The sequence below is a fragment of the Sesamum indicum genome, linkage group LG3 (assembly GCF_000512975.1).
Source record: "Sesamum indicum cultivar Zhongzhi No. 13 linkage group LG3, S_indicum_v1.0, whole genome shotgun sequence".
Taxonomy (NCBI): Eukaryota; Viridiplantae; Streptophyta; class Magnoliopsida; order Lamiales; family Pedaliaceae; genus Sesamum; species Sesamum indicum.
The window spans coordinates 10,558,652-10,617,882 of NC_026147.1; the positions used below are offsets into that span (position 1 = coordinate 10,558,652).

At 33.1% G+C, this 59,231-nt stretch overlaps 4 protein-coding genes across 7 annotated transcripts; all 4 read left to right on the forward strand.

Annotated features, from left to right (window-relative positions):
- LOC105157981 (protein LEO1 homolog) lies at positions 4,579–23,707 on the forward strand. 4 transcript variants are annotated; one of them, XM_020692294.1, is made up of 10 exons: positions 4,579–4,783; positions 8,788–8,906; positions 10,062–10,191; positions 10,289–10,471; positions 11,465–11,638; positions 12,908–13,039; positions 13,235–13,401; positions 13,709–13,851; positions 17,138–17,295; positions 22,824–23,707. In XM_020692294.1, the coding sequence occupies exons 1-7, from the start codon at positions 4,697–4,699 to the stop codon at positions 13,337–13,339; spliced, it is 930 nt and encodes a 309-aa protein (XP_020547953.1). In that variant the 5' UTR covers positions 4,579–4,696; the 3' UTR covers positions 13,340–13,401; positions 13,709–13,851; positions 17,138–17,295; positions 22,824–23,707. The 4 variants fall into 4 exon arrangements, with proteins under 4 accessions (XP_020547953.1, XP_011072863.1, XP_011072864.1 ...); XM_011074561.2 differs by lacking the exon at positions 22,824–23,707 and having other exon boundaries at positions 17,138–21,762; XM_011074562.2 differs by lacking the exon at positions 22,824–23,707 and having other exon boundaries at positions 8,800–8,906; positions 17,138–21,762.
- Positions 25,145–29,617, forward strand: LOC105157983 (chaperone protein ClpB1). Its single transcript, XM_011074563.2, has 7 exons — positions 25,145–25,353; positions 26,168–27,333; positions 27,508–27,689; positions 27,788–28,410; positions 28,499–28,778; positions 28,863–29,060; positions 29,154–29,617. Exons 2-7 carry the CDS (start codon positions 26,181–26,183, stop codon positions 29,448–29,450), a joined length of 2,733 nt encoding a protein of 910 aa, XP_011072865.1. The 5' UTR covers positions 25,145–25,353; positions 26,168–26,180; the 3' UTR covers positions 29,451–29,617.
- Positions 42,314–47,752, forward strand: LOC105157984 (flavonoid 3'-monooxygenase). The gene is made up of 3 exons (XM_011074564.2): positions 42,314–42,811; positions 43,999–44,451; positions 46,960–47,752. The coding sequence occupies exons 1-3, from the start codon at positions 42,371–42,373 to the stop codon at positions 47,599–47,601; spliced, it is 1,536 nt and encodes a 511-aa protein (XP_011072866.1). The 5' UTR covers positions 42,314–42,370; the 3' UTR covers positions 47,602–47,752.
- On the forward strand, positions 50,865–54,450 carry LOC105157985 (transmembrane protein adipocyte-associated 1 homolog). The gene is made up of 6 exons (XM_011074565.2): positions 50,865–51,324; positions 51,766–51,957; positions 53,530–53,689; positions 53,794–53,896; positions 53,997–54,078; positions 54,158–54,450. Exons 1-6 carry the CDS (start codon positions 51,031–51,033, stop codon positions 54,233–54,235), a joined length of 909 nt encoding a protein of 302 aa, XP_011072867.1. The 5' UTR covers positions 50,865–51,030; the 3' UTR covers positions 54,236–54,450.

A 59,231-nucleotide genomic window follows, 5' to 3' on the forward strand; every position in this document is an offset into this window, starting at 1 on the left:
CAGACAAAAGTAATAAGCGCACAACGCAGAACAACACTAAGTAGTTTATTTTTTTTCGTTAGCATCTCTAAATTTTAATTTTTGTCCAAATTTAGAGAATGATATACAAAAACTCCCAAAAGCACATACATATATAAATATATGAAGATAATTTTTTTGTCTTGGTTTGTGTAGTAATATTTGTGTCGTACTATAATGATAGGGCTACAAATACAAATGGAAAACTAGTTGTTGCATGCGAACTAACTGTTGAAGCAAATAATGTATGGTGGTGTAATAAAATGAACCGTTTCAACTAAATTATTTTTTTCCCCTTGGAAATGTCTGAATTCATCCTTTAACAAGTTGAATAGTTTGTAAAGTCATGATTGGAGAGAATTTCGATAACAATATGATTTTAGGACGAAATATTACTTTATAGGTGAAACACACTTTAAGTGTGTTTTGGTCTATTCATGCGTTAAAATTCTATTAGACATGGTGATTAGAAAGTCAATTGGATCGTCATTTTTGGGAACAATTTAGAAGTCTTTTATGAATGTGATATTATCTTAATAAATGTAGTAAGCATTCATCTGTGGCACCATATGTTTGTTGTGCTTACTATTTATGTTGAATGGTGTTTTAACGTCACAATAAATGCCCACAGATCAATTGAAAAACCCATGTAGTTGGGTTGGCTATTGGATAACAGCTATGAAACCAACTTAGGAGGGTTGGTCTGAAACGTTCCAAGTCGAGGATCTCGAGACTAGGCATCGAGAGTCCTATAGAGACTTGCATTAAGTATTGCATTCATTGGATGAGTGCCGCGTTTCATCAGCGACAGACATGAAATGTCAATGCAATTTTAGTGGATTAGTTAATAAGATTGTTAATTGATTGAACTGACTCGTGAAAATCGTCAAATGAAAACCTTGGAGGGTTGGTCAGTACGACTTGAATTCCTGGCTCTGATAGTACAAGATTAGTCCTTGGACTTGAGGAATTATGGCAGTCGCATGCATATGATGGTTATATCTTGGATTTGGCGAGAGATGACTATGTCTTCGATGTGGTCAGTATAAGCTTTATCCAATGTAGTCAGATTATGTATTGAGGACGGTGGATTTCAAGACAGAATCTATCCCTATCAGTATATGATGGATATATCTCATATGCGCTCTAAGATGGTTTAGACTCTCTAAGTCTATGACCATATTGATTGATCGAATAGGAAATGGTTTCCTTTGTTGATCAATAGAGTAAATACATCTCAAGTATTCAGTATAGTTATCTGGTACAGGATGGGAATCGCCGTCCAATTCCATGCCCTAGACTAAGGCCGGAAGATTGTCGACGGAAGGACCATACCTGTATGGAACTCGAGAGCCTAAACGTTTTGCCAATATTTATCTAGTATCTAGTGCCATGGACCGTTGCTAGACGGCCACCCATGGTAACGGGCGTTTTCGATTAATGGTTAATTGAAAATAATTAATTAAATTTGATTTAATGAATTATTTGTGTTGGACACAATGCCTAAATCTAGCAGAGGGTGAATCTAAATAGTCACACACAAATCACTATGGAATTGGTAAAATTAATTCGAGAAGAAACGAATTAATTTAATTGAATTAAATTAATTCAAGGAGAATATATAAATGATTGAATCATTTATTTAATAATCCATTTGATGGATGACTCAAGAATTAATTAATTGGACTAATTAATTTTTTGGGCTTAACACCTTTAAATTAATTGGATTAATTTTTTAGGTTTGACTTAATTAATTGATTGGATTAATCAATTAGAGTTGCGCTTAGATTTATTTAATTAGATTAAATAATCTTTGGAGTTAGTTGGGCTAAAATTAAGTTAATTAATTATTATCCAATAGACTTTGGTTGGGCTTAATTTAATTTGATTAAATCATGTCCGGTCTATACTTGAAGTCCAAGCCCATTTAAGAGAGACTGGAGCAAGTTAAGAAGGAGTTGAAACTCCTCACCATGATGAAGATAATGGGGTGGTTATTTCATTATGGTTGAAGGTTATATGCATGTGTGTATAGATTGCTTTGGAGGAAAACTTGGTAGTTATTGAACTTTAAATTCAATTGTATGTAATATACAAAATTACACACATATCCAACATAACCAACACACATGAGCCATGAAATTTTGTTGAATTTCTCTCTCAAAATATTCTCCTTTTTGTTCTATATTGAATTAGATTCAAGTTAGAACATAAACAATCTAAAAGCACTAAACGATAGTGTTAATTTGAAGTTGTTTTTCTTTTTGTTCTTTGTTCTATCTAGCAATAGAAAAAGAACTATATCTATTCCTTAATGTGGGTGCGGACAAATTAGAGGGTTCTAATTTGGATCGTAAAGTAAACAGAAGAGGAACGAAAATGAAAATAAATGCACGTTGTTGCTCATCTATAGAAACAAAAGGTAAAGTTACATGTTTTGTTTCATCATCTAGCCATTTGTCTAGCATGTTTATATGTTTATTATTATGCTTTAACAAATATGGAATACTGGAAAATTTCAAAGAGAAGACTCCTTTGAACCATTATAATTAATTTTTTTATTTCACGCTTACGCCGCATTCCCGAGCCATACCGATTTTTTCAAATTCTTCATTAAAGAACACAACCATGTTACATAAAACAGTCTTAGCATTTAGTTTTGGTTTGAATACGTAATGTGATTGTTTGGATAACACACCCATATCACTTAGCAAAGCTAAACCATGTCCAATTCATCTATTTTTTTAAAAAAAATAGATATACAATGACCAAAACAGCTAAGCCATGTGCTGGGCAAATGAATATTTTCGGCTTGGTCAGATGAACAATTTAAAACAAAACTAAAGTTTAGAGATGGTTGAATGCTCATGTTAAGAAATGAACTTTAGGGACTAAAACGACTTTAATCACAAATTTAAGGGACCAATTATAATATTTACCTTACTTCTATTAATTTTTCTAACACGCCTCTAATTAACAATAGATTCATAACTTTTGCTTAAAATTTCATAACATTTATTTTTTAATTTATTTTTGTTTTAATTTTTTAAAGTTTAGATTAGTATTTTATAGATTAGTTTAAATTTTACCGTGCCCTAATAAATCATTTTTTTCTTGAAGTATTTAAAGATCTCTTCTAACAAATAATCATGTAGAAATATTATTTTTGTATTTATTTTTTATTATGTATATATTTATCACTGTCTAAGTAGTTTAGAGGTATTAGGACTATTAAAGAATTTTTTTTTATTGAATTTTATTCTTCTATAACTAATTCTTATTTATGATTAAAAAAATATTACTTAAATTAGAATACGAGTGTCTTTTCATAATGGGGAACAAACACTTAAATTCATACTTTTATAATAGTATAGATATAGATATGTACTATAAATTATATATTTATACTAAACAATATGTTTATCTATATTCTATATATTAATATTTAATATATTTATATATACTAAACAATAAAATACTATGAAGTTATGTGTATTTATGGGCATTTCGTGGTCCTAATTTCGGGTTATCCTATTACTCATTTATCACATGCAATAAAGTAAACGAGGTCTTATAGGATTGTTTGTCCCTTTAGAGTAAATCGAATATTTTTGAAACAAACATGATAAGAGTAAAATTTTTACCTCAAAATTGCGATCTAGGATGGTTAGTTCCATAGTTGGTTCTAGCAATTTTTATACTTAAAGAAGTTATAACTAGCCGCTCTAACCAATTGAACTACAATCCCAGGGCAATAAGGGATCTAGCAGAAAATTTGGTTCATTTTTATGTTCGTATTGGATATTTCTGAATGATTTTGGGGAGTTATACCATCTCATGGTAGATTAACGAATGATTGTGCCGAGATGGATTTGAATTAGCATGGACATATTGCCATTGAATTGACGACAGTCCAACCCCATTAAATATTTTGAATTTGTTATTATATATTATATATTTTAAATATAAAATAATATTTTATTCTTAAAAATTAATCAAAATCGTACCTAAGACACGTGTAGTACACCACCAGAGTTAAGGGACAAATTGCTTCATTTGTAAAAAGATATTAAGGTAATTTGCTATTTTTAGTATTTTACATATTTCCTTCATCACATGAGAGTTGCATGTATTTTTTTCCTTAATTTATATATAATATATATATTATATAAATCATTGTTTTTAGAATAAGAATTATATGTCAAATTGTTATCAATAATTATAAAATAAAATGGTAAGAAAAAAAATAGAGAATTGAAATGGTTTAGAATCATTAGCCAAATAATAAATTTAAAATCCATGTATCTGAAATCCTTGTGTGGATTTTAAGTTCATTTGACTAATTAATAATTCTAAATATGGATGACTTTTAAATTTTTTTCGAATGCAATCATTTGAAATCCGTTCTTCAAATTTTTTTTCAAATTTAAATCCATCAATTCAAATAAACCGCAAAGGAATCAATGTAATCTCCATTCATTTATTACCTCTGACCAATATTCTCTTTTTCCCACCTGTTTTATTTTATGAGCACAGCACAGCTCACAAAAGACCTACCAATTTATATTCACAGTTACAGATTTTGTGTTAAAAATCCCTGAAATACAGTATAAGAGAGAGAGAGAGAGAGAGAGAGAGAATTCCTTTGGCAAAAGAATCACAAAGACAGAGACTGACAATGAGGAAGCATCAGACAATGCAGAACCCCTCTGGCTACAAATCAGAAGAGGAGGACCCAAACTCCAATCAGGATAACGCTCTCTCTGTATGACTCTGATTTTTTAGTTTTTTAATACTTTCCTTCTTTGCCGTTGGATCTTTTATAATTATCCATGAAACTACTTCGGAAATGTCTAATTCTTGTAGTCACATCCGACATGTGATATGAAAATGAGCAAAAAAATAATTATTTGAAAAAAAACATAGCAAATTACCCTTTATGTTAGAAATAAAATAAAAAAGCCCCTTGTTGCCTTTGGTGTGGTACGCGCATGATTTTTCCTTTTTTTTATTTTAAATTAAAAATAACATTTATGTCGTATTTAATTGCTGTTGGATCTTGATTTCAGTCTAAGATACAAATTTAACTAATAGATCAACAGTGTAAATTTTATTTAATTCGAATTCAACGGTTTAGATTCAATAAATATATAATTAACTTTAAATATATTTATATATATATATAGAGAGAGAGAGAGAGAGTCGACAGGGACAAGGCTAGACAAGTGACTGGAAGGGTGCGGATGTCGGGAGGGGGAGGGGGTGGAGGAGGTGGAGGGCACAATGGCGCTAAAGGGAATGAGGGCGAGGTGGCAAAGGTGGGGAGGAGGAGGAAGGGAAAGCGGGCGAGGGGGGCGGAGGTGGTAGCCCGACAAAGGGAGGAAGACGCCGAACAAAGAAAAAAAAAACTATTATAAATAATATATTTATATATATAAATATATAAAAAATAATATTTATTATTTAAAAAAAATATGCACAGATACAATGGAGAGTGTGTATTACACTGTTGGCCATATGGGATAATTTGTTTTATTTCTAAAAACACAAAAAAATAATTTGCTTATTTTTCTACAGGGTACTTTGCACGTTTTCTATATCACAGAGAATAAATTACATTTATTCCTCCCAATTTTGTATCTTCTCTCTCTCTCTCTCTTTCTGATTTTGATTTTTTTGATTTTTCTAACTATGTTATATTGAATATCAGTGCCTCGAACTAGTCTGTTTGATGTTGCCCCTCATATTTAGGGAATCAAAAACATACATTCCGGCTTGCACGGATGCATATTCACCTTCCTGCGTATAAAACATATAACATAAATTTCTGTTTGTTTGTGTTTTCATTTTCAACTTTCAAATAGTAATGAAAGAGAAATTTATTATGCTAATTCATGACTTAAATTTCAATATTTTATTACTTTTACTTTTTTTACAGAAAAAAGTCAAAGTCAAACTATTTTAATTAATATTTTTCCTTTTTAGTTTCTTTTGTTGAATTATGTTAGCTAAAAGACAAATCTAAATCACATAATTGGTTACTGGTGGGCAGTGCTCTGGCGACTCTGGATGGCAGTGGCACTCTAGATTTTACTAAGTCACACATTATTATTTGGGATAATTACGCTCTTCTTCTATAAGGTTTAGTGTAATTACACATAAACTTTAATGTTTTGAAAAATTAAATCTAGCACTCATGATATTTGTTTTCATCTACAAATGAGTTCTTTCGTCAGTCAAAATTCACAGAATTTACTGATATTAATAGAAAAATCTAGAGAATTTACCGAATTTGAGTTCCTCATGAGGTTAATATATATTTTTTTAAAATAACTGAATTTTGACTAATTGATGGACTTGTTTGTCAAATAGAATCAAACCTCATGAGTGTTAGATGTAATGTTCCAAACTATAAAGAGTGTACGTATAATTATACTACTAAATTTCAAGAAAGGGGAGTGTAATTACACTAGATTTACCCTCTCCATATTCTACCATGGAGTTTACAAAATAATTTACCACTTTTCATGTAAAATTCACATTGTTCTTGGATTACTCTATGACGTATATTTTTTTAACTACAAATCTACTTATATATTAATAAATATTTTAAATCTTTCAAAAAGTATTAGTAAATATAATATATGTTTAAACTTTAAAGGATAATTACACTCTGTTTTCTTAAATTTTGATATAATTATATGTGACCTTTTGCAATTTGAAAAATTAAACCTAACACTCTTGATGTTTGCTTTTATCTAATAAATAAGTCCTTCAATTAGTTAAAATTCATCTGAAGTTGTTAATATTAACAAAAAAACTAAAGACGTATTAAATTATCCTTATAACGGTGAAAGTATACCTCATCACATGCATTAAAGCATGAAAACGTATGAGGATAATTTAATCATAAATAAATTTATTTAACCTGTAATAAATTAATAATACGTCAATATTGAGTAAATATGGATTTTTTTTTCTAATTTTTTTTGTTAATATAAAAAAAATCGATGAGTTTTGACTAATAGAAGAGCTTATTTATTAGACAAACAAACTTCAAAAATACTAAATATAATTTTTTAAATAAAAAAAATTACATTTAATAATACCAAATGTACCAAATGTCGTAGAAGGATTGTGTAATTATCCCTACACTTCAAGCCACTAGGCGTTTGTAAAATTTGATAATTGCAGCTCTTTCTCTCCCGCGCCAGGCCTGTTATCCGTCTTATGTAACTTAAAGATAGACATGTGGTATAGTCTTTCAATGATTTCTGATTCTCCCGCATTTCTTCCATAGTCTAACTTGCAAGCTCTTGGATTCCGTTGCTAAGATTGATGTATTTGGGTAAGAGTAGTGGAGAAGCTTTACTTTGGTGGGTCTTCGATTGGAATGGATTGTTCTTCGTGATTGATGAAAGGGAAGCGCGCCCGTTTTCATACTTCCGGGCAGCGAATGCAGGCGGACTGGGGGAAATTCTTAAAGGGGAATCTACAGTCTTGTCTTTGATTCATTTTTTTCTGGAACTTAAGACTCCTGAAAATCACCCCTGCGAGTTCTTAGTTCTATCTCGAACTCCATAGTTCGCTTGTTTGGTAGTCGGAATATGGTCCGCGTAGGACTACTATTGATTCAAGTATACAAAAACCGGGGAAGAACCCCAACTATTGGGAAAAATCCTACACCTAACCCTGCCTTGGGAGAAAATGAAAATGCTAGCATCAATGGCTACGACTTGAAGGGAGGAGGACGTCCTTTTTTTTTAGTAGCTACAAGCTCGAATTGATGTTATCAGCTATGGTCTCCTTTTCAGTTAGGGGTATTCATTCAGTACAATCGAACTGAACCAACTAGAAATATCGGTAAATTGAGCATCCGGAATGCTCAAAATATCAGCACCAGTCTTCTGTTATTTGTTCATCTTTTCTGGTAGGCTTTACTGCGGAATCACAGTGGATTTTTGTTCTTTCTAGTCTGTTATGGGGCCAGTAATAGATTGGCTTGCCAGTTTACTAGTTTGAACTCACTTTTTTGGATCTAGTCATGAGCTGCTTGATTTATTTACTGCTAATAAAGTTGCTATGAATTGAGTTGTACCTAGAGAGCACCTTTCAGAGTAATGATTGAATTATGCTAAGGTACATGTGGGAGAAAGCTTAGAGGAGCCAGCAAGCCATTGGTGCTAGTTAGTGGAGAACATTATGTGTTGATGAGAACATCAACAGATGGAGTGAAGGAGATGTCATTGGCCGCATCTTTGGTAAGAGTAGGGAGTAGGGACAGGGACTCAGGAAGGATATGCGGGGGAGAAGGGATTGCCAGTACACATGAATGTGAGAACACAAATAGTTAATTGGTTAAGAAATAGTGAATTAGATTATTCATCTGCACATGTGATCAGTTATCATGTATTTTAGGAGTGTATGGCATTAGGTATGTTCCTGGGCGAGGAACCAGATTTTATGCATTATTGATGCCACCTTGTCTATTGAACCCCTTGTTACTGTGAAAAGGTACTATAAGTAGTATTTGAGCAGGAATAAGAAAACTCCAGCAAAGATGGATTGCCTCCACTCTTTTTTATCATAGTTGCTGTCCTTGGTTGAATTTTGTTTTGCTGATTGAACCATGTTCAACTGTAATGGTTTTTTCTTTCTCTTGTTTTAAATTTCTCTCAGAAGTCATACTTTTCCCCCTTGGTTTTTCATTGCATTTGCTGGTTTTGACTTCATTTTGAAATTGGTTAACTTACGGCTGACGATGAGAAGGATGAGGAGCAGGAGCAGGAGCATGAGAATGAAGGCAAAGCCAACAGGGAAGGAGGAGCAGAAGTCAACAGAAGAGGCAAGCTTGAGGGTGCTCATTATGATAATCTTGGAAGCTCAAGGTCTTGTGCTGAGTCCCTCCTTTCTTGCCGTCAACTTCTTAACTTTTTTCTACATTTAGTTTTTTGTGTGTCTTGTTTGATTATTTTTCTCTATCACTTGGCCTGTCTATATGGTAGTAAGATATGGATAACTTGTCTCTTTCCTGTTGTGAATACTTATTTGGAGGTTGTCACCGTGTTTTGTCTACTGCAAATTATATCCTTTTTTATTCTAATGCTTATGGTTTAGCATAAGAACCTGTAGCTTGTTATATGATACACTGATGTCCAATCTTTATCAAAGTAAGGATGACTTTTATGCACTGTTTTCTTATGGGCTCATCAGGGCCTTGGGCCATTTATGTGCTGTTTATTTCACATGTTTCTGTTGTAACAATCCATTTATGCATGATACGTCGGGGATTATTTTGCATATTGACAAAGAGGGGAGATGTCTGCATAACGATTATGTGTATTTCTTAAGATCATGCTCAAGAAAGGTAATGATGGTACAAAGAAATTAGGGGATTGGCAAACTAGACTTGCACATCTACTGCTTCCCCAGTCATAATATCCTGAACTTCTGGTTTCCATTCCCTGATTTAGCGTTTGAGACTTATCAGGTTTTTCAGCTTTCCTTCGCTCAAAAACGCACCTTGATTTTTGCCACAATGTAAAGCTTCTGGAGTTTTCTTTTGGTCCTCAAACTGATCTCATCCATCGTGATTGCTGAAGGCATATACTTTTAAACTGATGCATTAGGTACCTTTTCATCAGAAAAGCTGATGTGATGGTGAGATCACATAACCCTGTATCTTGTAGAAATTATAGGCCGCTTGAACTCTTTGTGGTTCTTAAAGTGATGCTTATGGTATATTTTCAATGGTTTGAACAGTTCTGATTAGTTGATAGAGATACTTTCTGTGTATGTGGATGGTTAAGGCAGCGGAAATGGTGAGGGAAGGTGCTTATGGGGAAGCAAAAGTTTTATCATATTTTTCTTGTAAAAAATGTCTTCGCTCCTACAGTCATTTTGACTACCTTATTCCTTGTTTTTTGGGTAAACCTGATGCTGTGATTCAAACAGGAGTTTTGATGTTGTCCTTCTAAACCTTTCATCCCTGTGATTACTCATTTGATGTGCTTATGGTCTGCATGTTTTGGCTGTCATTATAGATCACTGGGAAATGAGAAAGGCAAGAATCCAGCTCTATCTTCAGCTGAAGTAATCCATGAGGTTTTTGGGGACTCTGGTGATGATGAACCAGAAGAATATGCAGTTCATGATTGCATTAATGAGAAACATGTTAGTATAAGATATTAATCATTAATATTTCTTTGTGGTCCTATTAGCACATTTAGTTTATGATACTAATTATGTTAACCTTGTCACTCTAATATAGAGATCTCCAAAGTACAAAAAGAATTATGCTGATGAATCCCCAGTGGAGAATATTATACCTGATGAAGATGCACTGCGTGTGAGTGAAGAAGAAGGCACGAAGACCAAACTAAAGGGAAAGGCAGTTGTGCCTCCTGTGGCGTCTGAAATTCCTTTGCTCTTTCCATCACCATGCCCGGATCAGGTCAATCTGATTTCTTTTTCTCATTGAGGTTTATGACTTTTAGGTCTGCTAAAATCTTTATGTAGTTTATAGTCTAATAACCAAGGAATTTATAGCATTTTTGTATCATGACCTGGCATCTACTTTTGAACTTAAAAGTTCAAACATCACATTTAAACAATTAGAGAATAGTTTCATGTAACAAGGAAACAAACTTCTACATGTACGCAATTACGTCTAGTCCTTTTAAGCATTTCTTTGTATAGCTTGAATGGCTTGGTTCGGTATTTGAAGAAAACCAGCAAATATCATTTAATGGTTTTCATGTGTTCAGTATTTTTGTTTCCTGGAGTTGCTTATGGAAGGAGGAGTGTTTTCACTAACTTAATATTACTTTTGAAGCCTTCTCCTCTGAAATAAGAATTTATTTGTTTTATTCCATTACTAATGTAATATTTATGAAGTAAATAGAAAAAATATCCAAAATTCTTCTCGTCCAGTGAGGAAATTATTCACTGTCTTTATTCTAGTTATTCTCATGTCATACAATTGTACTCATTACTTGGTCTAAAATCTATCGTTAGGTTGTATCTGGATTTACGAACTTGAATTGGGGGTGGATATTTATCTTAGATCTCAAATAACTAAAATATTCGGAGGAGTTGATACCCATAATTCCAAATCAGTGAATAACGCTGTATTGGAAATTCAAAATCCTTATCTCCTAATCCTCTTACTTTTCTTTCAGCTTATTCCTCAAGTTGATGTGATTAGGCAAATTTGATGTTAAGAGCCACTCTTTAATTCCTTACCATCCTATTCTCTTTTATCTTATTGTGATTAGAGCCAATATGATAAATGAAGGTATTCTTATGGCCCTTCAAATTCGGTTGTAATGAGAACATCAGGAAAAAATCTTCCAATGCTTTGTCTATTTTAATATTACTTCTTGTTTCCTGTAGTGATTGAAATTACAAGACTCCCTATCTCATGCAATATATTAATCTTTTGCAGATGGCAACTATCAATCTCTCCTGCATAATTGGAATTGACCCCAAGCAATTTGATCCTGCTACGTATGTGGAAGAGGACTTTTATGTCACTGATGCATCTGGAGTTAGCAGGCTTATTCCTCCTACCAACATCATTCGCTGGAGGGAAGTCAGGAATCCTGATGGCACAACTTCAGTAAGTCATTACATGGAACAACTACTAACAGATTAAACACAGGCGCATACACTATCACAAAACTAGAAATACTTTGCATGTTCATGGTGGTTGAGTTGCATCATGCTGGCATGAAGTGATAGGATCAACTATTTGATAAATGTGGATGTTTCCCATCAAGAAATGTGCATATACCCATTTATGCATACTAGTAAAATGTACACGCGTAGCATGTATTGCAAATGTTTTTTAAATAGTAAGTTCGTGAAAAATAGTATTAAACTTAATTCAATAAATCAAGTAATGTTTAAGTAATTGTGACCGAGAATAATAATAATAAAGTTTTATTTTGCTACTACTTTTAGTTATTTAGATTAATATATTTTTCATAGACATTTTGTAGGAATATTTTCATTTTTATGATACATAATAGATTATACAACTTTTAAAAAAATATAATTATTATTCAAAAAATTTTATGCTAAAAATTATTTATATTTATTTTAACTTTTCATATTAAAGGTTTTACCATCGTTGGTCGGTATCTTTTTGCACACAATTGTATACACAAAAATGTACTATATATAAAAGTTTGTCGGTTTAACATCTATATAGGTTTAATGAACTCACAAAATCTTGTCGCAAATCAAAGTTTCCATTCAATATTTAAAACTAACTGACATTATTAACTTAAAATTTTGTCTAAGAGAATAATGTTAATTTACATAGATATCGCTGCGAATAATATTTTAAGACATTTTAGTCTCATTAGATACTTAAAAAAACCTTATGCTTTTCAAATAATAAAGATAGAGATAGAGATAAAAGAGCATGCCCTCCCAACTTCCCTCATTCCTTTACTCATTCCACTATATTACATTATGGATATAATGTCCAAACTATTAATAGGGATTATTAAATATAAAAATAATTAATAGGAATCATATAAATATATTATTTTATGTTTTCTCCCGTAGTATAATAATATTGTAAGGTTGATTTAGGGCCCATAAAAAGGACAGAAACTTTTACGAGCATTCATACTTCTACATATAGTATAGATAGACTATAAATATGTTTTGATTAGAAGTCCGACATGAAGTCACGATTCACAAAATTAGTAGATCAAATTTTAGATAAAGTGTTCAAGAAGTTTGAAGTTGTGTAATGAATTAGAGAGCTTCTGATGTGGTAGAGCTAATTTTCTTTATAAGTTGGAGGAACATATGACTTTTTTTTTTGGATTAGACATGCATATCTAATGATCTCAAAACAAATGTGCATGTGCAGGTTGAAAGCAACGCACGCTTTGTGACTTGGTCAGATGGGAGTTTGCAATTGCTAATCGGCAATGAAGCTTTTGGTATATGTAATCAAGACGCACATGACATTAAGTCATATCTTTTCCTTAGACATGAAAAGGTGCTTCTCAATTGCTATTGCCCAATTGATGTGTTTTGACTTAAAAGAATGGCCTCTCTATAATTTCAACTTTGACTCTTTGTGCCTTATTTAAATGTCTCTTGTGATGCTTTGTTTCCAAATTGGCATCCATAAAAATCATCTCAGTTAGCTTGTAAGTTAACTTCTCATATCTTGCGTCACTTTCCTGTGTAGGAGAGCTATCAATCTCAGGGAAAAATCTCAAGAAAGATGATAGTTATGCCTTCTTCCGTATCTTCAAATTCCAATTTTGATTGGTTTTGTCGATTCAATGCATAAAAGGGTCCCTGGAGTACGTCACTGATGTGGACCCTCGGAGGATGAGGGAGCAAAAGGAAAAGGTAATGACAACCATTAATATTACTGTTTATTTAATAGGCAGTCTCCACTTGTTGGACCTTTAACTTAGTTTTTCGAATGGCTTTGTAGGAAGAAATGCTAACAACCAAAGCTAATAAACATCTTTATGAGAAGTCAACAACAAATATAGAGTGTTATGCTAAAAGTATTGTGTCATTACAATTATGGAGAGTGTTATGCTAAAATTATTAAAGTATGCTATCTATAGTAAAATAACCCCTATCCTTATGCGATTAGGCTAAAATTATGCTTTTTCTTCTAAAATGATTTAACATTCATGGTTTTCAGGGACCAAAAAATATTGAGAATTCAGCATCATCTGCTCATTACACCTCCTTGAAGATGAGAATGTTGAGGGTTCCGCAGCACATAGGAAAGTAGAGGAAATGTTATAAAAAGAACCTTATGAGGATTCAGAAGTTGAAGCTGAGGTTAGTGACAACTTTTTAATATAATTAAAGGGAAAAGTGCAAATACCCCCTTGTGATATTGAAAATGAGCAAATTACCCCCCTATAAAAAAATAAATAGCAATAAATTACTTTATTTTAAAAAGTATAAGGAGTTAAATTGCTATTTTTTTTTCATAAGAGGGTAATTTGTCCATTTTTAATATCACAGGAGGGTAAATTGCTATTCACCCTATAATTAAATGTTCCAGAAAGTTCTCCTTCATGGTCAGAAGTAAAATATTGAGCTTTTATCGTCTTAGCTTTTCTCTGGTATCACATTGTGTTGCATGATGTTAAAATCCTTGGATGTGGAGAGATTCCAACTTCTATTTGCTGTGTTTGAATTGATGAGTTTTGAAGGTAGGGATTTCCGATCTCTAATAACAAATCATTTTAATTTGTTTAAATAATTCCATATTAGAAAGTTATAAATCCTTCAAGTCTTGTTTTGAACTATGGTGCTTTATGGATTCATTTGAAATATTTTCTCTAAATTATTCCATCCAACCTTTAAGTATTCTGTAATAAAGTAGACAACTATTGTCATTTTCTCTGTTTGTAATCATTGGTCGGCAAGCATCGTAATCATTTAGTCCCTTTAAACTGAAATGTTCATCATTAGTAAGTACGAAATAGATCAAGGACTTCTTTCTAAGGAGGTATAAATTGGAATTTAGTTGATTAAAAGGTCATAAAGCTACATATTAACAATACAAAGATGCCATATCTTTGTAATTGCATGCCACTGAGGCGTCACTTGTTTGATTATGGAAACATTGAAACATGTAATACTGTGACTAAACAGTCTTAAAAGTGCACGGTGCGAATGTCCCCTGGATCCATATAGCACGACACACCTTTTAAAGCACGACACATATATTTATAGAAATAAATTATGTATTTATGCAATAATATCTTTTAAAATCAATAATGCCCAAACAATTAAATATTGTTAGAAGATTAATTCAGAGATTTGTAGTTGATCTTTTTGGTTGAAAGTTCAATCACACCATACCATGGTTGTAATTTTACTTTAGTCTCAACACTGTATATATATTTATTCATTAAAAACTAGGGGCTGAGAAACCCTCAATCACACCCGCTGCCTTACCCACCTAATCCTAACCTGCGCGGCCGTCTCCGCTACGCCACTGCTAAAGGCAGGCTCATGTGCACCGAAGTTTTGCTGTTGCACCTCCATGCACCGCCTTTGTGCGGATCACCTGGCACCACCCAAAAGTTTTTCTTTCAGCCTAATCCCTGAGAAACACTAGGCTTGCAAAAGGCATGTCTCTGCGCAACACAATAAGGTGTGCCTTCCTTGCGGCTTTTGCAAGCCCAACTCCGATTTGCACCATGGTGCGCGCTAAACAACTATGATCTTTTCATCAATCTCCAGGAGCATTATTAAGCTAGTTAAATCTCATAATTGATTTCAACGTAATAGCAAGCTATTTTACCAACTAATCAACTCAAATAGCTATAGCAATGTGGGCGCTTACCACGCTGTGCGCCCTGACTTGGAACAAAATGAGAATCTTCAAGAAAATTCCTTTTGACGATCGTACTACTCCATAATGTAGGACATAATCATTGGCTTTCAATGTGGAAAAATAAAGAAACATAGATGGATTAATGCATGCATGTTGAGACACAATAGGAAATACTAGTCTAGAATTGGCTTTCAATATGAAAAAATAAGGAAAAATAGAGAGATTAATGCAAAATAGTTAAGAGAAGCTCAATAGGAAATATTAGTCTATAATTCATTTTGGAAGATGGCAAAATTTGCACGGTCGAACATTGTGCAAGTAGAAAAAGGCAAAAGCAAAAGTAGTGCATGTCAAATAAACTTGCTCTTCTACCATATTAAATTTAGAGATATCGAGAAAGTTGAAGAGAGAATAAAAACAAAGGAAACTGTAGTTTCGCTATACATTCATAAATGACCAAAGGGTTTTAATATGTACATTCTCTCTTACGCATGATTCTATTGGTAAAGTTTTCTATGTATAGGTGAAATAATTATGACAAAAATTGTAATGATTGAGTAAATTGCTCATATCAATAGATGACCTAATCAAGAGATTCCAAAAATGCGGGCAACGCATTTAAAGAGTTGAGTGAATTTTCCGCAATCTCCTAACACCATCGCTCCTTGATGGGCCCATGCAGGTTATCGATAACCATCTCTACTACATAATTTTTTTATATGTTTCATTTTGCTTTAGCTCGTAAATTCCAACCATCTCTATTGCATCTTTCTCTGATGCGCTTTATTTCGCTTTAGCTGCTAGATTCCTCCATTGGTTAATAAAGGTAATGACTTCAAAATCGGGCAGAATTTTTTCATTCACCAAATCACATAGACTATGGTATGTTCCACCTGGTGGAAGTACTGGCTAGTGAATCTATCAATCGCATTGTCAAAAACTACGTAAGAGCATCAATTGGAAAAATGGGTTCTACTTCACTGCATCCCGTGTACAAAGTTCAAACTTTAACCATAGAAAGACAGTTTTCGGTATATTGATAAGGTTTATTATAATTTGTTATTTGATTTTTAACTTCTAGCCTTTAGAATTTGAATGTTGTGACTTATTATTATTTTATTATAACTAAGATATATTTTTTCTAATTTAGAAGAATTTGAATTTTTGTTCTCTTTTGCTTATGTTGTGAATGTTTATTCTCATTTGTTGATTAGCATATATACCCTTGTAAATTCACTTTTAAAATACAAGATAATTACACTCCCCTCCCCTAAGGATTGGTGTAATTATACGTACACCTCCTGTGGTTTGAAAAATTATACCGAACGTCCCTGAAGTTTGCTTCCATCTAATAAATAAGTTCATCCGCTAGTTAAAATACACTAGATTTGCTGATATTAACAAAAAAATTGAATGAAAATTAATATTTACTATTGATTATTTATTACTGACTTGTTGCAGGTCAAACCAGTTAATTGGGGGTAAATATAGATTTTTTATGTTTTTTTGGTTAGTTTAAGCAAATTTGGTGAATTTTGACTAATAAAAGAGTTTATTTGTTAGACAAAAGCATGTCTCAGGGGTGCTAGTTGTAATTTTTCAAACCACAAGGGATCTATGTGTAATGACCTCTATAGTTTCCCCTTTGTCTTGTTGTGCTTAATTTACATGTCTCGTTGTAACGCTTCTGATCCAAATTTGTATCTACCATAAAAGTCATCCCTCTTAGCTTGTAAATTAACTTCTCATATCTTGCACCACTTTCACATGCAGGGGAGCTACCAATCTTGGGGAATAAGCTCAAGAAAGATGATATTTGTTCCTTCATTATTATCTTCAAATTCCCATCGTTAAAGGCATAAAAGCTCAATAAAGTTTGGGAGTACGTCATTGATGTGGACCGTGAGAGAATGATGGAGCAAAAGAAAAAGGTAATGACAACTAATTAATATTATTGTTTATTTAATAGGCAGTCTCCATTTGTTGGACTTTTAACTTAGTTGTTCCAAAGGCCTTGTAGGATGAAACGCCAACAACCATAGTGAACAACATATGGAGAGTGTTATAGTAAAATAACCCCCATTCCTTAGTTGATTCGATTCACATGATTGGTAATTAAAAAGAATTTTTATTAACAGAATGGTAGCGTGATGCATCTCTCAACTAGTGCATGCATTACGTTGTAAATGGTTAACGCAAGCATTTCTACATTTAGGCGAACCAAAAGAGGGAAGAAAGTTTTATGAATTTTCATACTTTTAAATATAGTACAGATAGATTAGAGAAATGATTTGGTTAAAAAGTCCCATATGAAATCACAATTCACAAAATCTGTAGATTGCCAAATGTTTAGTTAAAGTGTTCAAGAAACTTGAATTTGTGTAATGAATATAGAGAGCTTCTAATGTGGTAGAACTAATTTTCTTTGTAAGGCAACGGAGGAACATATGATTTTCTTTTTTTTTTTTTGGATTAGACTTTATTGCCAGATTTATTCGAAGCACGCATATCTAATGATCTCAAAACAAATATGCATGTAAAGGTAGAAAGCAATGTGCGCTTTCTGACTTGGTCGGATAGGAGTTTGCAGTTGCTAATCGAAAATGAAGCTTTTGATATATCTGAGCAAGACGCACATGACATTCAATCACAGCTTTTCCGTAGGTATGAAAAGGTGCTTCGTGACTACTATTGCTCAGTTAATGTGTTTGGCTTAAAATAATGACCTCTTTATAGTTTTGCTCTATCTTTGTATTTTATTTTCATGTCTCATTGTAATGCCTCTATTTCCAAATATACATCCACCATAAATCATCTCTCGTATTGGTAAGTTAATTTATCATATCTTATGTCGTTTTCCCATGTAGGGAAGCTACCAATCTCAGGGAATAATCTCAAGAAAGATGATATTTATGCGTGCATTCTTATCTTCGAATTCCCATCGTTGCTTGACTGGTTTGTCAAATGCAGGTATAAAATGTCAACAAAGTCAGGGAGTACGTCACTGATATGGACCGTGAGAGGATGATGGAGCAAAAGGAAAAGGTGATGACAACCAATTAATATTATTGTTTATTTAATAGGCAGTCTCCACTTGTTGGACCTTTAACTTAGTTGTTCCGATGGCCTTGTAGGAAGAAATGCTAACAACTAAACGAATAACTTCTTTATGAGAAGCTAGCAACAAATATGGAGAGTGTTATGCTAACATTAATGTCTCATTACATTTATGGAGTGTTATGCTAAAATTATAAAAGTATGCGATCTATAGTAAAATAACCCCTATCCTTGTGCGTTTATTATGCTAATATTATCATTTTCTTCTAAAATGATCTTAACATTCATGGTTTTCAAAGACCATAAGATCTTCAGGAGTTAGCATCATCCAGTGTTAAAGTTACGCACGCCCCATTATGCCTCCCTAAAGATGGGAGTGTTGAGGGTTCCGCAGCAGATAGGAAAATAGAGGAACTACTACAAGAAGAAGAACAATCTTATATGAGGATTCAGAAATTGAAGTTGAGGTTAGTGATAACTTCTGTATATAATTAAATGTTTCAGAAAGTTCTCCTTCTTAGTTAGAAGTTAAAACAATTGAGCATTTATAACATTGTGTTGCATGATGCTAAAATTCTTGGATATGTAGTGCTTTCAACTTTTATTTATTGTGTTTGACTTGATAAATTTTGAAGGTAGGGATTTGAGATCTCTAATAACAACTCATTTGAATCTTTCTGAATAATTTCATATACTTAAAGGTTAGATTTGGATGGAATAATTTAGAGAAAATATTTAAGATGACTCCATATCAAAAGCACCATAGTTCAAAACAAGAGTTGAAGGATTTTGAATCCTTTCTAATATGGAATTATTCCAAAAATTTCAAATAATTTGCTATTAGTGATCTGAAATCCCTACCTTCAAAATTCATAAATTCAAACATAATAAATAGAAGTTGAAAGCTCTCCATATCCAAGGATTTTAGCATCATGTAACACAATGTGATACCCTGAAAAAAGCTGAGATGATAAATGCTCAATTGTTTTAACTTTTAACCACGAAGGAACTTTCTGGAACATTTAATTACACAGAGAAGTTATCACTAACCTTAGCTTCAATTTCTGAATCCTTATAAGATTCTTCTTCTTGTTGCATTTCCTCTACTTTCCTATGTGTTGCGGAACCCTCAACACTCGCATCTTCAGGGATGTGTAATGGGGCGTGAGTAACTTTAACACTAGATGATACTGACTTCTGAGTATCTTTTGGTTCTTGAAAACTATGAATAAGATCATTTTAGAAGAAAAGGATAATTTTGACATAATAAATACAGAAGGATGGGGATTATGTTACTATAGATCACATACTTTTATAATTTTAGCACAACACTCTCCATAATTGTAATGACACAATAATTTTAACATGAAACTCTCCATATTTGTTGCTCACTTCTCATAAAGAAGTTTATTCGCTTTGGTTGTTAGCATATCTTCTAACATTGCCATCAGAACAACTAAGTTAAAGGGCCAACAAGTTGAGACTGCCTATTAAATAAACAATAATATTAATTGGTTTTATTACCTTTTTCTTTTGCTCCATTATCCTCTTATTCCACATTTGTAACGTACTTCCAGACTTAATTGACTTTTATGCCTGGAATAGATAAAACCAATCAAGCAACTCCGGAATTTGAATATAAGGATGACAACATGACTATCATATTTCTTGAGATTGGTAGCTCCCCTACATGGGAAAGTGGTGCAAGATATGAGAAGTTAACTTACAAGCTACGAGAGATGATTTTTATGGTGGATGCATATTTGAAAACAGAAGTATTACAATGAAACATGTGAATAATGCACAATGAGATAAAGGGAACCTATAGAGGTTATTATTTTAAGTCAAACACATCAATTGGGCAATAACAGTCACGAAGCACCTTTTCATGCCTAAGGAAAAGATGTGGCTGAATGTCCTGTGTGTCTTGCTCACATATATCAAAAGCTTCATTTCCGATTAGCAACTGCAAACTCTTATCTGACCAGGTCATAAAGCGCGCATTGATTTCAACCTTTATATACACATTTGTTTTGAGATCATTAGATATGCGTGCTTTCTATAAGCTATAAAGTTTAATTGAAAAAAAGAAATCATATGTTCCTCCACTGTCTTACAAAAAAAATTAGTTCTACCACATTAGAAGCTCTCGATATTCATTGCACAACTTCAAGTTTTTAAACACTTTATCTAAAATTTGGCAATCTACTGCTTTTGTGAATTGTGATTTCATCTAAGACTTTTGACCAAATCATATCTGTAATCTATTAGTACTATATTTAAAAGTATGAAAACTCATAATTTTCTTCCCCTTTTTTGGTTCACCTAAATGTAGAAATGCTCGTGTCAAATATTTAGAGTAATGCATGCAGTAGTTGGGACATGCAACATGCTACCACGTGGTAGTGGTTAGAAAATCAGATTCACAATGTTAATGTGGCAAGCACTTTCTTAATTTGACTAGTCTCATATTGTATTGATTGATTAAATACTAACCATTCAATACTTTAAGTTGGTAAAATTTTATATGTGACCTATTTGAATCCAACTATTTAATGGTTGGTATGTTAATAAGTGATAATAGTCGTTGACTTATTATGCTTAGACCGAAGTCTTAGGTTTTTTCTATGTTAGAGCTACTTTGTTCTTTTGCTAATTGCCACCTGCCTTCTTGTTTGAGATAGAGCTTTATTTTGAGCTAATCTATAATAGGGTTACACTAGAAAAAGAAATTACTATAATTGCCTATACTGTTAAGCTATGATTGGTATATAAAAATGGAGTGAGATTGGAATTGGCATTCCCAAGTCCATTTCTATATATGTGATTGATATAAGTAAGAAAAGGGATTAGTGATTTTATAGGAATTCTTATTCCATTAGAAAAGGGATTATTGATTCCATCCTCAAAATATGGTATTAACTATTCTTATGAGTTTGGCAATGGAATTTTTTTTTTGACAAAATTATCCGTGTAATTACATTATACAACATTAATATTTCTAGGGCGTATTTGATCGAGTATTATATTTTTATTAGTTCAAAATATTATTTTGAATTACTAACAACGTTGAGAACAAAATACCAATTCATTGATTTTGATATTTAGTTTTAGTTTTTATTTTTTGAAACTATTTCTTTGGTCGAGTATTGAGACATAATCGTAGATACATCATGATTAAACAAATTAATTCATTCGGTCGTCCAAATCAATATAATTTCTTTTTTCAGAAAATACTATCTAGGTGTTGATTCATTTCAACAAATTAATTCTTAAGTAAATAAATAAATTTTGTCATATTTTTTTCAACAACATATAAGATATTTTATAAATTGTTTATAATCTCCTATAAGTAACTTTTTTTGCAAATATTACGATTATTCAATACATTCAACATATTAAATATATATACATATGTATATATATATATATATATATTAAGGGGCAAACTTATCATAAAAATTATTTCATTCCATTAACTACAATTTCTTTCTAATTACCAATCATGTGAATGGTATTAACTAAGGAATGTGAATTCCATTGCCTTCTAATTTCTTGTTTATACAATCATATGAATGCTATTTAAATATGATTATATTCCCATCCTAAATTTATCCCATTCCCGCTTAAGAACAACGGGAGATTAGATGTCATGGAGTTCAATTCTAGTTCTCAACCCATGTCGCTATGAGCTCGAACCCTCCTTCGTAACTCCTAGAACTTCTTCATATTGCATCCTTTCCATGCCTTATTTCAGAGGTTACCTGATTTGCGTAGTCTGTCATATTTTAGAGTGTTAAAACTGGGAAGAACCATGCCTTCAAATTCAGTAAGTAGCGCCGAGCCATAAGATTGTGAATATTTAGATTCAGTTAGGTGGCACCAAACAGAAGACTGACTATTTCAGATTTTCCCTTTATGAGGCCTGTAAAAAGCATGTTGATGTATTTAAGATCCAAACTAAATGAGACAAGAGACAGCGCAACGCATGTTTTCTGATAGCAATGGTAACTGAGACATGGTTAGTATGCTCCATAAAAGTGTATTACTTTTTCAAAGTCTATTTATATAGCTATGTAATTACAGATTGAATAGATGTTCTCTGCATCTTGGAGCAAAAAGGTAATATATCTTCCATTTTATATATGTTAGAGCATGGAGTCAGGCTTAATGTTACACCTAAGCCATCAATTGCCGACCCTACTTTTGGTATACCTTTTTTGGCCTGGAGTAGATTTATTATTTTACAATACTTTACAGGCATCCCAGCAGCCGTCTATTTTAATACATGAAAACTTTCTTTTAGTAAAGGAGATCTGAAGCAGCTGTTGACGTAGGAGTATTTCGTGATGTAAATCTTTATCTCTTTCAATTAATTTTCTTTTCTTGTTTGCTGCACAAGTTACATATTGTTCTGCAAGCATTCAACAACTAGACTGCGAATGTTGATTACTATGTGAGAAGGGAAAGTGTAAATTGGGAAATTTGTGGACGTGAAAGATCCGGCTAAAATGTCAAGTATCACAGAGGCGATCTAGATGGATAGCGGGAACTGGATAAAGATCTGGAACATTATATATCTAGGCCAATGTTTTATATCCATCTGAAACTTTGAAGAAGTGATCGTCTTTATTAAACCTCCATCATGCATGGTTTGTGTTCCCATCATTGATTCCCATAATTCACTATTTGATATGAACTGATCCAGATTTTAGTTGAGCTGTGGATTTTGCAGGACTGCATAATCAGAGGCTTTACAGAAAATGCAACTCTCTTTGTCTGCTCAAAGGAGTTTGTGCTGTGAAGTGATAAAAGAGTGAGATGTAAACTAATATAGTATCTTTCTCTTCTCTTATGAGTAAATTTGTGTTGTACTTTCAGATTATTTGGAAGTTACCCTAGGAACCTAATCGAGAATAAGTTGATGACAAGCAATCTGAACACGTGTCGAATCTCAAGTTAGAAGATTCTTATCAGTTCAACAAAAGGTCCTCTTTCGAGGGGATGTTTATATTACTTCAAGCGTTTAATATGGGAGGGGTGTAAGATCATTTTTACCCCTCCATTAATTATCTATGTGCGGACGATGTTATTTTGCTAAGACTAATCTAATAAATACTTGCAACTCCAGAGATATTTGGTTGTTTTTTCACCGTCTTCTTGCGTAAGTGACTTCTTTCCCTTTTGTTAACTTTTTCGGTTTCATCAGAACCCTAACAGATTGACTTGCCAGCACAGATTGGTTCTTTTCTGAAAATGTGGAGGTTGCAATTTCATAGAGTATTTATGCCTGCTTGGGTTGTGGTTGCTAATATTAGTAAATTAACCCCATCCCCAACCCCTCCTGTATTTTAAAGGGGCATTCTATTATTTTTGTTGATTGGTGTGGTTAATTTGTTAATGTGTGTTCACTTTGGTTAGTTTAACTACTTTTCATTTATAAGGACGATTAACTATTTATGTAATTGTTTGAGTTTTACGTGGATAAAATTCAGTATATTTTTTATTTTATGAATTTAATGTAACTTACTCCCTTCTAATATTGTAAATGAGTAAATTATTCTCTCTTTGTTTAAGGAGGTAAATTGTTTTATTTTAAAAAATATAGAGAGGTAAATTATTATTTTTTTTCATAAAGGGCTAATTTGTAGATTAGGAATATCGCCAGAATTGCTTGCATTTTCCCTCTTTATTTTCCATCTTAATATTGTTAGCCTTGCCTTTGCATATTCTTGAAGGCAATGGATTTAGCAGGGGAAGTATTGAGATTTCATTGTGTTTGTAATTTTAGATTAAATTCAAGAGATTTGGTTCCTAATATATAATTGTTTGTTGAGTTAGGCTCATAACCAATAAATTTTAGCAACGGTTGTACCACGCCATTTTTATAGGTTCTATAATATTTTTCCGTTACTGTTAATGATGAATGAATGACAACTTATGGTATAATTATACTATAAATAATTTCAACATAACAGTACGATATTATTACAAATAACCTCAACTCAACGCCAAAAGATAATAAAATGTAAAATATTGGAACTACATAAAACATAATATAACCATTCACGTACCAATTTTTTAACGTTGTAGTTGTCTGTAGGCAAAATTAGCATATATATATTTGTTCCTTCATCATTGATGGTTAAAAAAAAAGGTACATTAGGGTCTGTCGAAGTTTATCATATTTATAAATATTTTTTTATTTTTTAAAAATTATAAATATCCTCTTATTATAATTTATTATAAGGGTATTTGTCAAAATATTTATAATTTTTCAAAAGATGAAATAATATTTGTAATTATAATAAATATTAAGAGCGCAATTTTTTTTATAATAAACATCAAGGACAAAACTATAATTTACCCAAAGAAAAACTGTCATGCAACTTTATATTCCGGAGGAAAGATGAGAACAAAGCGCTTGAGATAAAAGATTTCGTTTGAGAATCACTGATCTTTTCTGGATAAAATTTGGAGTTTTGAAGGTGACTATTACCATTCTTATCATTCGAACATGTTTGATTTTGGACAACTTTACATCGTAAAACACCAAGAAGTAAAAAGAATAAACGTAGGAATAGAGTATAATATGGAAGAAGGGATAAACAAAAAAGAAAGAAATAATTCAAAAACCCATTCACCATACCTACAATATCTATATAAATAAATATATAATGATCCAAAACTAAGAAAAAACAATTATATATATATGGGGAAAAAAGAATTTCTCTGACAGCAGCAGAGTCTGGTAGTTTCGAGCCCAACCTTCGAAATTCCAGACAGCTCTTCTTGCTCAACAAAAGTGCCACTTCTCCTCCCCTTCTCTACGCATAAAATTGAACCCCAAGATTTCGGTAACATCATTCTTTAGTAGACGCCCTTTACTCTCTTTTATTGCTAAGACGTTCCCATTTCTACTGTCCATAAAGGTATGGCTCCTGCTAGTTCTCGTAATCTTTTGTTATTTGGTGAATTCTACATTCTTGGGCGGTTATATTTCGTTCCTCTTCTTTTCTTCTGATTTTTCTGCTGTTGGGGAGACTGATATGTTGTTTTGATGCTCTGTTTTGGGTCTCTAAGTTAGAGTAAGAGTGATTGTTTTCGGTTTCTTGAGGTGGTGGTTCATTGTTTAGCCTGTAAGTGGTTCAAAATTCGTTCTTCCCCCCCCCATGTCCCTCCCCCCCCCCCCCCCCCCTCTTTTTAGTGAATTTGATCCGTGGGATAAAATGGTTGCTGAGTTTGGTGCTGAAGAATGCGTTAAATTAAGTTGCTGCTGATTCTGATTCATGGTTAAATGTTTTGAGACAGATGTATGTGTTATTTCTTATTTTTGGATCGTCTGTTGAGATGTTAATGTATGATTATTTGTGTGTGTTCTTGATTTTGTGTTTCATCGGAGATGAATGCATGTATTCTGTTAGCAGCGGACTTGCATTGCCCGTTGGGCTGGGCTTAACGATTTTTTTTTCGACCACCATCAGTTGATTTCTTTGTATCTGTATCGTTTCTTAGTTGTGGATTTTTGCACTACTTTTAGATTCTGAATGTGGGTTTTCATGGAGGACTGATCAGTTCTCAGTGTTGCCTAGTCCTAGTAATGTGAAGATTTTCTCAACTTGTTTTAGTTTAGTTGGTCATGAGATATAACTCTTGGAAGGGGAAAACAGATACGTCCCTTCCTCTGTATTATATTGATCGGTTAGGGTGTTTGACATCCTTTTTGTTTTCTTTGCCTTGCTACAGAGTTCCAAAAGAGATGAATCCTGAGAAATTCACCCACAAGACCAATGAAGCACTTGCTGCGGCTCATGAACTGGCTATGACTGCTGGCCATGCTCAGTTCACTCCTCTTCATTTTGCTGCAGCTTTAATTTCTGATCCTAATGGCATTTTCCGACAAGCGGTTGCCAATGCTGGTGGGGGTGATGAATCTGCCAATTCGTTTGAGAGGGTAATCAGACAAGCAATGAAAAAACTGCCCTCTCAGACGCCTCCCCCTGATGAAATACCCGCAAGTACGTCATTGATCAAGGTCATTCGACGAGCACAGGCCTTGCAAAAGTCCCGAGGCGACACCCATTTGGCAGTTGATCAGTTAATTTTGGGGCTTCTTGAAGATTCTCAAATCCAAGACCTGTTGAAAGAAGCTGGGGTCACTACATCTAAGGTGAAGGCTGAAGTTGAGAAATTGCGGGGCAAAGAAGGAAAGAAGGTGGAGAGCGCCTCAGGGGATTCTACATTTCAAGCTCTGAAAACTTACGGTCGTGACCTTGTGGAGCAGGCTGGAAAGCTTGACCCAGTGATTGGTAGAGATGAAGAGATTCGGAGGGTTGTTAGGATTCTTTCAAGGAGGACTAAAAATAACCCGGTTCTCATTGGAGAGCCTGGTGTTGGAAAAACTGCAGTTGTTGAGGGATTAGCCCAAAGGATTGTTAATGGGGATGTTCCAAGTAATCTCGCCGATGTGAGAGTTATAGCCTTGGACATGGGAGCATTGGTTGCAGGAGCAAAATATAGAGGAGAATTTGAAGAGAGATTGAAGGCTGTCCTCAAGGAAGTTGAAGAAGCCGAAGGAAAAGTGATATTATTTATTGATGAAATTCATCTGGTTCTTGGAGCTGGACGAACTGAGGGATCTATGGATGCTGCTAATCTCTTTAAGCCGATGCTTGCAAGGGGTCAATTGCGGTGTATTGGCGCAACAACTCTTGAAGAGTATAGGAAATATGTCGAGAAGGATGCTGCGTTTGAGAGACGCTTCCAGCAGGTTTATGTGGCCGAGCCCAATGTTGCTGATACAATTAGTATTCTGAGGGGTCTAAAAGAGAAGTACGAAGGGCATCATGGTGTTAAAATTCAGGATCGAGCCCTTGTAGTTGCGGCCCAACTATCAGCTCGTTACATCACAGGTATGCTTGCTGTTTTTCTCTTGGAAGTTCTTGGTCCAGTGGGTTCAGTTGCAGCCATCTGATCTTACGTTTATATATGTAAACTGTTGATTTTGATAGTATTACAGTTAGTATAAAGCAGTTCTTAAGATATAATGGGAATGTAAATCTTTTGCATAAAAAAATTGAATTCAGGGAGGCATCTGCCTGACAAGGCAATTGATCTAGTGGATGAGGCTTGTGCAAACGTAAGGGTCCAGCTCGATAGTCAACCTGAAGAAATTGATAATCTTGAAAGGAAGAGGATTCAGTTGGAGGTGGAGCTCCATGCTCTTGAGAAGGAGAAAGATAAAGCTAGTAAAGCTCGGCTAGTTGATGTGAGTATTTTTTGTGTTGTTAAATCCTAGTTCCCTTGAAGAATTGATTGCCTGGCTGTTCAGTTCCTCGACTTCTGACACGTGTGACACTGTCTCAGGTAAGGAAAGAACTTGATGATTTGAGAGATAAGCTTCAACCACTAATGATGAAATATCGAAAAGAGAAGGAAAGAATAGATGAGCTGAGAAGACTCAAGCAAAGAAGAGATGAGCTCTTGTATGCCTTGCAAGAAGCCGAAAGGAGATATGATCTTGCCAGAGCTGCAGATTTGAGATACGGAGCTATTCAGGAAGTCGAATCTACTATTGCCAAACTTGAAGCAGGTGCTAGTGAGAATTCAATGCTGACGGAAACTGTTGGACCAGATCAAATTGCAGAAGTCGTAAGTCGTTGGACCGGTATACCTGTCACGCGGCTTGGCCAGAATGAAAAGGAAAAATTGATTGGTCTTGCTGAGAGGCTGCACCAACGAGTCGTAGGACAGGATCAAGCAGTAACAGCTGTTGCTGAAGCTGTCTTGAGATCAAGAGCTGGACTTGGAAGGGCCCAGCAGCCAACTGGTTCGTTCCTTTTCTTGGGCCCAACTGGTGTTGGCAAAACTGAGCTTGCCAAGGCTCTGGCAGAGCAACTCTTCGATGATGACAATCTGATGGTCAGAATCGACATGTCTGAATACATGGAGCAACATTCCGTTGCTCGGCTGATTGGAGCTCCTCCTGGGTAAGTAACCTATCTTTGTGAAACTATCGCAGGTACTGGATATATAATTTTCTGATCATGATTCATAACTATGCTGTCTATCGGCCAGATATGTCGGACATGAGGAAGGTGGGCAACTGACAGAAGCTGTGAGGAGGAGGCCCTATAGTGTTATTCTTTTCGATGAAGTTGAGAAAGCACATCAATCCGTGTTCAATACTTTGCTGCAAGTTCTAGATGACGGAAGGCTGACTGATGGCCAAGGCCGCACAGTTGACTTCACAAATACTGTCGTCATTATGACCTCAAATCTTGGAGCTGAATACCTCTTGAAAGGATTGATGGGCAAGTGCACGATGGAAAGTGCTCGTGAGCTGGTTATGCAAGAGGTAAACAGACTGTTATTAGCTTATTGGCGCAAATGTTTATTCAAATCTCCATCATATATGGTACTTAATTTTGTTCATTAACAGGTGAGAAAGCACTTTAAGCCTGAGTTGCTGAATAGACTTGATGAAGTCGTGGTGTTTGATCCGCTCTCTCATGACCAACTGAGAAAAGTTTGCCGCCTCCAGCTAAAAGATGTTGCGCGTCGTTTGGCTGAGAGGGGTATTGCCTTGGGCGTCACTGAACCTGCATTGGATGTCATACTGGCTGAGAGTTATGATCCGGTAAGTTTCAAGCTCGTTCCATGTGCTATTCACCTTTTCTATCCTACACCTTACACACAGCTGAAAGCTGAGCGTGCCCGTTTATGTTTTCAGGTTTACGGTGCAAGACCGATAAGGAGATGGCTGGAGAAGAATGTAGTAACCGAGTTATCAAAAATGCTTGTGAGAGAGGAAATTGATGAGAACTCAACGGTGTATATCGATGCTTCACCTGATGGAAAAGGACTGACGTATCGGGTTGAGAACAACGGAGGGCTTGTGAATGCTGCAACAGGAGAGAAGTCCGATATACTGATTCAGATACCGATCGGGTCAAAGAGTGATGCTGCTAAAGCAGTGAAGAGGATGAAGATTGAAGAAATAGTCGACGAAGATGAGATGGATGAGTAAATCCTTTGAGATTTGTTTTATTTTCTTGGTTGGATGTTGTGTTTTTGTACTTTTGGCACTTGCAATTGAAGTTTCTGCTTCCAAGTATGGAATAATCCTGTGTTTAAATGTAACTACTACTATGTTATATCTTTTGGTTCGTCTCCCTAACGTAAATTATACTGATATCCCTTGAAGTCAGGTTTAAATTTACAAATATTTTACGCCTTTTATAAAATTAATTAGTATTACATACGGATTATTTATGTTTGTATCATGAAAACATTGTATATACAATTATATTTTTTCAAAAAGAATTAAAAATAATTATTTTAAATCATGAGCAGAGTTCTGTTATATGTAATTCACTTTAAATTTAATTGATATTATTCATTTTAAATTTTAATGTTCCCTAGTAAGTTATTTTTTTTAAATAAATATCTAAGATCTTTCATATTAAATTAAGCGAGATGAAATTTTATTTGCAGATTTGTTTTTTAGTTAGTCATAAATTCATCTTCTAAGTAATTCAGATGAAATTAGAAATATCAATTTTTTTCTTCTTTGATAGAAATTAAATATTATAGTTTATTAAGTTTTCGTGTAGAATTCCTTTAGTTCCTTAAGTTTATTTATTGATGTTAGCAGCTTTTGTTTTTATTTTAAATTGATTCCTCTGATCATATTATAATTGATGGTAAATAGTCAGTTTAGGTTTATTTTTTTCACTTTAGTTCCTTAAATTTGTAAAATTGATAAATTAGTCCTTTTTTCGGATAGAAAAAGTCCTAATGTATGAAATTGTTTTTGGTATTGCCATGTCCAATTGTGTTTGTGGCTTCATATATTGAAAGAATATTGTATGTGAACTAACTGTTGGAGCAAATAATGTATGTGATGTATTAAAATGAACTTGTTGCAACTAAAATATTTTTTCTTCTTTAGAAAATTTGAATTCGTCTCTTAAATAATTGAAAATTTTATAAAATCATGATTGCAGAAAAATTTTGGTAAAAAAACATAACTCCGGGAGTGAAAACATGGCTTTGGGGTTGGAACACAGCCTCGGGTGTTCTGGTATGTTTGTGCATTAAAGAACACGACCGTGTTACACAAACGATCTTGTCGTGTAACTTTGGTTTGAATTCAAAATGTGATCATTTGGAGAATAAGCTTGTGTCCAAATCATGGTTAGGCCATGTTTAATTTATTTTTCTTTTTTAAAAAAAATAGTGGATAATGACAAAATAGTCCTTGCAGACTAAGCCATGTGCCGGTCACACGACCATTTTCCTGGCCATATTTGTGTTAGAAAATGGTTAGAAGGATCGATGTGAGATAAAAACAAAAGTTTAGAGATGGTAACATTAAAAAAATGAAGTTTAGGGGACTGAAGTGATATTAAACACAAATTTAAGGGACCAACTATATTATTTACTCTGTATATAACTAATTTTTATTTATTATTGAAAAAAATACTTACATACTAATGTCTTTTCGCAATAAGAATAAACACTGATTCTTACTTTTATATATTTAATGATAATCACAAGCTCCAGTTGTTGGTATTATTGTACCTCAAGTATATTATGAAGAGAAAAATAAAATTACGTGAAAATACAATCTAAACATAATTATTTTATGGGAAAATAGTATTTTTACCCCCATAAGTTAGACCCATGTCACTTTTGATCCCATTCATTACGGAGTTAGCATTTTTCATAGCATAACTTACAAAGATTAGGACTTTTGATCCTCATGCACTTTCTCGGCTATAATTTAACGATGTAGGTCACGTGCTTAGTACATTGTCGTTAAGTATATTGTCTAATTATATTATTCATTTACCATAAAAATATAAATTAAGTGCGTGCTATGATTAATTAACAAAATAATTTTTTTTTTCATTCATGCAAGTTTAACTATTGTGTATGAATCAACGATTAAATTGTATAGTGGAAACATTATTAAATTAAAAAGTTATTTTCTATTAATATTTTAAAAAAATTAAATACGATATATACTAAGCAAAATAAAATTTATTATTTTTTATGAAAAATAATTATTATTGAAAAACAACAAATACAAATATAATAAAAAATAATATCTTTTTAACATAAGGAGACAAAATAGTCTTTAATCCTTCAATTTTATTTTAAAAGTGATTTTTCCTCAAACACTATCCAATTTAGCTTTTGTCTGTTTTTTACATTTTATAAACATCACTCACTTTTGATTCTCCTATAACTTTCAACTTTCTCTACAAAAATAACTTTTTAAAAAATAGATCTTTTCGCAAACAGATCTTTTTAGTATTTCAAGTTCGTTTTTTTATTTTAACATTCTTAAATTTTAACATTTCTATTAAAACATATCAATCAATGCATTAAAACAGGGAAAAATGCAAGCAACCCCCTTATGATATCACAAATGAACGAATTATCCCCTTACAAAAAAAATAAATAGCGATGTTACCTCCATGTATTTTTTAAAATATAACAATTTACCTCCCTATGATTTTAAAAAGTAAAGGGGAGTAAGTTACTACATTTTTTTTATAAGGAATAATGTGCTTATTTTCAATATCTCATCGATAAATTGCTATTCACCCATTAAAATATACCGTACATTCCCCACTTTTTGTCACATGGCCAACGTTGTCACCTTCTCGTACTCTTATTTTTTTCAAAAGAACTTACGAAGTTTGGTCCCAACTAAAAGTAGTGAACTGATGAATGTGTTTTGTACTGCACTTGCACACCTACTTCAATTTTTTGCCCAATAGAAAGGAGGTTTAGATGCCAATTGCATTGAATTCAAATTCAGTCAGTACATTAAAGTATGTCTTTTTATTTGTTTTATTGTCACGTGGTCATCATTATGATTATGATAGTGGTACCTATTAAACCCGTATTTTAAAATTTAATAAAGAAAAACGGGCAAAAATAGTATATACATTATACATATTAAATATTGTGAGTTCGAGCCTTTCGAAGGTGGGTGTGTGTCTATTCTATAATACTCTTGTATCTTAGGGTAAATTATATTGACAATCCCCGAAATTAGGTTAAAATACACAAACACTTTATATTTTTTACAAAATTACAGCTGCACCCTCTATTCGAATGCAGAACTTACACAACACCCCCTGAAAAATATTACATTGGTGTAGCTGCAATTTTGTATAATACATGGGTGTTTGTGTAATTTGATTTAAACTAGAAGGTGTCGGTGTAATTTACCTTTTATCTTATGAATATATTCATTAATTTGAATTAGCGATGTATCGAATCCGTTATTAAATTTGAATATATTGAATAATGTAATAAATTGTATGCTTAACTATTTCGGGGTATAAATATGTTCATTAAACAATATTTATTCAATTAAAATATTATATTGAAAATTAGCATTGGAAAGGCAAATGCTCCGAAACATGGAGGGAAGATGTTTAGAAGAGAAGGGCTTTATGAAGATCTAAGTAAAAGAAAATGAAGTAAATTATTTTTTTAATTTAATTAAATACAATAGTAATTTGAAACAAAAATCTAAAATTGAAGTAGATGTGGAAATGATATAGGTTTGTCAAAATTCGAGCCCCGCCCCTCTAAGAAAATTTTGGACTTGGATCCATTGGGCGGAACCAATAAATATTTTTAAAATATTAAAAAATATATTTTGTAAAAAATATTAATACTTTTTTTTTGTAATATATATGGATGTTTTAGGCATTGAAATATTAAATATTTTAGAATATGTTACTTATATAAATATTAAAATGTTTATAAGCTATTTATATCATTATTTTAATTTATAAAATATTAAGTTTATGTGTTATATGTAAGTTATATAAATCAAACATATTTTTTGTATACGTACAAATATAATTTATATAAATATATATAAAATATACAATAAAACTTAAAAAAAAAATCGAGGTCGGTCCGGGTCTTGCCCCTAGATTATTTAAGGCCTCAAAACTCACCCCTTTCCCAGGACCCGGACTCATTGTCATCTTTAAATTATAGTAACTGGAAAAATTATATTTTGCGTGTCTCTATTTTATCGCTAAAATGATTATGATCCCCCATGTTCCATGAGTTACAATGTGATCCCTCAAGTTGGCCAATTGGCATAAATTTGATCCTAACCTTCAAGTTTCAGTCCAAAATTCCACTTATATTTTACCCAAAAAACTCAAATTCCACTAATATTTTACCCAAACGAAATAAATTTGAATCGACCATTTTATCCTAAATAAATCACTTTTCGTGCCACTGATAACTGGTTGACTAGTATCTTTTCACATTTTTCTAGAATTGAGATCATATAAATTGCTTTGATTTGACATAAACATCAGATAATTTTTATGAGAAAGAATTCTCTACGATAAGTTTGTGTTATACTTTTTTAGAAAGAACTTAGAAAGTTTTCTCGCTGCTAAAATTAGTCATGATGTGATGAATCTGGTTTATGATGTCCTACCTCACCTACTTCAATTTGTGTACAGTAAAAATTAGGTAAAATTATATTTGTGATCCTATAACTTTAGGTTATTAGTACTTTTAGTTCAATTTACTTCATTTACATATTTAGTCCTTTTTTATGAATTTAGTCTTGAACATCTTAAATTTGATCCTTTTTTTAGCAAATTTAGTCCTGTATTGACAATTTTGGTCCTAACGACTTATAGTTACCAGACCAAAAAAAGAGATCTATTACATTGTGAAATGGACCAAAATTTTCAACATATGACTAAATTTGTCAAAAAATGATCAAATGTGAGATGTTTAGGACTAAATTCATCAAATAAAGGATTAAATGAGTAAATCAAGTAAGTTATTGGACTAAAAGTGCTGACGATCTAAAGTTATAGGATTAAAAATATAATTTTACCTAAAAATTAGTATAATTACATTTATACTTTCTAATTTATAATTTATTTATGCAAATTATTTTTATTTTTTTGTGTAATTATAAAAACCACCCTTGACTATCAAAAAGTAGAGGAAGTTTGTGTAATAATGTTGACGTTTCTGGAGATGTATGTGTAATTTTTAAAAAAATAGAGGTGGTTTGTGTAAATAATGTTCACGTTTTTAATGAGTGGATATATAATTTTTCGAAAGGCATAAATAATTTTATAAATAAACTATAGTAAGGGGTGTGATATAATCATCTCTAAAAACTAAAGAGGTTTAGATGCCCATTTAATTGAACTAAAATTGAGAACATCTGTCGGTATACTAAAATATGTCTGTGTTATTACATTTATTGTCACATAGTCATCACTATGTGCTACCTACCAAATCCGTACTCTGAATCTTGCCCATAAAAAAAAAAAAAAAAAAAAAAAAAAAAAAAGGAAAAAAAAAAAATTCTTGCCCAAAAAAAAAAAAAAAAAAAAAAAAACAAAAAAAGGAAAAAGAAAGAATTTTCTTTTTTGAAGTTATTTTGGTACATGGACTAGTCATTTGATGAATTTGGTTTAATTATATTGTCCTCTCACGACTACAATTTTATGCACATTTAAGATTTTAGGTTTCGGTTTACGACTGTGAGTGTATGTTTATGTCTATAAATTTATTGTCTTTTTATTTTGTTTGATCGTATTCACACACAAAAAGAAAAAAAAATTATTTTTGTGATGGAAAATTTATGATGGAATCACATATACTTCTTTTCTTGTGACGAGACGTCCTGTTAGTGTAAGTGGCGTGGAATATATTTTCAATGAGAAAAGACATCCTGTTGGAAGATTTGTGACGGGAGAGGACACCTTCAATGTACACGTTGCAAGTTATGTCAAATGGACGAATAATGTTCTAATTGATATTGAGATAGCCTTTGATGATATTAAAATTATTATATTATTATACTATATGTAAACAATTTGAGACAGATTTGAGACGGATAACCGTCCCAAGATCTCCCAAAAATTATTACATTTTGCAAAGGACGTCCATTGGAAATACCACACAACAAATGATTCATTTTAGATGAAAGTTGTTATGGGAGTTGTTGCAAATTTTGGGACGGGTTTTTAACAACATATCTTGTCGCAAATTGATACGATATTTGCAATGGGTGCCTTGATTTTCGATGGCTAGTATATTTTTATTTTTTTATTTTATGACGGGCAAGACGTTAGAAAGTCCATCTCAAAATTACTTTTAAAAATAATTATTAAATATTAATATTATTTTTTAATTAAATTAAATTTAAAATTTGAAATGGAATACAATTAAATTAAAATCAGGATTAATTAATTAAAAAAATAGTAAAAAGATATAATCAAATTTAGAATGATTTTATTTTTAAATTGAAAAATAGCAAAAAAAAAAAAAAAGGAAAGGAATCCTAATCTAAAGCAGCAGCACCGTCCTGCTCCTTGTCAGTCGTCTGGCGATCCTGAACGGTATCACTGGTTATGGCATCCCACCAGTGTTGTCGGTTTCGGTATTGGTGGGATGCCTAAATGTGACATAAAGGGCATCATGAACCCCTTCTTCAACTCAATACATCGCTTAGTTTTGTGTTTGGTGTCGGCATTGGTGGTGGTGGCACGTTCCTCTGCAATGTTGTCGCAGTGGAGGGTTGGACCTCTAAGCTTAGATAGAAGATCTGACCCTTGTTTGGGCCGCCAGCGTCTGAGGTTGTTGAAGATGCAACCTCCTGCCAGCTGTCGACGCCTAGGTAGCGTTGTCCTAAAGCAACTTCTAGTGTATGTCTTGAAATGACCAAAATAATAAAATAAAATTATTAATTAAATTATTTTTAATCAAAATGATTTAGTGATGTGCGAACTTATAGCCACATGTTCCGCCCTTGGACTACTTCAATAGCCATCCGCCTTCTTTTTGTAGCATTTGGAGAAAACTTCCTTCTACTTAGGTTGCTTGTCGAGCTAGGACTCCTGTCGAAGTCAGGGATCATGTGAGTATGTATTCAGGTTTCATACACATCCCTGGTGGGAGTTGTATTGTGTCAGGATAACTGACCAACATGTGTACGTCCAGCTATACTGACCATGCGGTGCTAACCAGTCGGTGCACAAATCCAATCTAATATTATGAAGATCCACAGCGAAATTTGAGGTGTGATAGGTCGAAATGCCTCCATGCCTCGGCATCAGAAGGATGGCACATGAAGCTCTTCTCCATCTGGTTAATGGTATGCCACATCGTGTACTCTACAGTCGCTAGTGAAACAGACAAGCTCTATAGTAGGGGAGTCAATGAAAAGTACCTCAGCATAACACACGAGAGCTTCTCATGCTAGGGATTTAGATCCCTCGTCGGTTTGTACTTCGGGTTACCACAGAACTTGTAGTACTCTAGCCCATTGTCTTCTTTCCAATCGATACAACATGCAACTATTTTTACATACATCAATCTTCTTAACTAGTAAATAGTTCCCTTATCATCTTTTTTATGCTGTAGTAACCGGATTGAAAGGTGTGATAATGGAGTAATAAGTTAGTAGCCCACTGGAACACTTGATTGTAGCATCTCTTGGATATGTGCTTGGCCTTAATGTTCACCAGTCTAACAACAGCCGACAATTGGGACTCATTATAACTATTGTGATATGGTTGGTCGGTATCATCCACTACATCAGACTAGCGGTCTAACAACCCCAACAGACCATGACCATACAGAAGGGTTTGATCATGGGTAATAGGTCACTAGCCCATTAGGTCACTTGATTGTAGCATCTCTCGAACATGTGCCCGACCTTGATTTTCACCATCCTAGCAACTGCCAACAACTGGGATTCATTATAGTCGTTGTACTACGACTGGTCGGTAGCATTCAATACATTGGATGAGTGGATCGATAACCCCATCACATCGCAGCCATACGTCCCCCACCATACCACAAATTAGGGGACTGGTTTGACTGGCATCCGTAAGACAGGAGCTCGGACCCCCGATAGGCACACTCTCAGCATATGATGAAAGTATTCTAGCCCAACTACATCAAAAACCACCATCTAGTTCCAATTTATCTGTTGATAATCATCTCAATGAATAGTAGTCACCTGTACAGCTGAGGTTTACTCGAGAAGTCGAGTAGTCTCTAAATCATAATACTCTTGCACCTTCCTTCACCATGTAAAGTCAAATTATAATATTCCGCCACAAATCCTTTTCCAACTTAAGTCGAACATAACGTCATTTGTTATTTTGAACCTATCGTTCTTGCACTTCCAACATGGCACCTAATATTATCGTCGTCCATATGCTCAGGCTATTACTTGGTTTAGTCTATGAAAGTCTGATCACCATCCTCAAACTCCTGCCTAATATCCACATTCCCCGAAAATTTCTTCTCATACATCTACCTCCTCAATTATTTTAACATGATAATCACTAACTAAATATATATACATATAAATTTCAAGCTATAAATTAATAAATTACAAGTAATACTAATAATATTTAAAGGTTTCAATTATTACCTAGTCAGTCATAGTCCCCCCCAAACTAAATAACCCAGAGTTCAGTGGTATGCTATATATGATGGTAATATTAAAAATATATTTAAAAATCAGATAGAGATAGAGAGTGTATGTGTGATAATAATTTAAGAGAGTGAATACAAATAAAAAAAAAAAAAAAAAGCAACATATCTATAGACAAGTTTACGTAAAAAAAAAAAAAAAAAAAAAAAGCAACATATCTATAGACAAGTTTACGATGGATTTTGTGCCCATTTGCGACGGATAAACTAGCCATTGAGAAATAGACGTTATGGCATTTGCAATAATTTTTTGCAACAATCACAGTAGTTGTTGTGTAAATAGCGTCTATTATATTTGCGACGGAAGAAGTTGCAAAATTTAAAAACTTTGTGTTGATATGATAACGAGGTTGTGAGGAAAAATAAAATTGAATGAAAACCCGTCCCAAATGTATTGTCGTCGTAACAAGTCCGTCACGAAATTGCAATTAAAGTTCTCCCTTGCAATTTGAGGATGGAAAATTTTATGGACAATTTTCCTGATTGCAAAAGACGAGCCTTATTACTCTACGATTGTACTTGCGACGAGTCTTCTATCGCTAAGTCGAGTCATTTTGTTTAAAACCCAAGATGATGACATCCGTCGTAAAATCATGGCAATATCCCGCATATATTGGGATAGATTTTTTTTGTCGCAAGAAAATAATCTTTTGTAGTGTATCGAGTTGAATTATTAATGAATGAATCAACTTTTGAATTTAAATAAACTAAATCGTGTACTGACTCGTATATTATTATATATATATATATATATATATATATAAACTAATAAATACCAACAAAGTCAATCTAGTTAGGTTCCAGATCATAGATATTCTCTCCCTCTCTCTCTCTCTCTCTCTCTCTCTCTCTCTCTCTCCTATTAAGCATTATTTTTTAAATAAAATACTAAAAGAGATATGTCATTTTACTATGATTAATTATCATGGTAAAAGTAAAAAAATCATGATAGATATAAATTGACTATGGTTTTACAATGGGTATTATTTGTTGTTTCTGCAAGCTAGACCAAAATTTTTAAAACTTGTGGCAAATATTCCTGCACAGGTAAAACCATAGCGAACGTTAATTAACCAAGTCGTAACCTAATTTTTTTCATATCGATTTTTTGTATAATTATAATAGATAATATTGATTTACTATAATTTTTAAGCTGCAATGATTTATAATATAGAAAATAATTAATTTTTTTATATTAAAATATTATCTTGAAATTAGTATTAAAAAGGCAAATGCTCAAAACCATGGAGGTGAATAAAGCTCTAAGTAAAAACAAATTAAGTAAATTATTTCTTCCAGATTCAGGAAGCAGTAAAAGGATGTTTAATTAACCTTTATTTTTGTAATGGAAATAAAGTACAGAGAAAAATACAAGTCTGAAAAGTTGGGAGTCTTTGGAAACGAAAGTGAAAAATAAAATAAAAATTAAAATTGTAGTATTTGGTGAAAAAGTTCACTATTTTGTAGTTTTACCAATAAACAGTGAGAATTGATAGGGATAAACTTGTAACTTTTTATTTTAAAAAAATCTTAATTATTTAAGTAGTTTAAAAATATATATAAATTATAATTTAAAAAAAAATACTTTTTTCAGCTAATTTTCAACATGCGTGGAGAGTCTTGGGCAGCTTGTGTTATTATAGATAATCTAAAAAGCATGAAAATAATAATTTTAAAAGTATATTTAAATCGTGTTATTAACTAATTTCTACAACAAAAAAAAAAAAAATCCGTATATCATAATCTTTTGGCCTTCATTGCTACAAATTGACCAAGAATTCATCATGCCAATCTACATAAATTTATCCAGTGAAATTTATCATAATTATAAATATATTCTCATTATTTAAAAAATTACAAAAACACCCGTTTTAAATTAATAATCGTGGAACAAATTTGGAAGGAACCCTTTAGAATTTAGCCTTTTATTTATAAGGTACGTAGGTTTGGTGCATATATGTTAACAGTATTGTTGATAATTACTTTAAACAGTAGGCCTATTTTTTGAGTCTTTTGATAGAATTGTTTGAATAATTTGGCTACATTATTGATATTAATTATAAATTAATAAACGGCTTGTGTGCTCTGAGTCCGTGGCTACATCTGGTGCACAAATCCTAACTACTACATTCCTACAACTATTCCAACTAACCACACTTATCAGATTGATGGGACACTTAGCTCAGGCTGTGTTTGCACAAATTTTGTCCACACGCATATTCCCAATTAAGAGTATTTCAGGTGAACAACAATTTATTCTTATGTGATATTGAGAATGAGTACATTATTTTAAAATAGAGCAATTTATCCTCTGTATTTTTTAAAATGAAGCAATTTATCTTCTTATATAAGGAGGTAAATTGTTCATTTTAAAAATCGTAGGAGGTTAAATTATTATGTTTTAAAAAATATAGAGAGGTCAGTCGCTATTTATTTTTTCATAAGGGAGTAATTTGGTCATTTACGATATCACAAGAGGGTTGCTTGCATTTTTCCCATATATTTCCTGTTGGAAAACATTGCGTGTGACGTACAAGTAGATGCAGATTTGAATGCTTCTTGTCCTGCCAAAAAGGCATTGAATTGCTAGGGATTTTTGTAGGGTATTTAGATTTTTATGTACTTGTATGCCTGTTTGGAGTGAATTACAGTGATTTCATATAACTGGAGCATGTCAATGCATCTGAGTTGGTTTTCTAGTTGGATGATAGTTTGTTTTTGGATGAAGAGACAAATTACTAATACATGAAAGAGACAAAATTATTGTTTTTATGTACCGAATTAGAAATGGTGAAATAGGGACAGGATCAGAACGGAATTAGAGACGAAATAGCCACAGGTGCTTCACAAATTCACTGAAATTACTGATCGAATCAAAGAGAGGGTTTGTGACTAAATTTTTCTCAACTCAAAGATGGACTAAGAGACGGAAACTTTTCGTCTTAATCAGAGACGGAAAACACCTATGGAATCAGACCTTTAGCGAAAGATTTTATTGATTTTTAGAGACGGATTTGTAGGCTTCAGAGACAGAAAAATCCATATGTGAAATCATGTTTCCTTGTAGTGTCTCATTTTGCAATGGACATCCAGTCTCAATCCTGGTGAAAATTATAAACGGCTTTGCAACGGAACAGCTATGTGTTTTTGAATTAATTTATAACTTGCAATTAAATAAGAAATTTGAATATGAAATGCAATAAATAGGAAATTTAAAAGGCGATAAAAAATTAAGTTGAAGTTAATATAAATAACAACTTATTATTTTAAAATATCAAATTTATAAAAAAAATAAAAAATAAAATATCCTAATTTATTCTCGTTGCCTCTGGGCAACCATATGCTCAAGGCTTGGTAAAAAAGTGCAGGCCCTACCAAGAACATGCCAACAACTTATGAATCCCAGCACAGCAGAATATTCACCATAATTTTTAATCACAGTCAAAATATCTGTCATGGCTAATGTTTTGGCCCAATTTGCTGAAACAATGGCTAATGATTGTTACAAAATTATAATTAATTTGTATTTATCGTAATTTTTTTATTATAATAATTAAGTGTAATAAAAAATTATATTCTTTTTTAGTGAAAATATCTTAAAAATAAAATCAAACAAAGGCCAACAGGTTTGATAAATAAAACTAAAGAGTAAGATAATTGAAGTTGAAGGACATGAAGAGTTGTTGCATCCTATTGGCTTTTAGCACTAAGTTCCAAGTAGTAATAATGACTACCTGATTAGAAGAGTACCAGAAGAAATTAAATACCCACCAACCTATAAGTAACCCCCATTCAACATCCCACTTTCCATGTCCACATATATGCAGCCCTACCTATCTTTTTTGTTGAAAACCCTTCTAATCATATTTTTTGTGAAAATAAATAAATATTTTTTGTGTATTATAAAATTACAGCAACATCTTTCGAGATTATAATTGTAATTCTCTATTCAAATGCAAAACTTACACAAACGTCCCTAAGAAAGTTTAGTTGTAATTTTATAAAAATATAGGGGGTTTGTGTAATTTGGTCTAAACTCAGGGACTGTCAATATAATTTATCCTACTATAATTAATACATTTGTGTTATATGTATAGTAAAAATTGTAATTTTAATTCCATAATTACCAGAGTTGACAATTTTGGTCATGTTCCAATCTATTTTAGCAACTTTATCTTATAATATTAAAATTTTTGTATGTGACCAACTTAATTATTGGGTGCATTTTTTTCGACAGCTGTATCAAATTCTGATAATTGTACGTGAAATTTACATCAATTAGATCAATAAACTCACATTACAATAAACGCACTGGTGTGCATAAGTTTGGTTGCAGTTTTCTCCCCTACCCCTCAAATATTATATATATATATATATGATGCACCAAGATTCCATCCCTACCCACAAATCAATACGATGAATACCACCCTAACCTTGATAGTATACACTTCCATACTATGTTTATTTTTGTACTCCTTCCTCCGCAGGCGGCGGTCGGTGCGGCTTCCACCGGGGCCGAGGCCGTGGCCGATCGTCGGAAACCTACTGCAGCTGGGGCCGAAGCCCCACCAGTCGATGGCGGCGCTGGCGCGGGTGTACGGCCCGCTCATGCACCTGAAGATGGGGTTCGTGAACGTCGTGGTGGCGGCCTCCGCAGGCGTGGCGGAGCAGTTCCTGAAGGTGCACGACGCCAACTTCTCGAACCGGCCGCCCAACGCGGGCGCCGAGTATGTGGCGTATAACTACCAGGACATGGTGTTCGCGCCTTACGGGCCGCGGTGGCGGCTGCTCAGGAAGATCTGCGCCGTGCACGTCTTCTCGGCCAAGGCCTTGGACGACTTCCGCCATGTTAGACAGGTTAGTTCCCCAATTCAGCAGCTAATACATACGCACTGAACTTAAAAATGTGAGCAGTCGTCAATGCAGAGATTCAACCAAGTTATTGGGAGGCATATATATGCAGAAATAGTATGGTTCGTAGAAGAAGACATGGACGTATCACACCCTCCATCCCTAAATATTTGCGTTGACTTTCATCACTAAAACAAGAAGTTTAGCCATTCAAAATAATTAATATTATTACTGATTATATGTATTAAGTGGAAATAATTTATTTTATTTTGTCGATTGTCGATCCCCAATATTATTTTCTGACAAAAAAGTTGCATATAAAATTATTAGATAGTTAAATTTGACAAAAAAGTTGCATATAAAATTATTAGATAGTTAAATTCTCATCCACCGAGATTTGATGTAATTACATATAAATTTTTTGTGATTTGAAAAATTATATTTAATACCACTGAAGTTTATTTTCGTCTAACAAATAAATCACTTCGTTCGTTAAAATTTATCGAATTTGCTAATAGTAAATGAAAAATTGAATGAAAATCTATATTTATCCTCGACTTATTACAAGTCAAATAATTTTGTTATGATCAAATTACCCTCATATGTATTTACACATTATGCATGTGAGAAGAGATATATTTTCACTGTTATAAGGATAGTTTAGTTGGAAAAAATTTGTATGATCTACAATAAATCAGTGATAAGTCAGTCAAGGGCAATCATCAACTTTCATTCTTTTTTTTTTATTATTAACATTAACAAATTCGGTGAATTTTCACTAAAAAATGGACCTATTTATAAGACGAAAGCAAACTCAATGGTACTAGATGTAAAATTTCAAACCATATGAGATTTGCGTATAATTACATCGAATATCGAGATATCAGTGTAATTTTCCCTAAAAATAATTAGAAAAAAATTACAACATTATCCTATGAATATGGAGGAATGCCAATATAGTTCCGTATTATTCATTAATTAGATAATTTTACCTTATAATTTTAAAAATTCTGCATAGTAAATATACTCTTTATCAATTATTTTTATTCTCAACTTTTAAATTACAGTAAGATATTATAAATTACAACAATTTTAAGACCTGTTGGTATTATACATTAATTAAATATTAAATAATTCTCCTGAATAATTTAAATTTCTTGACAAATTTTAATGTTCTTCTTATTATTATGCAGGAAGAGGTGGGGATCCTCACTCGCGCTCTAGCAAGTGCAGGACAGACTCCGGCACGTTTAGGTCAAATGCTGAATGTGTGCGCCACCAACGCAATAGCACGTGTGATGCTAGGGAGACGGGTGGTTGGGCACAGACACGGCGGTGGTGACGAGAAGGCGGAAGAGTTCAAAGCGATGGTGGTGGAACTGATGGTGTTAGGCGGCGTGTTCAACATCGGCGATTTTATCCCACCGCTCCAGGGCTTCGACTTGCAAGGAGTGATCGCAAAGCTGAAGAAGCTTCACAAGCGCTTCGACGCCTTCTTAAGCGGAATTCTTGAAGAGCACAAGATCAACGGTTCACAGGGATCGAATGGGTACCAGGACTTATTGAGTATGTTGATTTCCTTGAACGATGACAGCGATGGCGCCGGAGGCAAGCTCACCGACACGGAAATTAAAGCGTTACTTTTGGTACGCACGCTTTTCGGTCTTTATTATGTTGATCTCTCAATTAATAGAGTTAAAAATAAGAATATATATATATAAGATAAAAATAAATGAAAAAAAAAACTATTTATGAAAAATTATGATCGGTGAGGAAATTAAAAAAAAGTTATTTAATTTTTAAAAAAATTTAATATATCAATAAATTGAAAATACCAATATGGTAATATTCAATTATATATAGTATAGATAAGTGGTACATAATTATAAGGGATAATTACACTTTCCATTTTGGAATTTGGTGTAATTATTGGTAAATCTCATTTGGTTTGAAAAATTAAATCTAGTACTCATGCGATTTGCTTCCATCCAATAAATAAGTCCATCTATTACCCAAAATTCACTAAATTTGTTGATATTAATTAAAAAAACCAGATAAAAATTCATATCTACCCTCGATTGATTTATTACTGATTTATTACATGTCAAATATATATATTTTATGATCGAATTATTCTTATACATCTTCATACGTCGGATGCATGTGTGGAAGTATATATATTTTCACCGTTATAAGGGTAGCTTAGGAAAACTATTAATACTCTCTGGTTTCAACGGCCTTTTATCCATTTTTATAGTGAATTGATCAAAATGCCCTTGTGAACTATGAATTAAAATCTTACTTAGTATTTTAAAAATCCTACAAAACTTTTTTTACGGACTGGATGGACAATTTCTTTTATCCACCTCGTCTGATTTTTTTAATAATTTTTCAATTCTTTTTAAAAGAGAAAAAATACAGCAAGACCAAAGTCGACAATTTCACGCCACAATTAATTCAAGTATTATATGATTTCAATCAAACATCAACGAGTACCAATAATTTTTCAAATAATAATAGAATATTTATAATTATATCGAATTTTATACAGGTAATTATAATTTAACCTATATTTTAAGAGGATTATAAATTCTATCTAATACCCTCTTAAATTGTAGGACATGGTAGGGCCGTGGAGCAATAATATTGCTTTTAGGTCTTGTTCTTCTTATGGTAAAAGGGACATGAAAATGGAAGTAGCATGGGACCATATATATGATATTAAATCATCATAAATAAGATGAGAAAGCTACGTTATTCTTATTATATCAATATTATTATTTTTTCACTATTTTGAACTTTGATGAGAATCGAATCGAATAAAATTTTCGATTTTTTTAATATAAAATTCGATAAAAATTGGAAAATTTCGGCTTAGATTGGTATTTTACTGAATTTATGGAATTTACAACAATATATATAATTCCTACGTCTCAAAATTAGTTATTGATTAGAATGTACTCCATTTTGTCATTCGAGCTATACTTGTTCTTACACTTTATTATTTATTTTTTTTATTCAGTGAAGTTATCATTTCAACTTTGTGAAATTTGCAAAATATCATATATGACTATTTTTCGATTAAATTTTTTTATGCAGTGCATTGCATATGTAAACATCACATATGCACTATATGTAATGTTTTTTCGGCAGAAAATTTGATCGAAAAATTGTTATATATGACAATTTATAAATTTCACAAGGTTGAAATGGTACAATGACATATAAAAGAAAAAAAACTGATGGAATGATGTAGTTCGAGCGGCAATATAATAATATACCCTATTAGTTATTAGTTAATAATTATATTGATTAAATTAATAAAATTTATTATTTTTTAAGCAAATTGATATATAATTATTCATTTATTATATTTATATAAAATATATATTTCTTTTTTTAAATTTTGATATTCAATTCGGTACTATATATATCGATACCAAATTGAATGTCAAAATTGTACAAAACTTTGCACCGAAAATCAAATTAGTTATATTACTACTTTTGAGCCAAGCACGTACTATCTGTAAATGCATTTATTTCCCATGTTTTCTATTTTTATTTACTTATTAGTAATTATAGCACATTGTTTATGTGTGTATAATAAATAATATTTTGTATTTTAAAATATATTATGAATAACAAAATATATGTGTGTATATATATAACACATCATATTTTTAAAAAATAAAAAATAAAAAAAGAAGGGAAGAAAGAAATTAAGTAACAAAAGAAAATTAATTTTTAGGAGTATTATCGGTATAACAATAAAATTGGTATTGCAGTGTCATAACTTGTGTTTGTGAGAGGAAAAAAGGCCTTTTCTTATATATTAACTAGCCGTTGTGACATGTAGTTCTTTCGTGCGTATAATAAATAATTTTTTAAGCTTAAAAATATATCATAAATAAGAATAAAATATATAAATCAGTGTATCACATTAATAAAAAAAAAAAGAAAGAAAGAAAGAATATTTTATCAATTAATATAATTTTGAAAAGTTGAATAAAAAAAGAAAGAAAGACATTTTTGACTTAATACAGAAATGATGCGACGGTATCATTAATCGTTGTGAGTTTGAAGTGGTTTTTTTTTTTATATTAGTATAGATATCGGTTAAAATTCAGTTTCTAACTTTGATAAAATCATTGTAGAACTTGTTTGCAGCTGGGACGGACACAACTTCCAGTACGGTGGAATGGGCCATAGCCGAACTCATACGCCATCCCGACATCCTAGCCCAAGCCCAACAAGAGCTCGACTCAGTTGTCGGCAGGGACCGGCACGTGCTCGAGTCCGACCTGCCCCAATTACACTTCCTCCAAGCCGTTGTCAAGGAAAACTTCCGTCTCCATCCCTCCACCCCTCTGTCCCTGCCGAGGATGGCAGACGAGAGCTGTGAGATCAACGGGTACTTCATTCCGAAGGGTTCGACGCTCCTTGTCAATGTCTGGGCCATCGCTCGTGACCCAGACCTATGGTCCAACCCGCTGGAGTTTCAACCAGCACGGTTCCTGCCCGGCGGAGAAAGGCCCGTTGTCGACGTTAAAGGTAATGATTTTGAACTGATACCGTTCGGGGCGGGCCGTAGAGTATGTGCTGGAATGAGCCTGGGTATACGGATGGTCCAACTACTGATTGCGACTCTGATCCATGCATTTGATTTCGATTTGGCTGACGGGCAGTTAGCTGAAACGCTAAGCATGGAGGAAGCTTATGGGCTGACGTTGCAACGGGCCGAGCCGTTGATGGTGCATCCGAAGCCCAGGTTGGCACCTCATGTTTATCAAACCTAAGTGGGGTTACCTTGGCAAATCATATCCCGTGTTCTTGTAAAACAATAAATATATTCATATTTATGTATGTATGTATGTATCTTTGTTTTTGGAGGTGCTGCAACTGTATTTTGCATCATTCTTAATTAATATTGCACTGTTTTTCTTTGAATTTCCTGTCCATATTAATTGATTGATATTCGCTACACAAAAAAAAAGGAAAAGTTGATTATTCTCTATATTATAAATCACCATTATTTAAAAATTATAGTGAAGCAATATTATGTACAGTTAGACAAAATTGATACGAAAAATTAAGTTTTGGCCACGATTAGTCTATTCGGTATGGTTTTCTCTATGGCAACATTATAGCAAATATTTTGACCTTATTTCCAGATCACATCAACTAATAACGATTGTGAAACTATGATTAATTAGTACCTGATAAAAAATTTAATTAACTATAGTAAAAAGTTACACTTATTCTAGTGAATCCAACTTTCACTACAAACAAATGCGGGATTTGGGGCAGATCGGATGATTAGTCCAAATCCCGTTCCATTTTGGAACGATCCTTGGCACTCTTCAGGAACGAAAATGGGTCGCTGACGTCACGATCTTACTTTTCTATGTTTTGTGGTTTTGGGACGGCACAATCGTTACCAAGAGTGTTCCAAAATAAGTGTTACATGTTATGTTCTGAAAACCAGTCCTAACTTGTAACAATAAATAATTAAAACTCATGTTTGGAACACAATGTTAAAGGTAGGGGCGGACGAGAGAAGACCGTTCCAAAGTGTGAGACAAAACGTGATGAAAAAATGACAGTTTGTAAATTTATTTGAAAATGAGGTACAATTTGGGACATCACAGTTCCAAAGCCCGATAAATATTCGGCCAAAAAACCCACACATGTGGCATCCCACTCTCCCATGTGGCATCGCAGTCTCCTACGTGGCATTTTATCAATCCCGAGGTCAGTGTCCACATTGGACCACATCAGCCCTAGGAGGAGCCTCTAGCAACTAAGACGGCCCAGGAGAAGGGAGACACCCCCAAAATCTAGGACTCTTAAACATAAACGGGCTCCCCGCAAAATAGGAGTCCTCGCACGAAAAGAGTCGTCCCCTAGGCAAAGACGTGTTGTTGTGGGCTGATCAGTTGAAAATAAGACCAAGTCAAGCCTTATTCACACAAATTTTGACTCTTTCTTCCGAGGATAAAGGAGATACATAGAATCCCAGTATAGGGGACGACTCTCTATTTATACAGGTTCAGTCCCTCTACAGGGACACTCTAGAATCTGGAAAATCACTAATATTCTTGCTTTAGCACTCAAATTGCACTCTGATCATAATTTCTCCTACGAATTTCTTCTTGATTTCTAATCACGACTATTTATTCCAAAATTTAAGACTAACTTGGGCATCGCTAACGTCTTTTTTACAAGTCCCCCTTGCTTCGACCCAAACTTTGAGCATAGTCCATATCAATTGGATTGTGCGTTTTTTGAACATATCACTGGTGTCTTCTGAGAAAAACTTGAGTTAAAGAGGTGAGTTACCATGAAAACCCCCAATAATCTCGCAAGCAAACAAAAAGTTGTGGAGGCAATTGGCAACAATCAGACTTTTTGCAAGTTGTTGCAGGAACATCCTTGACCACCGCTAGTGGGGCGATGGTCCCAGACCCCCCAGACCTGCTGACCTGCTAATTGAGTCTCCATGCCGTGGTCCCCCCTTCAAGATTTGTATTCGCTTCGGCCCAAACCTTGACCATACTTCATATCAATGGACCCTTGTATTTTTTGAACGCATCATATATAATAACATATTATAAGGGGATTGTAATAATTTCTCAATTTTTAACTTGAATTTAGCTCATACCTTTGATAAGCATAAAATTTTTATTTTGTGATTCACTTTTTATTAAAAAAAATATGATCTACATGTTAGTGAGTTATTACATTAGACCTTTTAATTCACTTCAACACATAAGCCATCAATTAATTAACTTGAGTTTTCATTGAGATAAAGTTTTATACTTTACAGTGTCATGTTGATCTAAAAATCAAACTAGGAACAATATACTTTGCAAGTTGCTATAAGCTTATAATATACCACTACTTCCTTTATATATATATATATATATATATATATATATGAGTAAATCCTAGAGGAGGAGTTCCTTTGTGGCAAGAGCTTAGGAGGTGCATCGGGCGAGGAAGGCGAGATAAGGCTGCCTTTATGCCCGTTTCTTCAGCAGAGAGTCTTCGGGAAAGGGGGAACCCCTGCCTTGCGAGGAGTCCTCCTAGAATGAGAAGTCTGATATCTGGAGGACACTTCCTCCCTTGGGCTGGGCTTGAAGAGGAGCAGTAGGACTTCAAGCTAGGCTTTCTACCGGGGTCGAGCTTGTGAGTTTCCTCCCTGACAGTTTTTGGGGTGGGGATCCCTTCCTTGGGCTGAACCTAGTGAGCTTTCCTTTTGGGTCTGGTTTTGAGGAGGCATGCTTCCTTTTTGGGCTTAGGACAATAATTCTGGGTTGCCTCTCTCTTGGGCTTGTGGACCTGACTTGGGTCTAGTGTCTCTTCTAGGGCCTGCCCATCACTTTCACTACTGATGGTAATGCTGATATATTTAGATTTAATTGAACTGAGTTATTTTGTTTGTCTTTTCATTTATAATAATCTTTACTTATCTTTTTTTGTCAAATCAATAAAATGATGTCCAGATTTTAAAAGTATTCTTAAATTAGTTTTTCTTTGTATCGTCTATTTTTCTTCCTCCACATTCCTTCACCTTCCCCACCCTTTTATGCACATTTGTTTCCTAGGAAGATGAACTATATAAATAAACAATACATTTAATTAATTCTTTATTTTTATTTTTATATAGGGATACATATATATAAAAGTTAATCTATCCATTCAAAACTATCATTTTGCCGCATTAAAAATGAAACTTTTGTTTGGTGTAAAAATTTCATTTATAGTATTATATATTATGAAAATTTTTATTTAATTTAAAAAAATGTTAATCAATTAATCATTAATCAAAATTAAAACCTAATGTTGATTCAATATTCAGTACAAAATAAAATTTCAATTTTGATATAATTCGATCGACTTGTTAAATTATGTACAATCCTGTTCAAGGAGGAAAGAAGCCCAAAAAGAAAAAAATTAAAAAAGAATTGTCAAATACAACCTAAAATGTAATTTTAAATAGTTGGAGGAGTAAAATGGTAAATAAGAATGGATCAAGTGTCAATGGAAGATTAATCCTAGGGCAAAAGTGCATTTTACAATACAATCCCAGAAAATTGAGAAATTGCACAAAGACCAACCCCAATTCATCTCTCTTTTCTTCTCTACACGTGCAATCGGTTCATCAATTTTACTCAACGATCGATGTCGAGTTTGATTTGATTCTCCTTTGATTGTCAATCGGAATGTCGAACCCTGATAATATTACCTTACCGCTCGTTTCGGCGCAAAGCACACCTATGGATCGGACCAAAATGGAAGGGATTCCGGAATGGTACAGCTCCGGGAGCGGCGGCTGCAGCGGGTTCTGGCGCCAGACAGCTCTGGTTGTACCTTCTGTTTTGTTGGTGTTGTACCTAGGGTTTCAGGCCAGGCGGAATGTGAGGAAGCTCAGCCACCGGAAGTCTTACGTGATGATTGCGTACTACGCTCTTCTATGGTTCACCACTCTTCTCAATTTGGCTTGGGCAATTCTTCAGGTGCAGTTTTCCGGATTCTTAGGTTACTTTAGGGAAGTTTGCTGGGATTTACTGTGTTTTGATGTCAAATTATATGATTTAGAAACCTGTCGAGCTAATGTTTTTTGACATTTTGTGGTCTGGTTATACGAATTCAGCTTTATTTTTTATTGCATTAAATATGATTTTGGTTGTTTTACTTGGACTGCATTCATAACAATGACAAAGTAATAATGATTGATTATGACAATTTAAATTTAGTTTTGCTAACTAGACGATTGATTTTAGTGTCAAGAGTAGTCTAATGAGTTTTTTTGCACAAATCTTAAATATCTCGAGATCAGGAAGTATTTTAAAGAAGTTAATATCTTGTCTAATGCATCTGAAATGATTGATATCATTATATTGGAGATTCTAATCATATAATTTCGCTGATATTGACTTGTTTCTATTACGAAACAGGCGTGGCAGTGTGCTCCTGGGAAGCCAATTGCTTGGAACCTGTTGTCATTATTCACAGAATGTGGATTGCTAACTTTAGAAATCAGCATACTAGCCTTCCTGCTCCAGGAAAATTATGCTAGTGGATTGGAAGCTCTAGCACACACTTTCATGGTTTCAGGGTCATTTGTTGCTATTGATATGCTTATTCAGGTAATGTCTTTTTACTTCTCTTAGGGTAAATACACTAACATATCAATATATAAAACTTCTAGACTCTCTCTGCTTCAGATGAAGTTTTACAATGTGTTTCATTTTTTATGCTCTTGTATTTCATGCCTCTTAGAATGAGTTCCTGACCATCATTGCAGCAATATACTAGCTTACAACATTAGAGTAGGCATGTCTTTGCTCATTGTAGGTTTCTTCAATTTTTGTAAAGGGTGCTTACTCTACTTGAGAGTGACATTCACATTTGAAACATCTTTTACAGTGATAGAACCAGAAGTTCTCAAGATAAGATGATGGAGAGAAAGAAATGCCTTTCCATCCTTACTGCGCATATTACATTGAGCGAAATTCTTCGCTACATTCCATAACTATTAGGACCCTATTGATTTGCAGAATGCAAATGAATAATCATTGAACCTAGTACTTCATCCAGTGTAAACTAGTGTTTCAACCTTTCTATTCTTTTGCATGGTTGCCAGCATGAAAGCAATGATTAATATTGCAACTCAGGTCACTGAAACCTAATTCCAAGCATGGAATGCTGTCGTTTTGCATTGCTTGTGAATGGGCTCCAATAAGTTCACGTCACCAGTTGTTCCCCATTCCATCCCATCATATTTCATAACCAAAACATCTTCCTCCATGTGTTAAAAGTATATTTTTTGTGCTCTTTAATTTGTAACATGCTATTTCTACTGTGGTTTATACTGTCAATCGATCTCTTCAATGTAGCCAGTCAACTTTCATAACCCTGTACTTTTCCTGTGGCGTTGCTTGTCACAATGTTGTTGGACTTCCATCCAATTTTTAGAAAATTAGTTATCTAAATAACAATTCCTTTCTTCGCCCATGTAAACTTTCTTTAACATTTCCTAGGTTTCCTTCTATCAACTTGTCCATTTGAAGTTATGCTACCGGCTGGAGCCCATCAGTTATTAACAAGAATGGTACTGCATATAAATTCAATAAATAATTCAGTGAAATACTCAGACTTATTGACATCTTATCAATATGGTATCAGCTTCATACAAAGTAAGGTCCTGCGATTGAATCTCACCAGCATCCATTTCTTGAGTTAGTATCGGAGAAACAGTATGACATGCAATTGAGGTGGCCTGCTGAAGACATTAACTAGTTATCTCCTAATAGCTGCAGTTTTATATGGTGGTTTTTCAGTGCATCTGCACCACAACTTTACAGAAGTTATTATCGCAGTGAGCAAAAATGATGAAGGGTGGAGAAAAGAATGTGAATATGACTTCAAACTGAGGATGAGTTATGAGACTATCTGAATAAAACCCACATGGACACAACATATCACAATGATGCAATAGTATCTTCTCCAATAACTCTCTGTTTAGTACCTCCTCCTCATCCAGGCTTGAAACGAGAAAATCCTACTCATTTTTGTTTAGTTTTAGGATTAAATATGGGATGATATAGAATTCATTTTCTGCATATCAATATCATTCTCTTTTCTTTCTTTTTCTTATTCTTGTGTTTTTTTCTTTTCCCTTGGTTGCTGAAAGGTAGTAATTATGTTTGTCCTGACAGTCAATTTTTGCATTTGGATTTGGGGTGCCTCTCTTCATTAATACCGATGCTACACATTGGGGAAAGTGGAGTGTATTGTTTGCTCATACGTTGGTGCTCACAGCAGTTTATAGCTACATATTATTTGTGCACTATTCAAAGTGGAAAGATAAGTTGCCACGTGAGTTTAAACTTCTCTACCATCAAGTTCTTTACTTCTCTCATTCTTCTTCCATTAGACTAACTTACTGTTCCTGGTCCAAAAATAAATTAATCAAAATGCAGCAAGGCCATCATTCTACAATTACGTGGTTGTCATGTTCATAGCAAATGTTCTGGGATTGTTTGCTACTGGACTTGCTGGCATTAGTTACAGTTTTGGCCTTTGGTATGTATTCTTTCTACAACCATACTTTATACAGATCCATCGTCTAATACTGTTAATCATGGCAGTTCAGCTCACGGAGTAGTTGTGGTCTTTCTGTCAGGTTGTACGACTTCATAGTCATCTGTCGTCACGCCCTTTACCTTCCCTTTCTGTATGTAACTTTTCTGGCCGACTTTTTCCAGGTAATTGTGTTTTGTTCTATAAGCAACTGAAAGCATGTTTTAGCTCTTCACAAATTAATTTTTTTTTACTGCACTCCAGGAGGAAGACTGGCTTTTGGACAATGCATATTATTCGGAGATGAAAGATGCGGGTTTTTTTGATACTGAATGGGATTAACATATGTACATTATTCATCAAATCGGAGTTTTTGGCTTTCGGATTAGGTTGTAAATTATAACTTTCCAGTACCTAGAAGTAGACTAACATGTAACATACGAGCGCTAACTGCAGTATTATTGTAAATTTCTGTAACATTTAAATGAATCTTGGATGTTACCTAGTGTTTTACATGTTGAAAGTGATATGTATCGTTCTCAGGGTTCATCACACAACGTGGGAGTGCACTGGCTTCTGGTTTCTGAGACACAGCCACGGGTACGAAGTGTTCTCATGAGAAATCGTTCCCATATGTCATATTATCTTTGCTGCAAGTTTTTGATTGTTAAATTAATAGTCAAACAATGGAACAATCAACTCTATTTACTTTAGTCCATGATGTCTTACTCAAATAATAAGACTAACTAATACTAGATATGCTAGAATGCTTTGGAGTGTTTGGGTTTTGATATGCGGATGGTCCCAGTCATCTTCCATGTCATGCAAGTTAATGCATGTCATCTCCCAGCTGTGGAACTTGGGGGTGGCAAACGAGTTGAGCCAGCTCGCCAGCTCGAGCTCGAGCTCAATCATCTCTGTTCATCACTCGCAAGCTTTTTTAATTTTAATTTTATTTTATTATATATATTTTTATTTTTAAAATTTCTATATATTTTTCATAATTAAAATTATTATTTAATATGACACATATAAATTTTATGTTATATTTTAATATATATTTGTATTGTGTTATACTTTTTTTAATTGATAGGTAATTCACTTCAATTTCTGAATTTTATATTTATATCAAGATGCATACTATGCATTCTGTAATTTATTTTATTACTTATAAATTTATGTCGAAATTGAGTGGTTCCTATGAATTAATCTAAAAATAATGATAATAATAGTAGAGATGTTGGCAAACCACACAATAATAGAAAATTGTAAGCTCTTGGTATGCATATACTATGAAAATCAAATGCATGTTTAATTAAATAATTGAAAGTTGTGCTGTATTAATTGTTAACATAGTGGATTTGTATTTTTGCATAAGGGATAGACATAGTGGATTTTTATTTTTGTGGTTGACGTAATTGATTAATACAACTTCAAAAAATCAAGTTTATATTGGGCATGAATTTCGATAAGATGGGAATTCAGATGTTGCCCCTCGACCAGCCACTAGTAGCTGACGCCTCAACTGAGGAGTCCACGCAGCAGCAAGACGAAGAAGCTACAGACCTTGAGCCAATCGACTAGCATTCCTCCCAGCCTTTAGATTAGAATTTTTTATGTTTTTGTTTTGAAATTTGAATGATGAACAATACATTGTATTTAAATTATTTTGACTAATTTTAATTTCTTTCATATGAAAAATATCGTCTTTTATTATATACAGTAAAATTTTGCTCAATAAAAAATATAAAAACAAAAATAGCATACCAATTCTTTTAAAAAATTAACTAAAACTAGGGACGAAATTTGAGACGACAGTCCATCCCAAATAATAATAATAAAAAAAACAGAAAGAAAGAAAACACGCTCCAAAGTCTGTCCCAACAACTGTTCAAAAATAATACGTCCGATTTAAAAGATACGTTTCAAACCTTTGGTAAGGCTTTCCCAAACTTTTATTTTAATTCTTCATCAAACGGACATTTTTTCGTCGCAATCCAACAATGAAATGCAACGACGAGTGATCTGTTCCAAATTCCGTCGCAATAAGTCATTTTTTTCTTGTAGTGAAACATCAATTATTTTGGACGATCGGACCAAGACGCAAGGTTTTTTCTCTAGTGAAATGGGTCGGACTTCAACACTTGGGCCCTTAAATGCTGTTTCTATTTCTAAAAGTCAAGAAATAGAACAGAGAAGGCTTGAAAAATTAAGGCGATTTCGATGTCGTTTTGGTTTGGAAGAATTTCTTTTTCCAGAGAAGAATGGTTTTGCAAATGGAAGAAGAGAAGACACGGGAGAGGAGAGAAGTAATCACTAGAAAAAAAATTAATAATTGGCTATAATATTAGTGACTGTAACTAAAAATTATGGTAAACGACTACTATTAACTATGATCAAATAAAATCGATTCAAAAACTAATTTTTCCAACCATGACAAAGTTAAGAGCCATGGCCAAAATATTTGATATGGCTAAAACCACCCTCGCAAAAATCAGAGTCAACAATCGTTGCGTGGCTATAATCAATAACTATTTGCTATGATTATTTGTTATTAATCATGACAATTAACCGTAATTACATGTTATAATCCTTCTAATGAATCTTCCAAACATTAAGGGGCAAACATGACTTTACCACCCTCAATATTTTATACACATATTTCAAAATATTTTTTATAAAAAAATAAATAAATTAATCAAGGATAGTATAGTAAATTCAAATCAAGGGATATTTATAATTTTTCAAACAATAATGGGGTATTTGTAGTTCAATTGAGCATGTTGTAATTTGCCCTTTACTTAATTTATTAAATTTTATTTTCTCTCTCTTTTCAACCTCCTATTCTCTTTGTCTCTCCCCTCAACTTTCACATTTTTTTTTTAATTTTTTCATTAATTTCTCATAATCTTTTTATTTATCCAATTAATATATTTTTACAATAATAATATTTTTCAAATTTTAAAGTAATAGTATGCCCATTTGAATATGTGATTTATACTAAAGCTCTATTTACAAAAAAATGATTGTGCCCAATCCATAATAATATTTTGTTCACTTAAAATAGGCAAGTCCAAAACTGTCACATTAAATCCCTCATATTACTACCCAAAATCAAGACTAAGCCACGATTGCTATCTAAATGACCCACTTGATTGGGATTAAAAATACGTTGCGCGTCTTATTCATAATGAAATGTCCAATTTATCCCTCAAGTACATTGATTTGATTAGTAGCTCTCTAATTTGGGTGCAATTTATGTTAAAACATATATTTATCACTATTTTAATCAAATAAAGTCTAATTACCCCTTTTGTAATACTAAGTGAACAAAAAGATAAATTTATTTTATTTACAAATTTCTTAAATTTTACCACATATTTACCCATTACACATTAATGCCATACAATAAGCTTGGCTTAAGTATATAAATATAGGGAAAAATGCAAGTAACTCTCTTGTGATATCATAAATGAGCAAATTATCCCTTATAAAAAAAATAAATAGCGATTTACCTCCCTAAATTTTTTAAAACACAATAATTTACTCCCCTGTGATTTTTAAAATGAAGCAATTTACCTCCCTATTTAAGAAGGTAAATTGCTTCATTTTAAAAAGTACAAGGAGGTAAATTGTTATATTTTTTTCACTGGAGATAATGTGCTCATTTTCAATATCACAGGGGTAAATTGCTATTCACCATTATACACACACATATATATATAGGCAAAATTGCAAAATTGGTACCGAAAATATGGGGGTGGCAGAATTGGGACCGTAGGTACAGGACTAGCAATTTTAGTCCTATAAGTATTGATTTTTTGGGCTTAGGGTTCCGACGCCCACTTGCGCAACTTAAACACGTAGGAGCTTGCGTGGCCAATAACGTGGCTTTAAGCGGGAAAAAGAGCTCCTCTTCCCTTGTTTTTCACCGTGTGTAAGAGCTCTCTCTTCTCTCTCATTTTTGCTGCTGCAAATGAAGTTGCAGATGAAGAAAAACGGAGAAAATGTCTTCTTTATCGTCGGGCAATTACTCTACCACTGTGGTAAACTGCTTTTGTGGCATTAGGGCTCCATTAAGAACCTCTTGGACCAATGACAATCCCAAAAGAAGGTTTTATTCTTGCGCAAATTATAAGGTAAGAATTGAAGTTTAAGTTTAAGTTTTGTAAATGTTGGCTTATTATTTGTTTAATTGCAGAGTGAAGGATGTTAATTTTTTACATGAGATGACCCACCTATGTGTGCTAGAGCTTTGTGTGTCATACCCGAGTTGCGTCGCAGGCTTCAAGCAATGGAAACCGAAGCAAAACAGCTAAAGAAGAAGGTATTTTGGCTTAAAGTTTGCTTGGTGGCGTCATGTTTTGTGTTGGTCGGTTTTTGGATGTAAACGGATGGTGGTCTTTGGATGAATTATTCGATGAATCGTTCCAGGTTGCTAGATCTGTAGGGACTTACATTATGTTGTTAGATATGGGTAAATATAAAATGGAGGAATTGTAATGGCATTTTGTGGCTTTGATAATGAAATTGAAAGCCTCAAATTTGAAGCTTTTGTGAATTGTGTTATGTTGTTAAAGAATTCTATCAATGAATTTTAAGAATGAAACTAAAAGCCTAAAATTGCAGTTGTTAATTAATTTAGTTATAGAATAAAAATAAAAATGAATTTTTAGTCATTTCTGCACCCTTTTCAGCCATTTATGTACCCTTTTCACCAATATAAGGAATTTTCAGCAATATTTCTGCACCCTTTTCAGCCTTTCTGCACCCTTTTCAGCCTTTCTGCACCCTTTTCAACAATATAAGAAATTTTACCAATATAACAAAAATGAAAACATTCATTTGTGCATCATTTTCATCATGTTAATAAGAAACATTCATTTCATAATAACATCAACAATTTACAACATTCTATCCACAATTTATAGCCTGTCTTTACAAAAAACATGAACATCCATTTACGACATTTCTTCAACAACAGCATATGCACAAAACCCCCTAATTCATAACATATGAAACCACAAAGGATTCCTTAAGTATCTTGAGATTACGAACAAAAAATGTTTCAATCAAAATAAAAAAGTTATTAAACAAAAGGTGAATTCCTCCCATCTTTCTTCTTGCCATTGTCTCTCTTGTCCTCCGAGTGTGATAACATATTGTTCAATGTACGCTGTCTACGCACACTTAAACCACAGATCGACAAACAACAAACAATCTTCATTGGAATCACAAAATTAAGAATAGTTTAATTCCTATGCAGTTCTTTTTTTCCCATGTAATCAATATAAAAATTTCAAATTCCTTCACATTGTATTCCAATTTCAGCAAAATT

Bases quoted from the DNA above. Each gene is read 5' to 3' on its own strand.
- LOC105157981 (XM_020692294.1), top strand. From the start codon at position 4,697: ATGAGGAAGCATCAGACAATGCAGAACCCCTCTGGCTACAAATCAGAA. The intron at 8,907-10,061 runs GTCTTGTGCTGA...CTGTCATTATAG, and splicing joins GATAATCTTGGAAGCTCAAG to ATCACTGGGAAATGAGAAAG. The intron at 10,472-11,464 runs GTCAATCTGATT...AATCTTTTGCAG, and splicing joins CATCACCATGCCCGGATCAG to ATGGCAACTATCAATCTCTC.
- LOC105157983 (XM_011074563.2), top strand. From the start codon at position 26,181: ATGAATCCTGAGAAATTCACCCACAAGACCAATGAAGCACTTGCTGCG. The intron at 27,690-27,787 runs GTGAGTATTTTT...ACACTGTCTCAG, and splicing joins GTAAAGCTCGGCTAGTTGAT to GTAAGGAAAGAACTTGATGA. The intron at 29,061-29,153 runs GTAAGTTTCAAG...TTATGTTTTCAG, and splicing joins TGGCTGAGAGTTATGATCCG to GTTTACGGTGCAAGACCGAT.
- LOC105157984 (XM_011074564.2), top strand. From the start codon at position 42,371: ATGAATACCACCCTAACCTTGATAGTATACACTTCCATACTATGTTTA. The intron at 42,812-43,998 runs GTTAGTTCCCCA...ATTATTATGCAG, and splicing joins ACTTCCGCCATGTTAGACAG to GAAGAGGTGGGGATCCTCAC. The intron at 44,452-46,959 runs GTACGCACGCTT...AAATCATTGTAG, and splicing joins AAATTAAAGCGTTACTTTTG to AACTTGTTTGCAGCTGGGAC.
- LOC105157985 (XM_011074565.2), top strand. From the start codon at position 51,031: ATGTCGAACCCTGATAATATTACCTTACCGCTCGTTTCGGCGCAAAGC. The intron at 51,325-51,765 runs GTGCAGTTTTCC...ATTACGAAACAG, and splicing joins TGGCTTGGGCAATTCTTCAG to GCGTGGCAGTGTGCTCCTGG. The intron at 54,079-54,157 runs GTAATTGTGTTT...ACTGCACTCCAG, and splicing joins TTCTGGCCGACTTTTTCCAG to GAGGAAGACTGGCTTTTGGA.